Source organism: Genypterus blacodes, unplaced genomic scaffold (assembly GCF_046128005.1).
Source record: "Genypterus blacodes isolate CSIRO-AG114 ecotype Tasmania unplaced genomic scaffold, CSIRO-AGI_Gbla_v1 ptg000141l_1, whole genome shotgun sequence".
Lineage (NCBI taxonomy): Eukaryota > Metazoa > Chordata > Actinopteri > Ophidiiformes > Ophidiidae > Genypterus > Genypterus blacodes.
This window is the reverse complement of record NW_027466943.1, coordinates 1,968,905-2,040,993: the sequence shown is the minus strand read 5'-3', so window position 1 is coordinate 2,040,993 and position 72,089 is coordinate 1,968,905. Positions and strand designations below refer to the sequence as shown.

The 72,089-nt window shown below is 42.2% G+C and overlaps 3 protein-coding genes across 12 annotated transcripts in view; all 3 read right to left on the bottom strand.

Annotated features, from left to right (window-relative positions):
- Nucleotides 1-1,271, bottom strand: part of rufy3 (RUN and FYVE domain containing 3) — a 22,550-nt gene extending 21,279 nt beyond the window's left edge. For 2 of the 8 annotated variants that reach the window (XM_076165211.1, XM_076165214.1), the window contains exon 1: nt 842-1,271. In XM_076165211.1, the coding sequence (XP_076021326.1) occupies nt 842-1,067 (226 nt within the window). In that variant the 5' untranslated portion in view covers nt 1,068-1,271. The remainder of the gene's footprint in view (nt 1-841) is intronic. The other 6 variants (XM_076165210.1, XM_076165216.1, XM_076165213.1 and 3 more) reach the window with 4 other exon arrangements.
- A 17,736-nt stretch (nt 1,272-19,007) lies between these two features.
- On the bottom strand, nt 19,008-46,954 carry LOC143012136 (uncharacterized). Of its 3 annotated transcripts, none has more exons than XM_076165202.1 (11): nt 46,874-46,954; nt 33,353-33,489; nt 28,619-28,804; nt 27,912-28,083; nt 27,563-27,742; nt 27,343-27,465; nt 24,996-25,105; nt 24,867-24,897; nt 24,670-24,754; nt 23,791-23,887; nt 19,008-23,704 (listed from the first exon to the last, which is right to left on the bottom strand). In XM_076165202.1, exons 2-11 carry the CDS (start codon nt 33,485-33,487, stop codon nt 19,286-19,288), a joined length of 5,538 nt encoding a protein of 1,845 aa, XP_076021317.1. In that variant the 5' UTR covers nt 33,488-33,489; nt 46,874-46,954; the 3' UTR covers nt 19,008-19,285. The 3 variants fall into 3 exon arrangements, with proteins under 3 accessions (XP_076021317.1, XP_076021318.1, XP_076021319.1); XM_076165203.1 differs by having other exon boundaries at nt 24,996-25,102; XM_076165204.1 differs by lacking the exon at nt 33,353-33,489 and having other exon boundaries at nt 46,874-46,939.
- Nucleotides 46,955-62,471: 15,517 nt separating this feature from the next.
- Nucleotides 62,472-65,308, bottom strand: gcnt4a (glucosaminyl (N-acetyl) transferase 4a). The gene is made up of 3 exons (XM_076165174.1): nt 65,248-65,308; nt 64,776-64,846; nt 62,472-64,471 (listed from the first exon to the last, which is right to left on the bottom strand). Exon 3 carries the CDS (start codon nt 64,468-64,470, stop codon nt 63,181-63,183), a length of 1,290 nt encoding a protein of 429 aa, XP_076021289.1. The 5' UTR covers nt 64,471; nt 64,776-64,846; nt 65,248-65,308; the 3' UTR covers nt 62,472-63,180.
- Between the last annotated feature and the right edge of the window lie 6,781 nt (nt 65,309-72,089).

Sequence of the window (72,089 nt, the reverse complement as noted above, 5' to 3'; positions counted from 1 at the left end):
AACACCTGACTATAATTTAACATATTAATTACTGTGCTACATGTACACTCTCAGTACTTTTGGCAGATTGCTTTTCCAAAATCAAATATTGACGTTTTCCCCTTAATTAATCAACATGACAAACAATGTGTGCATTCTTTTTTTTTTCTTTTTACAGAATTACAAGAATTGTTTCATTCAGTATCTTGGTCCCTGCCTGTAGAGATAAATGCTAGCATCCAAAAGAGGACAGCATCTAGATTTGGTGCTTATTTAATAATAAATGATTACTGTGATGCCAAAAATTATAATTTTCCAGTAACACTAGTAATCACTCAGTCCTAATACAAAGACTAAAAAGACAAAAGGCAACGAGAAATATAATCAATTCTTAGGTCAATCGAGACTATTTGGTCTAACAGAATAAAACGGCCTTACTATTGATTTACAACAATCTACCAAAATTCTGCATTATGACAGTAAGGTTGTTAGCCACACATATTTATAATAGCTGGAGATTGCTAGCCTTTACTGCCTGACATGCCAAACGATGTTACAGATTAGTACTTCGGTCATACTTTTCGCCAATGTGCACGTTATCCTTCGGAATAACGTAAACGTACAGCCGGAAGTGCTGATGCTAAGGGTCGTGTTGCTATGAATAGCCAGTTACTGAATTCTTCAAGTCATGTAGGTGGAAGCAGTTTGTTATTGAAATGACATGGTAGTGTTAATATTGTTAACCTATCCGGGCGGGGCTCTCCAGTCAGGAAATACGGTCAACCAAAAGAGTTACAGAAGTAATGGTGGCTACACCATGCTAGCAGAATAGTGAGACAATATCAAACCAGTTGGAACTTACTTCTGCGTTTTGATTCGATAGTTTGAATGTGGAAGTCATGTTGTCGAAGCGGACTGGAAGGAATTAACTCAACCTGCCCAATACTTATGTTTGAAGAGTCCAAAGCTTCTTTAAAGTATATCACTGAAGTCGGAGAGAGAGTCTCATCCGGACTGTCAAAGAGTCCGTTTTCATCTGGTCGATTTGGTCTCCAAGAACTTTCTGGCGGTGTATTTCGCTCCGCCATCCTGGCTCCGGTTATACCCGCCTCATGTGATCAGTGGGTCTGTGTCAGCATTCGTGTCAGTATGCCAGCTATCGTACGTGTGGGGCTTGGCCTGATCATGTACAACCGAAGCTGTCTACTCAATTTGTACGTTTCAGTGCGAAGGCAGGAGGGAGGGTGTAGCGATACCTCGCACTAAAAACAAAAACACATGACAGCGTAAACCTTGTTTCATGACGTCACATGCCTAGCAGAGACGTCGAGAATAACCTTGAATTATGTTGGGTTTTTTTAAATGCACTTTTTGGTTTACATAACCTTCGTACAGATAACTCGTAACAGCTTTCAACTAGCTTTTGTTATATACATATTTGAAATAGAAACTCATATTAATCATATTGAATAATTTTCCCCTCAATAAATTGGTGAAATTCAATAAAGTTTTATGATTAAAAAAAAGATCGCCTGAAACATATTCAGTTCAATAACTCATATATAAATACTGTTCAAACCAACAAAGTCAAAGAAGTACATTTCTAAAATGTACACATAATTGTGCTCAATGTAGCTACTATGCTGCCATTCATTATGAAATATGAAAAATATATATTGTATATTCCAAATGAGTTACGTCATTTTGGAGAAACAAGTGCATTTGTTTTATTTTATTTTATGTAAAATGTAGACCATGGCTTCAGGTTGACCATTTGTTTGAACATTTATGAAGACGTTTTCTTATTTCATTTATTGAAAAGGAATATATTGACAATTTAATTAATCTTATTTGAAATAACACCCTATTAAGATAAGACAAGTTAAAAGGTTATTATCCTGAGGGAAATTCCTGTGCAACAGTTACAGTACAGTGGAGAATGAAACAAAGAATCACCTCTAGTGCAAAGAAAAGCGTGCAAGAATGCATGCAAGATAACAAAGTACACACAATAAGGGGTACAAAGTACATACAATAAGTGGTACAAAGTACATACAATAAGGGGTATAAAGTACATACAATAGAGGAATAAAGTACATAAGGAGGACAAAGGTTACAAAGTGCAGAATGTGCATCTGGCTGGGAAAGTAAGAGTATTTACAATATATACAACTTGTACAGCATACACGTGTGGTATATATGATATACAGCGACGTGTTGCGATATACTATAAGTGATAGTGAAACTGTGCGGTCACAGATGGGTCAAAGACGTCAGATCCCTATGTCCGCACTGTCCATCCCCCGACCCGAGGTAGATTTTCAGTGAGTAGTTTGTGTCTTTATCGTCACGTTTCTTATATGACACTGCTTTGGTTGCGACAATGCGCTGTTTAGTGAACAAACTTGCTAAAAATGGACACCACAGAAGGCCTAGGTGTGAAATGCACAGACCGCCACTGATCATATGTATAGTTAAAACAGGGTTCACAATACAAGGAAATGCTTATGATGAGGAGGGACCAGGTCAGCTCAGCAGTAGAAGTGCAAAAAACATTACAGTATGATAACAATAATACTAATAATAATAAGCACAAATAATTATATATTATCATTATGCTATTACAATGATAATTACTCTAACTTATTATTTAGAATAATAAATAAATAAATAAATAATAATAGTAATAATAATACTATAAGATAATGACACAGAATGAGTGGCAGTACGTTCTGTAAACATAAAGTAAGAACTATGTGAAGTGTAAACAAAATAACGTGCAGGATTTCTTCTGGCGTTCAGTAGTACACCTGGGAGGAAGGAGTCTGTTACTAAAGGTGCTTCTGTATGAGGCCAGCACCTGGTGGAGAGGGTGACAGACAGTGTTCATGATGCTACGTAGCTTGCACACTTGCTCTTCTCCGACACAAGCGCCAACAAATCCAGTTCAACCCCCAGGACGGAACCAGTCTTCCTGATGATCTTGTTGATCCTGTTGGCGTCCGCTGACCTCACCCTGCTGCCCCAGCACACAACAGCAAAGAGGATGGCACTGGCTACCACAGACTGGTAGAACATCCTCAGCATGGTGTTGCATACATTGAAGGACCGGCGCACCTCAGGTAGTAGAGTAGGCTCTGTCCCTTCTTGTACACTGCTTCAGCGTTCTTTGTCCAGTGTAGTTTGTTGTCCAAGTGAACCCCCAGGTATTTGAATACCTACACTGGGTCCACAGTCACCCCATTGATGGACACTGGTGTGGGGGGTGACTTCTTCCTGCGGAGGTCCACCACCAGCTTCTTCTTGTCAGTGTTGAGCTGCAGGTGATTCAACTCACACCACTCGACGAAGGAGTCCACGACGCCCCTGTACTCCTCATCTGAGAAGTTCTGCAGGTGGCAGGACTCCGTGCAGAATTGGAAGTTGGAGGTGTTTCAGTTTCAGTTTCAAGTTTATTTGTCATTTGCACAGAAAAAAACACAGGGTCATACTGAACATTGAAATTCTTTGTGACGTGACAACAACAGCAGCATATTGAAATTGAATTTTGTGCAATGTGTGCAAAGTACTAAGCATTAAGGAAAATGGAATAAAAGTGCAGATCAGACTAAATAACAACAGAATAATATATATATATATATACAGACAGTCAAAGGTAACAGAGTGTAAAGTCACTGGTTAAGGAGCCTGGTGACCTGGGGGAAGAAACTGTTTTTGAATCTGGTAGTCCGTGCCCAGATGCTCCAGTAACGTCAGATGGCAGAAGGGTAAACAGTCCATGTGATGGGTGGCTGTGCTCTTTGGTGATTTTCCGTGCTTCTCTAAGGCATCGTGTGTGATAGATGCGAGGTTGGAGCCAATGATGCGCTCCGCTGTCTTTACCACCCTGTGGAGGGCCTTGCGGCCCTCAGCAGGGCAGCTGCCATACCAAGCAGAAATGCAGCCGGAGAAGATGATGGTACACCTGTATAAATTGGTGAGAGTTTTAGTAGACATCCCAAACTTCTTGGGTCTCCTCAGGAAGTACTGGCGTTTCTGGACAGTTTTCACTGCCGTGACAGAATGTCTAGACCAGGTGAGATTATTGCTGATGTGTACACAGAGGAATTTAATTGTAAACTCTTTCCACCTCAGCCCCATTGATGTGAATGGGGGCGTACCCCTTCTGCCGTTTCCTGTAATCCACAATCATCTCCTTTGTCTTGCCAACGTTGAGAGAGAGGTTGTTTTCCTGGCACCAGGTTGCCAAGGCACTAACCTCCTCTCTGTAGGCGGTCTCATTGTTGTTGGAGATGAGATCCAGGATGGTGGTGTCATCAGCAAATTGTATGATGACATTGGAGCTTCTTGTGGCCACACAGTCATGTGTGAACAGGGCGGCGTATAGCAGGGGGGGTGAGTACGCAGCTTTGGGGGGCTCCAGTGCTCAGGGTCAGTTCAAAGGAGGTAAGGCTACCCATTCTCATCACTTGGGGCCTGCCCGTCAGGAAGTCCAGGATCCAGTTGCGAAGGGAGTTGTTGAGACCCAGGATCCTGAGCTTGGGGACTAGCTTGGCGATTGTGTTGAATGCTGAGCTGTAGTCTACAAACAGCATCCTCACGTATGTGTCCACCTTATACAGGTGGGAGGGGGCGGTGTGCACAGTCAGGGCGATGGCGTCGTCGGTGGATCTGTTTTGCCGGTGGGCGAGTTGAAGGGGGTCCAGGGTGTCAGGAAGGATCAGATGTGGAAGAGATGTGGGTTTTGACTAGCCGTTCGAAGCACTTCATGGTGGTGGATGTTTTAGGTATATTCAATTTATCAAATATTGCTATGAATATTAAATAAAATGAAAACAATAACTTTAATAAATCAAAGTCCCCGGGGAACCACCCCTTATTTAAAAAGGGGAACAAGATAGCAGATAATTGACCTAAGCCTCAAAGATTCACCATAAATCTTAATTATCAATTAAAATTATCCAATTTATTAATTGAATGGGAACAATTTCAGGATTAGTTTTGCGCTCGAAATCAATCTGGAAGGGTGAGACTTGCCGTGAGCAGAGGTTGAATCATACAAACATTCAGAGCAAACAAGATCAACACTTATTATATAATGTGAAAGGATTTATTAACTCACAATAATATATAAGAGTCAACACCGTAAATACAATAAACCAGAGAGACATAGAACAATAACAGGAACTCAAATAATAACGGATTCAATCACAAGAGAAGTAATGCTTGAGTGTGTGTGTGTGTGTGTGTGTGTGTTTGTGTGTGTGCGTGTGTGCGTGTGTGCATGACATGTACAGGAAGTGGCAAAGTTATAAACACACTACTCCCTCGTGATTGAATCCATTATAATTTGAACTTCCTGTTATTGTTTTATGTCTTTCTAGTTTGTTATATTATATATATACTATATTATTATATAGTTGTACTGCTGGAATAACCTGTTCTTCCTGTTTAAGGCGTTGTCTGTAAGTGGGGAGGAGGAGAATGGAGATATGGTTGGCTCCAGCAAAGGCAGAGTGGGGGAGGGGTTTGTAGCTGTCCCGCAATTGAGAGTAGCAATGGTCAAGAGTCTGATCACCACGGGTAGGAAAGTTGATGTGCTGGTAATATTTGGGCAAAACTTTCCTCATCATAGCTCTATTGTAGTCGCACAACAATAAAAGCTGCCTCAGGGTGAGCATTCTCTAGTCCAGTAATAAATCCTTTGGAGGTCTTCTAGCACGCAGGCTTTGTCTGCCTGGGGGGGTATGTAAACAGCTGGGTAAGGTGGAGTCGGGCACCGAAGGATCCAGCCAGGTCTCGGTGAACGCCAAAACACAGCAGCCAGCAATGTCATGCTGAAAGGCAATCCTCGCGTGTAGTTTGTCCATTTTATTGTCCAGCGATTGAACATAAGCCAGTAGAATGCTCGATAGTGGTGGGTTGTTAATGTGTGATCAGGATCTACAGAGGATACCGGCTCGTTTTCCTCTCTTCTTCCTCTTCCGCAGGCGTGTTGGTAGACACCATGGCTGTAGAACAAAGGGGTCCCAGCTCACACTCCGGAAAGTGTTAAAAAAGTCTGTATCCAGTAAAGATCGGATCGCCAAAAGTGCTTGTCGGTCATAATGGATGAGCGACAGTGCAGAATTTACGAAAGAGAAAACAATAATGATGAAAATAATCAAATATCTAAATGCTGTTTGTGGAACCATCGTCAGTGCAGCCTTGCTACGGCGCACCGGAAGTCACAATGGGAACAAGATGCATGGTTTGCAAGCGTCAGAAAATATAACCATGTATTTATTGAGGATGTAAAGCAATGGCGCTCTGAAAATGGACTGACAAACATATTAGTCTCAAAAAGGGACATGTAAGGAAGGGGAACTTGGAGGGACTACCTGACAATAAGGAACTTGAAGGTGCTCCAGGTCTGGAATGAATGAGCCATACTTTCATTGATGAAATTTGTTCACATCAGGACAGAGATGACTTACCTTGAATGGCACATGATGAAATTAAACTAGGTGACAGTGTCTCAAAAATTAGGAGCAGAAAGCATGGTTCGAAATTTAGGATTTTATGTACCTCTGCCTCTACTCGTGTGAAAGCAGAAACTGACACGTCTTCTCTTTTTGCTGGTGTTGTTGCTCGCACATTCTCAGCGCACAAGAAAATCTATGCAGCGCATTAAATAAAATTCAAGATAAACTGTAAATTAATTAGACCAATAACATTTTTTTCTGTACCATTTTGCAATGGAACTCAGTGAGTGACAGGTGTCCAGCCAATGATACGATACGGTTCACTTACGCTAGGCAGCCAATCATAGCATTGACAGTGCTTGTGTATCTGCCCTGCCCTGGAGTATGTGCAAACAGAAGAACAAGCGGTGAAACTGGGTGATTTTTTCAGCAAAGGCCTGAGTGCAGTCCTCACTCCACCGGAACGCCTGTCCCTTCTGAGTCAGCCGGTGTAGTGGGCTGGCAGTGGTGGCGAAGTCTTTGACAAACCGGCGGTAGTAGGAGGCCAGGCCCAGGAAGCTCCGCAGCTCTCCAATGCTGCGGGGGACAGGCCAGTCTTTTACTGCTGCTATTTCGCTGGATCTGTAGACACTCCTGCTGCACTGACAACATGGCCCAGGAAAGAGGTCTCTCGCCGGAACAGAGGACATTCCTTGGGGTGGAGGCGGAGACCTGCATGGCGGATGGCGTGAAGGAAGACTTCCTTCAAGTTGGCCAGCGCACTTCCGCACTCTGCAGCTGCGCAAGAAGGTCATCTAAGTAGACAACACAGCAACTCCGAGGAATTTCAGCCAAGACCCTCTCCATAAGGTGGCCGGGGCATTGCAAAGCCCAAAGGGCATCACCTTAAACTGCCACAGCCCTGCCAATGGAGAAAGCAGTCTTTGGGCGTGCTTCTGGTGCCAGTTCCACTTGCCAGTAGCCACTCCCGAGATCGAGGGAGCTGAACCAGCACGACCCGGAGATGTAGTCGAGGGCTTCGTCCACCCTGGGCAGCGGGTAAGAGTCTTTTCGTGTGACTTCGTTGAGGAGGCGGTAGTCAACGCAGAAACACCAGGCGCGGTCTTTTTTCTTGACCAACACCACTGGAGCTGCCCAAGGGCTAGTGGAAGGCTCAATGACACCCGCCTCCACCATCTCTATAATCTTTTGTTCTGCTCCAGCCCGCTTGGTGAGTGGAAGGCAGCGGGGCCGAAGGCGGATGGGATGTGATTTACCAGTGTCAATGTCATGCTGCACCAAACCGGTGTGTGATGCAGTCTTCATCCCTTGCCGCAAAGATGTCAGGAAACATGTCCAGTAGCTCTCGAAGTTGACGTCTCTGATCCACCTCCAGGCCCTCACAGCTTCTGCAGTACAGATCATCAATGTCTTCAGCCGTCGGGGACCTGACGGATGGCTCTCTGGCAGGCAACGATGCTGCTATGGTACCACTGGCTGTCGTAGTTGTAAAAGGGGTGGACGGCATTTGTTGTGGCAACGAGACGAGTCGCAGTCCTTCCTCTCCAGTGGTTTGGAGTGGTACAGTCTCAGAGCCCAGGTGAAGTGCCGCTCCGGTTACGTCCACCGCAGCCTTCCAGCAGGTCCAGCCCGATAATGCGATAGTGTGAGGCAGTAGTCGAGTGGGTAGAGCTTCCGCTTAAGAACCGGAGGGTTGCCGGTTCGAGTCCCTGCCGAGGTGCCCCTGAGCAAGGCACCGAACCCTCAATTGCTCCCCCCTCTGGGTGGTAATATAATGTAATGTAAGTCGCTTTGGATAAAAGCGTCTGCCAAATGATCGTAATGTAATGTAATGCAGGAATCTTTAATGTGGGCTAACCAGAACTGGTGGTCCGCCCTGCAGTTGGCAACAGTCACTTGGAGGGATCTCTTCCCTAACATTTTGGTGCGTTTGCCAGTGACAGTGGTGATACAGAGCTTGGTGGGCCTCCAACCCCGTGGATTCTGGCACTCTGTTCCCGGCAGAGTTCCGGGCCGGATGAGGGAGATTGTGGACCCAGTGTGCACCAGGGCTCTGCATTTGGTGCCATCGATGTTGCAGTCTACGTACAGTCCATGAGTCTGTCCCAGGCGGCCAAGTCAGAAATGTGACAGGGCGAGGGAGGAAGGGGTCGTTCTCCCAGTTCTCCCGTCGTACCACCCCATTCTAGTTTAACGACGGCTGAGGAGCTTGGCTTCTTGGGGCTGGTGCAGGGCAGTAGCGTGAAATGTGGCCTTGTTCTCCACATCGGTAGCAACCCTCCATAGGCCGCCGAGCACCCTGGTTCCTGGTTCCCCGTCGGGGTCATTGCGGGGGTGAGCTGGTGGCTTGGCAGATCATTTCTTCGCTGTCGCTGTCGTCGAAGTCTGCTTGACAAGCTATATGCCTAATGCTGGGTGGTTGCCGCTTTGTGCCCAGTATGTGTTCCACCCGTTCTGCTTCAGTCAGGGCCTCAGCCAAAGTCTTTGGTGCGCGCAGACGGACGTGCTCTTGGAGTCTTTCTGGTTGTAGACCCCGAACAAAGGCTTGGAGGGCTAGCTCTTCCTGTACAGCAGCATCGGAGGAGGGGTAGCCTTGCCGTGCGTGCAGGCGGAGATCTGCGGTGTAGGCGCCCAGACTTTCCCCGTCTTTCCTCTGGCGGTAGACTAGCTTGTCTCGGGCGTCATCAGCGTAGGTGTGGCGACCGAAACAATATTGTAGCCAGTTCAATCTCTCCTGTGGTTGCAGGTCGGTGATAATCTGCAGGGCTCTGCCTTCCAAGGCGAGGGCGAGTTGGACTGCTGTCTCTTCTGCTGACCAATCATTGAACTGAGCAGCCAACTGCACTTGGATGAGGTAGGTCTCCGGCGGTTCTTCCCCGTTATAACACGGTAGCTTCATTGCCGACGGCCGGTGGCTCCCCCGTGGTGCTCGTAGGTCAGGTCGGGGGCGCTATAGCTGCTCGTCAGCGAGGCTGTAGATGCTCTGCCTACTACCGACTGCTTCAGATTCGGCGGCATTCCTTATAAGTTTCTAAAGACCCATCTTAGCTCCGCTACATTGGCTTCCAGTATATTCCAGTATAAAATTAAAAAGAACATTAACAGAATAGAATTATAAATGCTCCTGCTCTCTTTCAAAGCCCTTAATGGTCAGAAACTCTCACATATACTATTGAAATGCTTTACTATACTACTGAAACACTTTTATTCACACTCTGTACTGAGAAGCTCTCACATACAATACTAGCAAAACGCTTATACATTTACTATTGAAGCACTCTTACATGTACCACTAAAACACTCTTATTGAAGTTTCCAGTGATCAATTCAAACTGAGGCAGAGCTGAGAGGCTTCTTCTTTAATTCAATCATACAGGAGTGTTAAAGAAGAAGAAACTTTATTGTATCAAATCACATGCAAACATGTCAATCTGAAATTTGTCTTGCGTATACATACAGACACACACACGCGCGCACATTAGAGAGGGGTCAACGCAGGGCAGCCATGATACCCTCCGGTTCCCAAGCTGAGTCCTTATGAACTGAGCTACTGCTGCCCCAGGCAGTTGCATCACAAGGTGAATACATGAACACACACTAAGACTTCTTGCGTGCTAAGGCCCATTTTGACATTTGTAGTAAGTGATGCGCTTCGACATTTCCCATTGGTGATAAGTGCAGGTCATTTATACAACTAAACATCGGACAAAAAGTTCGGAAATTTGTGTTTGATAGATTATTTCTCTGTTGTAACAATGCAATACATTTTATACCGTTAAAAATTTGCCAAATCTTCTCTGCCAATACCAAACAGCTTATTCTGCTGTTACTATTGACTCTCGCTTGGTGGTGTTTGGTGGATTGGATGAAGTCTATCAGTAACAAGGAAGAAACAAGACATATTGGCAATTTTACAATTTATTCATTCACCACCAACCTTAAAACCTGAACCCATGAACCTTACCTGGCGTCCAGCTGGTCTCTCTGAGAGCCTGGATAGAGGGAGGGTGGGTCATAGTATAGTATAATTCTATATATCAATTTGCGGTTGAGGCTGCGTATCTTCTTTAATCAATCACACATGAGAGCTATATCACACGTCATAGTGAGTATAAGCACTGGCTCTTCATAGAGCCAACGGCATTTTATATCAAAGAGTTACAGGGTGGGGGCCTTTCCATTGTTCTATTGTTAGCCCTGGCTACCTTAGTAACCATGTCACGGTGAACTGGCAAGACACAATGTTGCTTCCTCGCTGATGATGGATGAACGATTCTGGTAAAACACTCAAGGTTAAGAACAAATTGTGTACTTCATTTCTAATATTGAACAGTTACATAATATTAAATGATTGCCAAGAACACAAGGTTAACTTGCATACTATTGTCCTGAATATAGTACATTTTTCTTCCACAACAGTTCTGTGGGTCTTAAAACCTTCTAAACCTTAAAACCTTTTAAACCTTTTAAACTTTTAAAACCTTTTAAACTTTTAAAACCTGTTAAACCTTTTAAACCTTAAAACATTAAAACCTTTTAAAATCAAGACCAGGCTGGTGACCAGCATGAGGAGGAGGTGCCAGGCTGTTGTGGCTGTGTATGGTTCTTCCACACGCTACTGAGGCTCCTGACCATTTGTCAAATGAATAAATTGTAAAATTGCTAATATGTCTTGTTTCTTCCTTGTTACTGATAGACTTCAATCATCCAATCAACCAAACATCACCAAACAAGAGTCAATAGCAACAGCAGAATAAGCTGTTTGGTATTGGCAGAGAAGATTTGGCAAATTTTTCACGAGCGCAACCCACATACTCAGCTGTGCTGCTCATACCACAAATGCATGTTCCTTACAAATGAGGCACTATTTAAAAGGGAACTAAACAGGCCAAGGTATAAAATGTACAGGCAAGAAGCATTGTTACAAAAGAGAAATAATCTACCAAACACAAATTTCCCAACTTTTTGTTCGATGTTGATGTCTACAGTGGTCAGCTCCCTGAAACTCATTACTGCAAAAATGCTAAAAAAAAACTTTACACAATTTATATAATGTTATATAGGTTACAATTGTAATGTAAGCCTGGCAGATCATGTCAAGTCAGCATTTGCCTATGGTGTGTAGTTGTGTGTACTTCAAAAATATAAACCACATTATAAAACTGAAATATGAATTGCTTAACTGTAATTGCTGAGTAAATGAAAACAGTATGTAATATAAATGCTCTCCATTCTATGCATGGGAGCCCAAAATTATCTGCATATGAGATTAACATAACCTTCCAGAATCAAAAAACAAATCAAAACTTTAACCTATAAATTCATATAATGTGTCAACGTAAATATTGTGGCTCCTGCGTTTATCAATCCAGATACTAATACTACGAGTAACAAATTCATATTAATATGTTGATAAAGAGTATAACCCATTGATTGATGATATCAAACTAAATGCTGATACAGGAAGTGCAAAGTTCACATATAGTCTTATGGATGTCCTCATGTGTGGCAGTGTGTCTGCACATACAGAAAGACTTCAGCTCTATGTGCATTTTTACACATTTCCAGCCATCACCCCGGAGAGGTTACCCGCACTTTCCCAGGGGATATTGGTCAAACCACTTACTTCAGTGACCTCCAGAGTTCAGAGCTCACCACTGTCCATCAGTCTCCCTTGACACCGTTGAGTCAGCATCTGTGTCTTGCATGTAGTCTAGAATAGGGAACAAATCTGGTTGTCCAATTTCCGTCTGTGCCAGTTGAATCTCTGCCAACCCTGAAACTGTCATCAGGCTCATCTGGTAAACGAGAGTCCTTGTAAGAACACCAATCCCATGACGCTCCTTCCCTGCCAGCATCATTTTTTAATTTCTGTTTACCTGCTGAGTTTGGACATAGCTATGGAAAATGTTCCATCAGGGGGCAGTGTTATGTGGGATGTAAGTGCAACATAATTATCCAAACATTTGACATACCCCCCCTTCTCCAGCTAAGGCTGGATGCCTACTACTTCACGAGGATGATCTCGGCATCAATGTGACTCGTACATTCTCAGACCTCCTGCCCGCCAACTACGCCGCGCTCACTTACAACCCTGAAAACTGACTTTCTTAGATGGAACAGTTTACAACTCTCCTTAATTGGAAAAATAAACCTGATTTCTGACTTCTTTACCTGTTTCAATCTCTCCCTCTATTCCTACCAAAACATTTCTTTGACTCTTTAGACAAAATGATCAGCGCCTTCTATTGGTTGTGCGAAGCCCCCAAGGATCCGCAAACCATTACAAAGATGTAAGTTCAGTGGGGGTCTCACCCTACCATACCTCCAATCCTATTACTGGGCATTCCATATCGACAAACTATGCTATTGGGTGAATTCCCCCGAGCTACCCTAGTGCAAGCTGGAAGCCCAATTGTGCTCCTCCTCCACCACTGCCCTAATTTACTCCTCTCTCCCAACTAAGATCTCTCAGTTCACCAAAAACCCTGTTGTACTTAATACCTGTTGTTCCCCCCTCGTTCTTGGGCTCTTCCTTCTCAGCGTGGCACCACGGGGGCATACAATGTGTACTTGGCCTGTGCTCTGATGGCAGTTTTAGCTGCTTCTCCAATCTTTCAACTCAATATAGACTGCCTGCTAACCAATTATTTAAGTGCTTCCGGGTCGGACACTTTGCCTGAAGCGGTTTCCGGGACTTCCCTCCCCCTCAACTCATGTGGGGGGAACTGCTAGCATTCAGGGCACCACTGGGAGGGACCATCTCTGGGATCTATTGCCGCATTGTGGACCTCGGGGACCTATCTAATTCTAAAAGAGTGGCTGCCTGGGAGACTGAGCTTGAACTCCATCTAGACATAGACTGGTGTTACCAAGTCATACACAATATACATACCGTCTCGTCCTCTGCTCGTCTCGCTCTCATCCAGTTCAAGGTCGTACACAGGGTCAATTTTTCTAAACCTAGATTGGCCGAAATGTACACACATATTTTTTCTCTGCCCCAGGCTCCACAACTACTGGTCCGGTTACTTCAACACATTGTCCACCATATTAGGATTGCAGGTTCAACCCTCCCCTCATTTTGCCATTTTCGGCACCCTACCTGACTCACACCAATTGAACACCTCTCAAAAGGAAATGGTCATGTTCACCTCTCTGCTTGCTAGACGACGCCTGCTCCTGCTTTGAAAATCCCCTACCCCTCCCTCTATTTCTCAATGGCTGAAGGATACAATCTATTTTCTTAAACTCGAGAAAATCAAGTACACTATGAGGGGCCACACTGATAAGTTCTATCAGAGATGGCAACCACTTCTCTCTTACTTCACAGATCCTGCAATGCCAGACCAATGACTCAAAACCAGAACACCGAACAGTTCCTTTTTATTTTTTCATTTTATTTTACATCGCAGGCGGGCCAGGACGGGTATGTATGACTGCGGTGTTGGGTTGAGTCTCTGGGTGGGATGTCCTCTCTTGGTTTTTTTGTTTTGTTTGTTTCTCTCTTCTCTTCTTGTCTTTACCACAGCCTATGATGTGATTTGTACTAGCTTACATTGCTGTTTGACATCATCCTGTAAAAACTGTATTTACCCTAGGAGATCATCGCATCACATCACATCACTGATGCCATCCTGTACTTTGCACCCACACTACTGTGCCATGTTCTCACAACCTCCAGCGGCAGTGGCCTCCGGCTTTCTCAATTTCAATCTACTTGTATTTTACCTCAGGGTCTACGTATAAAGTTTATCAACAACAACAACAATAATAATAATAATAATAAGAAGAATAATACAACCTTCCTTCTTTCTCTCTTTCTCCTTTTCCTTTCCTGTATAGAAAATCATCTCCAAAATATCCTATAATTGTATGCGCATTGTCATGTAAAATGTTTGCTTCAAAAAAACAAATAGCAAAAAAATTACAGTCAGTGACTATTAGTGATGGGGTGTTGGAGGTTTCGATCCAATTGCTCGACACATGGGCCGAAGCTTCACGCTGCTTCATTTACTCTACTGTGCTATCAAGTGGACAATAAATGTAAAACAGGCAGTGATTATGGCTGAATCAGTCACGTGGTACGGCAGGTTCGCGAGGCTTCGAACGTCACCACATACGTCACCAACACACAACACAAGATAATGATGATAACCCACGGGTAAAGTGCTTAAAGATCAACTAATAAGAAATGTTCAAACTGTAAACGAGGAGACCGGCCCATCCCCTAATCAGACAGCCTCGGGAGACAGAGAGACAACAGCAGTGCAAAACCTCCAGTGTTCATCTTCATATTTTAGTTTAGTTTTACACTTTCCTGCATCCATGGTGCTTCTGTCAGTAGCACTCTTAAGACTGCGCGCGCACATTAGAATGTTTCATGTTTGGAACATTAACGTTACTTAGAGACATCCGTCAAGATCCCATGATGACAAATAATATGTGAAGAAATATTACATTACAATATGAAAATCTTGTACACCAAGAGAAAAATCAGTGAGCCCCACGTCAGCCATGGGATCGATTGGGTTTCGTTGCCCCTTATATTTCCAATCGCGTGCCAAACCGGTGGAACAGCTCCTGAATCAGTCACGTGGTACGGCAGGTTCACGAGGCTTCGAACGCCGCCAGATACGTCACCAAAACACGCCTCGATACGTGCTTTGCAAAAATCTTCCTGGATTACTCAACACACGCTTCAAAGCCTTACACGAAAGGACACATCACTAGTGACTAAACTGTAAACTGAAACTCTGCCCCTGGCCGAACGACAGAAACCAATGTTGCAGCGAAGATGGGCAGATCCCACTCCAGCTTCCAAGAGAAATTTTTATCATTCACAGTTCAACATCCTTGCTAATCTGACTCCATAAACATATTAACAAATTAATTTAATGATAATGTAGATTCCACGTGGTTGATCCTGATTTAGATAAAACATCAATTTTATGTTTAGAATAAGAATTTGAAGTTTTGATTATTTATAGAAAGAACTATCTTCCATAGTTTTAGTACGGGAACCCAGCTTTAATTGATCATTAGTTTGGCATTGAAGACCCGCTCTTATTTTAAATTAAGGCTAGATTATCCGTTCAGACAGGGTGTACCTGATATCACTTCTGGAGCTAGTAGTGGACCGGACTGTATACTGTATATCTACAGCTACGGACATGTCCTAGAGCGGTTTGAGTTCAGTTTGACGGAGTGGCGAACATGTCCTGTTAGCTCAGACGCTGGTCTGGTACGCTTTAAGCTCTACCGTCCATTGTGTGTCTGAGAGGCCAGATGCGGAAACATTCTATTACGCTTAATTCTTTCCCCCCATGTTTGCCCCACTCAGACTGACTATCCCAATGATAAGGTTTAATTCAGGTCAGATATTGTCGTGTGCCTGGCTCCGTACAATTCAAACTGGACAATGAACTTATCCCTTCACAGTTAACGCGGAAACAACAAGTCCTGAGAAACTACTAGTATAATTGCACAAAGGATGATCAGAGATCCTATGCTATCCAATCACTCAATTTATTTATTTATTTTGCTCGGCGGGTGTGAACTACACACCCGCCGAGCAAAATACTTTCACTAGATGTCTGTCTGATAGTGCTATAGCCAAATTTAAGGAAGCAATTCCATCAGCGCTGAACTCAATTTAATATATTAACCTTCTACCTATTCTGATTTACAGCAGTACAGTTCAGCAGGGTCACTGCAAATTCCTCTTGACCCCAATGCATCTTTAAAAAAAGAAGATAATCAAACAAAAGAGATCAGCCCTATAGTACAACCCTCAAACCTGCGAATTAAAACAAATATCACGGAAACTAGAGAGAATATGGCAATTCACAAGAGAGGAAGTTTTGCGCTCAATTTGGCAGACAGCCTCAACGTATATAGGCAGGCCCTCTGTACAGCCAGAGCTGCCTATTACTCATCACTAATTGAAGAGAACAAGAACAGCCCACTGTTTCTTTTCAGCACTTGAGCCAGGCCGACTAAGAGCTTAGGAACAGCTGTAAAAGCTGTGTATATTTTGTTAGTTTCTCTCTAATTGACCTAACTCAATTATCTTCAATGATTTTCTCATCTAAATCATCAACCTGTCTCCTTGACCAAATTCCAACAAGGCTGCTGCAGAAAGTTTTTCCTTCAATTAGCACTTTTCTACTAAATATAATCAATATTTCTTTAGTAACAGGCTATGTACCACAGTCCTTTGAGGTAGCTGTAATTAAACCGCTTATTAAAAAACCTACTCTTGACCGGGGCGAACTGACCAACTACAGGCCTTTATCTGATCTTGCCTTTCTTTCCAAGATCCTCGAAAAAGTAGTCGCCAACCATGGGAATATCTACTTGACAGTAGTTTATTTAGTTTTTCAGTGCGGATTTAGAGCCGACCAAAGCACAGAGACAGCACTTGTGAAAGTCTCAAATGACCTTCTAATTGCGTCACATAAAGGACTTCTCTCTGTTCTTGTTCTATTCAATCTTAGTGCTGCATTTGACACCATTGATCACCTAATTGTACTACAGCAGTTGTGGGTGCGCGGGACAAGAGAGAAAATTTGTTAAAAGCAGAAATGCTGTTACACAGTAAAAGTAACACAGTATTACACCGTTAGACTTTTAATAATTCACCTGTAGAGGTGATTTATCATTTTATTATATTTTGCTTTGTTAAATAATAAGTTGCAGTTTCATGAATTGCAATGTTTCAAATAAATTCCAGGGGAGTTTGGAAGCTAAAGGTGTGTGTGTGTGTGCGCGGGTGCGCGCGCTTTGGGGGGGGGCGCACCCTCAGTATCCATGATTTTGACCCACGCTCGGGTGGTCAACTCATTGTTGTTGTTGTGTTGTGCTCGTTGGTGTTGTATGGTGGTATATACTACATTGATGATGGGAGGCGGTTGGACAGGAGGAGGAGCAGAGGGTTAAATGACAGGTGTCTCTCCACCTGACTGATTGTTCAGAACTGAGGCTTCATCCTTTTTCTTATTTTTGTTGGTCAGTTCACAGAGTGTCCGATGTCTTTCTTCTGCTCCCCCATTTTCTCCTCGTCCTTTCTGTATTTCTCTATAGCAATTATCACATGGTCACAAAACTCTGTGGCCTTGACGGTCCCACAACATACCTCCAATCTGCTTTTTACTGGACTTGGCATGGCCCCCGATCACTGATGTTCTGCACTGTGTGGTTAGTAGAGGACTTCTTTCTCCTCAGTTTCCTGCTTCCAGCTTATCAGATGACTGATGTCGGCTGCTGGATTCTCTGTATCTTGTATCACCTTTAGTGCTTTGGGGTCAATTTTGACAGGATATTCTTTCCTCAGGGCGCTGAGCCTTGCGATATACAAGCGCAGCCAATTTGGTCATCTTAGTTTAGTATTGATTTTGGAAGTGCTTTAATACAGCACATTTATAATAGTGTCTCTATAACTTGAATACATAGCCTATTGCATAATGAATCATACATTATATATATTATTCCCTGTCTCTCTCTTCCCCTTCTCTGTCTTGCATGTTATTTCCTAATGCATGTGTTTACTGTTTTCATGCCTTTTCTGTACCTCAGTATAATCCCACTGTAACACCCAGCCATTCATCGAGAGAATCTCTCTTGGAATTGCCTCTACCGAGGTTGCTTCCTTTTTTCCTTATACTTTAAGGTTTTCTCTTGAGTTTTTCCATTGTCTTTCTAGAGAGCTATGGGCGGGGTTGGGAATTTTCTGATGTTGTGGGCTTGTAAAGCCCTTTGAAACATTTTATGTGATATTGGGCTATACAAATAAAATTAACTTGACTTGACTTCTGTTGACACACACCTCTGATGTGCAATTCTGAGAGAGCGTAAAAACTTTTTTCTAGAGAGAATTCATCCTGTTAATTCATTGAAATTACGAGCAATTAAGAATGATGTGAGTCACTATCTGCAGAATTTTTATTTTAATAAGAAGATAACTTGACATAGAAAGGTTTTTTTTTACATAAAACAATTAATGGAGAAATAAATGTTGATAATCACATTTTGCTAAAGACAGCAAAGCTTTTCCTAAATCTTTCTTTTTGTCATAGCAGGTTCATGTTACTTTTCAAATACCAAATGACTCAAGCAAGAACTACTTATCAACTAAACGTGTAGACACAAATTACAAAAAAATGCTAGCTAAGTTTGATTACATGACTACAAAGAGGAGAAAGAAGAATAGGTTTATGTCTGATTAAATGCTTTGTGATGACACACACAAAAACATCTGTATACATCATATATAGGTTTTGCCTCGAAAAGCTCAAGTTTAAGTCCTGAGTTGTGGGGAAAAATGTTCACATTTCTATCTGATTAGCTAAAAATGTATACAAAAACTGTTGGCTTCCTTTGCAGAATCAATATCAATTTCAGGATAAAACATTTAAAATAAAAAGTAATATAGCATTGCATAATTCATGAAGTGTTCTAACTTGTATCTTCAGACTAAGAAAATCCCAGAGAAAAACTGATTAATCAACTTGATTGACAAAAGGGTTTAAAACTTTCATCATTGACATCTGAAAATGCAAACTCGGCATTGACTTGATTATTCATACAAAACATATATACAATATAAAAATCTCAATTTGCCACTAATCCAAATTCAGCATATACAAAAATCCAAATGACTATCATAGTGAAAAATAGTCAATGTGTTTTAATTAGAAATCATCCAACGTATTCTCATTGATTGGGTGCTGCTTGCTGGTGGGTAGTTGCACTATTTTAGTCCATCCATTCTTTCTTCGTGTCGTGACTGCAAATAGCTAAATGTATTTAGGTGCAAATTCTATTTAAAGTACTTGCAGCCCTTATTTTCTGATGTGATGCTTGGCTTTACAAACTGGAGTTAGCTCTGTGCTTTTCCGCTTTCGCAGATCCCTCTTCTGCACTGAATCCGGGCTCTTTTCAGAATTTAGAGACCAAGTTTCTAACACTTCCTCTCCTTTTTTCCTTTGGGTACTGCTTCGGGGTGTGATTATTACTGAAGGAATTGAGCGGCCTCTTAAAACTCTCTCTGTAATCACAACGGGCATCTCCTCTTCCTTCGACATAGTCTGATCCTCTTCCTGGGCGTCTTGAGTTATAATCATTAACTCTGCCTCCCCTCCTGTACCTAATCCTAAACTCTGGACGCCCTCCTCTTCACCAGTAGTTTCAATAGCTTCCTCAGTATCCTCTGCCTTTTCTTCTATGCCCTTTTCATTCTGCCCTGGAATCTCTTTTTGTACATCGTCAGAGGATTCATTTTTCTTGTCTTCAGCCTCCTCTAATTCCACCATATTCTCTCCCTCCTTGTCATTAATACCTGGTTCCATCTCATCTGCCACCTCTTGATAATTGTCACTGTAATTAACCACTGGCTTTATCCGTTGGGATCTGCGAGTAAGACATAGTCTTTCTTCTTCTTTGTCTTTGGACTTTGTACAAGCCGTGTCTGAAACACCTCTTGTCCTGCCCCTGAGGGTTCTGCCGTCAATTAATGGGGGTTCCACACTTTGCCCTTCTTTGGTCTCTGAAATACATTTGTTAGGTGAATCCATCATGGTTTCTTCTCTTTCTGGCTCACTGATAGTCGACTCTACAACATTGTCATCTATCAGATCAGCGGTTTGCTTTACCGAGTTCTCCACAGCATCTGCAGCTGGAGACCCTGCCTCGTTTTTACCAGATGTGTCCATGGATTTGGTTTGTTCTGTATTCAAAGGATTGATATCACTCTGTTCACCTGAATCATCATTCAGATGAATTAAATATGCTTGCGTTTCCTCAGCCTCAGCACGTTCTTCTTCCTGCTGTTGCATTTCTGTGGTTAGAAAGGGAACTTCTTTCTGTTTAACCACGCAGGTATCATTAACTACTCCTTCAGAAACCACAGTGGCAGGTCCAACTTCTGTAGTGGTGATGGTGGTAGATGTTTCTATGACGACAGTTTCCTCTTCTGTGTCACTTGCCTCATCTTCAGCTGATGAGAGTTTTTCCACAACTCGCTCCTTAATCTCTGATCCAACCTCCTTCACAACTTCCTCCCATTCCTGTACTGTCATAACTGCTTTCTCCATTGTAAATGCATCTTCCATCTTGTCTGCTTCGTCTTCAGCTGAATCTGGACATGCCTCTTGGTTTCCCGTTTTCTCTTCAGGCAATCCCAGTCCGTCCTCTACCTCGGTCCCTTCAGCTAATGTAGAGTCTTCTTTTTCCAATGCATTAAGCTGTTTGCGCACTCTTTTCGATCTCTGTCTTGCTGAAGCAGGAGCAGACCTTCTTTCTTTCCTCATAACCCTTGTTTCCACAGCATGTTCAAATTCAGTGTTTTTCTCCACACATTCCAGGTCTGCTTCTTCATCCATTTCATTTTGCTGTTGGTTTCTTTTGGATTTACGTCTTGGTGTAGTTGTAGCTGCCTTACCACCATGTTTCAGAGTTCTTGTTTGAATAACTTGGGCTTTAGCCTCCTCAATGTCGTTTGCCTCTTCTGTGTAAGCAGTCAAGAGGTGCTCTGATGAACTTTCTGCAACTGGAGCCTCTAACTGCTCAGTTATAAGTGTCTCCAGCACAGACTGCTTCTCCACTACCATTTCCTCTTCTTCTGAAACAGCTGAGTCAGATTCCACTTCCGTCATGTTTATGGTGGTAGATCTTTCTATGATGAGGGTTTCCTCTTCCTTTGCTGTGTCATTTTTCTCCTGTACCTCAGCTGGTGAGGTTTCTTCCAAGACTGGCTCCTCAATGTCTTTCACAACTCCCATACGGTCTTCCTCCTCCTCGTTTACTGTCCCAGCTGTGTCCACCTTTGTCAAGGTGTCCTCTATCTTCTCTTCCTCAGCTACAAAAGCAGATTTTTCCTCCGTGTTTTCCTGTGTAACTGTTGCCTCTTCCTCTTCATCTACACCTTTTGCCTCGTCTGACTTGGCTGTCAAGAGTGTCTGATTACTATTTTCTACAGCTAGGGGCTCTACTTCTGCCAATGTCACTAAAATGGCACACTGTTCTCCTACTTTCTCTTGTACATCGACGCTTCCCACTTCTTCAGGAGCAGCATTGACTTCAGTAATCTGTTGTATTCCTTCTCCCTCTTCTAATGCCAGCCCCGTTACCTCTTTCTCTGCCTCCACTACCCCATGTGATAAATGTTTCACTTCTTGCCTTGGCTGCACTTCTTCATATTTTGGTGCAACAGGTCCAGAATTCCTTCTCTTTCTGGAAACGTTTGTTTGTACTGAGGGTTCACTGACATCTGTAATCGATACCTCTTCTTCTACATCTTCCTCCTCCTGCCGTTTAACAGTTGTAGATTTGCAAGCTGGTATTGCTTTGACTGCTTTTCTTCCAGTTCTCAGAGTTCTGTGTTCAGTGACAGGTTCTTCTTTATATTTTGAATGATCTTCTTCATCTAACTTGGTTGTCGGTTCTTCTTGATCTTCCCGGAGTTGTTTGCCTGATCGTGCCAATTTACGCTTTTGTATGACAGTCACAGACTTCCTGCCCCTCCTCAGAACTCGTGTGTTCATTTCTGCTTCATCTTCATCACCATTACCTGCAGGTTCCTCCTCCTCTTCATCATTTTGTTTGCTTCTTTTGAATCGGCATCTTGGTGTAGCTGTGACTGTCCGTTTTCCTCTTCTTGAGTATCTCCTTTCAGTAATTGTTGTTTCTTTCTCTTTATCAACAGATTTTCCTTCATCATCTTCGGTTGTCATGCATGTTTCTATAGCATTCTTTTCACCTTGGGCTTCCATCTCCTTATTTTCACATGTGTCTGAATTGGTGGACTGTTTTCCCTCTGCTGCATTGTGTAATGTGCCTGCCTTTACCAACACCATCACTTCCTCATCCAGCTTTCCAACAGGGAAACTAGGAGCGTTCTCCTTGACCATCATCTCATCTTCCATCAGCTCCTTCTGCTGGTCTTCTGTCTCAGTAGGAATCTCTTCTATAAGAACACCCATGTCAACCGTTGTTGTTTCTTCTTGGATTTTCTGGACGTTTTTCCTCATGTCCACTAAAACTACAGTCACTCTTTGGAGGTCAGAAATCTGAGGTGCCCGTTGCACTCGCTGTGGCTCCTCAGAGTTAGTTTCCTCAAGGATCATCTCATCGGCAGCAGTCTCGGTGTCTTCCTCCTGTTCGGTAATTGTCCCATATACTCCTCCTTCTTGTGTTGTTCTTGTTTCAGCAACTGTCGTTGTACTTGTACTTTTTACCTCATCCTCAATGGCCTTCTCTGAATATACAGTAAATAATTTCCCTTTAATATTTTCCCCTTCCGATCTTTCTTCCTCCTTGAGCATTTCAGACTCTGCATTGTGCTGCTCCACAACAAAATGAGACGTTTCCTTTTCAACATTTCCTACTGTTTGTTCTGTTTCTTTTACCTGGACAGGATGGCAGGTTGATTTCAGGTCCACTAAAACCACAGTAGCCTTATGGAGCATAGAAGAAAAATCATGAACCTCTTCTACATCTGCTAGTACAGTGCTGGACTCAGTCACCTCTTGAACGTCTTTGTGTGTCACTGTTACTGAGGCTGCAGTAACTAACACCGAGTCATTTTCTTGTATCATGTTGTATTCCACACTGGTGACATTGGCTGCCCCAACATCTGTCCCCAACTCTGGTGCTGCACCTTCATTTTGTTCCTTTTCCTGAACTTCATGATTCTCCACTTCCATCTCAGTTGAAAGTTGAACTTCCTTTGCAGCTTCCTCTGCCTGGGTTCTAACTCCTTCCTTCAGCCCTATCAAATCCTCCACAGGTGCTTGTTCTTCTGTCTTTTCAGTAACCTCCCCCTCTCCCATCTGGCCATGTTCCAGCATCCCTTGATATTCTGATAGATGGCTTGACTCATGCTGTGCAGCTGTTTCCTCTGATATATCATCTTTGGTTTCCTCTTCCATGTTATCCAGGACACCTGCTCCCTTACATACCTCTACTATTTTTTCTGAGACTATCAATACTACAGTTCTTTCATTTTCAGACTGTTCTTCCTCAGTTTCTGATGCCACATTCTCAATTGATATCTTTGTGCCACAAGAATTTATTGCATTCAGATCCTGAGCGCTAGCATCCTCTACTTGTGTGCTGGTGGAATGAGCTGCTTCGTCTATGTTGTGTTGGGATGTAAGTGAAACCAGGATGGTGGATAGGTTTTCCGCCGCTGTAGCTGCCACTTCAGGAGCATTATCAATTTCATCCACTGCTTTTGCCTCAGTAGTCACACTGACCACAGCCTAAAAAGTAAGAAAACAATAAACAATAAAAATAAACATGCACTGATGAATCCTCAACATCCAAAAAAGATTGTAAGGATGCAAACCTCAGCCTGCATGTCCTTGGCTATTTCAGCAGAATCTTGTGTCACTTGCTCCTCAACTTGCACCTCTTTGGGGGTTTCTGCTTCAATATCCTCGATTCTAAAACATTTTAGAGCATTAGTTGTTTATGTCTGCCATTAAACAATATAAATGCGATGAAACAAAAATAAAGCAGATTATTTCTGAGAAGGTTTCTGGTAGAAAACATTGGGAGAAAAAACAGTTGTTCCAATTGGATTATGACACAATTCCTTCCCTTCAAAACTGTAATGCAGAAAAATTTTGATTGATTTTGATGATTTTAAAATGGCTCAAACAAGGAGAAACAGCTTATCATTCAAATAGTGTGTGCACTATTTTGCACAGAAAAATTAGTGAAAAGACGTTAAAAGCATGAAACCCTTGTTTTTGTTGCTTCTGCCTACTCTCTCTGCTATTCTAGGGACAAGAACAGCATTGCATTTTTTGAGTCAATAACACCAAATATACTTGTAAATGTCGAGATGTCTGTGAAGCTTCAAAACTGGGTCAGGACAAAACAGCTTTAATTGGCATTAATGACAAAAAACAACAATTTGTCTTTGATCCAAGGTTTTTGTCCCAGATCATGATAGTTTGTCTGATATTGTAAAAACAGAGCAACAAGCATGTACTATGAGCTTGGCATTACAGATGTCAAAGCAGATGGTAATAGCTTACATGTGGTGCTTCTGCATTGGTTTTGGAATTTCAGTCTTCAGATGTTTCTCAAAGAATTACACAGTAATAAACCATGGGTTCATTCATAAAATGTTGCACCTACTAGGCATTGCTACACTAAATATGTTGATAATTGAGTTTTGGGGGTAGTGTGTCTTGGTTTAATTCATATAATGTCATACCTGATCACTTTTTCAGATTTGCTGTCCTCTGTGTGTTTTGAGCCACATCTCCTATTCTGGGTTGCAACAAGTACTTCCTCACTCGCTGAAACATCAAAGGAGTTACATTCTACTTTGCATTATCATAATACACGTCTATTAAACAATCAAATAGAGAAAATGTGTGTAATGAAGATCTAAAATGAGGAAATGCTGACCTTTTGTAGCTTTCAGTACTGTTACTTCCTCCTGAAAATCAAAATTGGGATTATTGTTACAATTCATATTGGGATGATGATGGATTAAAAATTGCATCATTTGCAGGGGTAGAAAAATGTAAAGTTTACCACAATTTCGACTGTATTTTCCATTGATTGTTGTTCTTGTGTTTGTGCCCCCATTTCCTTTTCAGTAATCATGAGTGAGTCCTCTGTGAAGGAGAGATTCTTGGACACTGCTGAGAAAGAAATTTAAAATTAATTAGTAGAGGGCAAATACAAATCTGTGTTGAGACTAAATTAGCAACCAATTCTAAACCATTTACTGCTATTTCCATTTCCTCATTTAAATTAGTTGAATCGTTATAATATTTGAAATTACAGGAACTAATGCATTGACTAACAAATACTTTATACTGGGCTTAATTTCCTAAGAATTTGTGAAAGTTCATTAGGTGCAAATAAGTCCACAAGCTTTTTGCCTGCAGAATGACAGAAAGTTACTTAAAATGTCATGTTTAATGTTCAAGTTTAGGGTTAAGGCATTATGTTTATTATTTCCTATGAAGGACCAATAAAAATATGAGGAGGAAATGAAGATTCACTCAAATGAACTGAAGAATTACCACTGCTGTTTGACAGCTGAGGGAGTCAGTTTTTTTGTTAGTTTTTTACAGTTTCTAAAAAAATGATAAGGTAATGTGCCACTGTGTTCAAGTAAACAAATTTATTTTTATTGACAATGATTTCTAAACTGTGCAGTGAATTCTTGGTAATAATGTTCACAGGGAACAGATGTGGCCCGGCTGATTGAGTGAAGAGAAATATATAAATGGGGTAAATTGTAGTATACATTATTAAATGTAATCTACTATATTAAACGTCAACTATTAGCTGACTACTACAGGCTAAACTTTACTTTGGTGGCAAGGTGGTAAGCGGAGATAGGGGAAAAAAAGTCATTCAAATTCACTTAAGTCGTGGCTCTAGAGGGGAACTAAAATGACGAAGTCTGCGGATCAGTAGGAGGATATTTTAAACAGCCTGAACGACGGTGAACGGAGTGCGAATGTTAGCAGCAACATAAGTAGTGTGAAGTGTCCACAGCACCGGTAGCCGGCTGCAAAAAGCGAAAAACAAACGGAACACACGGAAAAATGACCCGAGTTACATCAACCTGGGATTCAGCTGGAGCGGGACGGAGGACAAGCCAAAGCCACAGTGTGTGTGTGTATGTGGTGATTATCTCAGCAATGAGTCCATGAAACCATCGCATCTCAAACGGCATCTTACAACAAAACACACAATGCTGAAAGACAAACCAGTGGAGTTTTTTGTACGCAAACGTGATGAACTGAGGCAGTCCTAATGCGCAATTCAGTTCCGTGGTGCACCTGTGGTTAAAGAACAGGAGGCTTCTTATCGTGCCCAGCCTCTGCATAGCGAAAGCAGGTAAGCCGCACACAATTGGTGAACAGCTGTGTTTACCATTAGCAAAAGAGATTGTACACATTATGTGTGGCGAGAAGATCGCCAAACAGTTAAATTTGGTGCCACTTTGAAATGACACAGTGTCACGGAGAATAGGAGCCATGGCAGATGACATGAGGAAGACACTGATTGAATTAAAAATAGTCGCTATTATCCATCGAACTGGAAGAGACTACTGATGATGCAGGTTTGGCCAATTGACTTGTTTCTGTCAGATATGAGCACGATGGTGCAGCTAAGGAGGACTTTCTGTGTTTGAAGTACAGTTGGTTGTGTTTTTGATTTATGTTCTCACATGCTGTGTGTGTGTGTGTGTGTGTGTGTGTGTGTGTGTGTGTGTGTGTGTGTGTGTGTGTGTGTGTGTGTTTGTATGTATGCGTGTTTGTGAATGAAATGCAGTTGTTATTAATGTTCTCACATGCTGTGTGTGTGTGTATGTGTTTGTGTGTGTGTGTGTGTGTGTGTGTGTGTGTGTGTGAACATGCTGTGGGTGTAAGAGGGACTGCCCCCTGCCCCATATGGGAGAGTTGTTCCTATGAGAGAGTTCTAGTACCAATTTGTACAAGGTGGCTGTGACTGACAAATGTCAAATTAAATAATTTCTTATGAGGAATAAATTTGCTTCCCATGTGTATTTTGCATAGCAGCTGAATAGGGTCGGCCTACGCTACTGTATTTTAACATCGGCCATAGTGGTGGTACTTGGAGAACCAAATTTTTTCTGAGGTGGTACCCGATGTAAAAAGTTTGAGAATCACTGATTTAGAGCCAACAGCTCACAATATAACCATACTTGGAAAAACAAACCCATCCCAAGTCAGCACTGTTGCGAGGATACATTCCTGGTACATTCCTCATTACAAATCATGCCTAAACAGAGATGAGTGTGTGCCGTCCAGTTTGCAGTGTTCACCAGTAACCTAAATAATCATTCCATCAATCAATTTTTCAACAAGGTTCAACATTCTGTGCCATTTGTTCTTACCACTCAGGTCCATGGCCTGGATCTTGCTGGCAATATTGGTCCTCTTGTTGGGTCTACCTATGTTTTCAACCTCCCACAACAGAACTGTGTCTCCTGGATACTGCCACAGGTACTTCTGACAAACTAAAGACAATGAGGAGCACATGGAACAACCACTCAAGCATCCAGTATAACCACTGCTAGCTACCTGTGTCAAAGTGCATTGACAATTTAGTCATACGTTTGAACATGGATTTTGGAAGTGGGTATCTTAACCCCAAGCAGTCCTCTTTGTAACTGAGCACAAAGTCCTCTAGCATCTGGAGGCCATATCCTTTGCCACGGTGAAGTTTCCTGACAAATATCGAGTCCATCACAGGAAGCTGATAACTTCTGGTTAAGAAGGAACCAAATAAGCTACCTAAAGGGGAACCAGGGGGAACATACAGTTGAACATGTTGTTAGAAAAGTATGTACACACATTTTTGTTATTCTTCAAAGATATCTACCAGCGCAAACTACACATCTGAGAACATACTGTGTACAGTATTAAAAGATGTATGTACTATGTACTACACATCATAAATTACCTGTAGGCTTGACTGAGTAGAAACCAACAGCCTCTCCATTTTTCCAGAAAAGTTTTGCAAAATCATTTTCCCCATGGCAGAGGAAGGGAAGCTCCACAGTGCTCATCTCTTTGGCTCTGTAGATAACACGATTGAGGAGGTACAAAACTATTCTTTCACCAACTGTCTGCACCTGAAAGACACAAAACATGTTAACAAACAAGTTAGATTTGTGTGTTAACACAAAAGTGACATGGAATTCTGTTTAGATTGTGATGCATTAAGAAATGTGTTTTCAATGTGAGGTCAAGGGTCATACATTGCAAGGCTAGCACTTGCTTAGCTAGTTGTAGCTGTGTTAATAACTTACGTGCATATTAAATAAAATGACTGCAAGTCACACAGGGGCCGTTTAATTTTATATTCAGATCACAGGTTGCCCTTGATTGAGGAAATAGCTATTCTAAAACATTTAACTCAGTTTAGGGAAAGATCACAGGTGTATATAGATTAAAATTTAATCATGTAATAAATAAATTACTGGCTGCTTTCAAGTCATACAAGATTGTGGTTAGTGTTACATGGAAACTAATTAACGAGTGAGCAAGGGGGTGTTAACTGAAGAAGTTCTGTGAAAAGTGTGTTTCAAAAAGTTTTTTTAATTTAATACAATATTTCTGCTGTGGTGTCTTCACCGTCATTATCAGCTGGTAGACATCTCCTCATACCTCCACAGCTCCAGCTCGAGAGCTGTCCGCTGTCCTGAGAATGTCCTCCACTGTCCACCACTGGCCAAGCAGGTACAGGCCGACAGCTGTGAAGGAGTCATTGGGTGCAAACAGGGCCAGGATCTTGTGCTTCTCACTGGTACCATACAGAGGGACAAAGCCCACACTGGAAATACTGATAGAGACCTGCAGTAGACAGACAGAGAAATCTGTGCATAAGGACCCACAGTTCAATCAAATATTATCTCACACTATTAAGGTAATTCATTAATTTCTATTACTTAGTCTGACTGTAAATTTCAGGTATTAAATCTGTGTGAAATTGCCACCCATTGCAATGTTGTGGAATAAACCCTTCTTGGTGTGCCGATAACACATTACAGAGTGGTATGTAATGATATATGTAGTGTGCACTATGCAAAAATATCTCCATTTGTCTGTCTATGCACGTGTAATCTGATCTACATTATATTCAGTCTTATCAGTAATGATGAGGAAATGTCAACACAATCACATTTTCTATGCTCCATCTTGACCTGTGAGGAAAAAAATTACAAGCCTTATCAAAGTCAGAAATAAGCATATCAGAGGTAATGATTTACATATCTGAGGATGTGTAAATGGTGTCTCTGATTGTAACGAGTTTCGCCCAGGTGACCCTTAAGTACCCCGTTAAATCTGTGGGAGGGGCCCTGCACAACTCAAGGTATATATTCTGCTCAGGAAGAATCTTACTCCAGTGTGTGTTTAACTTTTGTGGGTGTCTGAACTACTGGGTTCATCTTGATTTGGCTGAGTACATCTACTTGCTTACCAGGTTGCTTTTTGCTGTACTTTGATTGCTTAGCAGTAGTGCTTTAATCGTTAGGCTATTGTTGGTGTCGTTGATACTGTCTCTGATTGTAACGAGTTTCGCCCAGGTGACCCTTAAGTACCCCGTTAAATCTGTGGGAGGGGCCTGCACTCCTAGCACACAATTTGCAATTAGCGAAGCAGTCTTTATTAAACTTTTATTCTGAAAGCGCCAGGCAAGGCAAACGAAGGCTAGGCGATCAAAGGCAACAGGCGACTTTTTCAAGTGCGACTTCTTCCAAGGGCCGCCTTCTTCTCTAAGGCCCCTAGTAATGTACTGTACTGTATATCTTCTACTAACCATGTGCTTTATTCCCACTCTCTCCTCTAGGCGGCCACACAGACACTGGGTCAGACCCAGATGTCGTGACCCCACCAATCTTATCTATCCTTCTCTCTCCACTCATGTTGAGCAGGTGGTGGCAGGGGGGCTGTGGAACTGCCAATCTGCTGTACAGAAGGCTGAGTTCATCTCAGGCTATGCATCTGTGCACTTTCTTGCTCTAACAGAGACTTGGATCACCCCAGGAAACACTGCCACGCCCGCAGCTCTGTCTGATGCGTACTCTTTCTCTCACACTCCCAGAGCTGCGAGGCGGGGCGGTGGTACTGGCCAGCTAATTTCCAAAGACTGGACATATTCTCTTTGTTCCCTGTCACAATTCTCTCCCTCCTCCTTTGAATTTCATGCTGTCACTGTCTCTCATCCGGTCAAGCTCACCATTGCTGTTGTTTATCGCCCACCAGGCCCTTCCGGGGACTTGCTAGAGGAGCTCGACACTCTTGTCTCTCACTTCCCTGACGACGGCTCCGGCCTCATCCTTCTTGGCGACTTCAACATCCAGACAGAGAAACTTCACCCTCTTGTTTCTCTTCTTGTCTCCTTCGACTTAGCTCTCTCCCCATCTCCTCCTACCCACAAGGCTGGCAACCAACTGGACCTCATCTTCACCAGGCACTGTTCTAGCGCTGACCTCTCTGTCACTCCTCTACATCTCTCTGACCACTACTTCATGTCCTACACTCTCTCCCTCTCCTCCCCTCCCACCCAATCTCCCCCCACCCGCATGAGTTCTTCTCGTCCCAATCTACGCTCTCTCGTCCCCACTGATCTCTCCTCTTCTGTTCTCTCTGCTCTCCCTGCCCCTGAATCTTTTTCTCTTCTATCCCCTGACACTGCCACTGATCTTTTTCTCTCTACCTTGTCCTCCTCTCTGGACAATCTCTGCCCCCTTATCTCCAGGCCTGCACACCCAACTCCACCGGCCCCTTGGTTGTCGGACTCGGTGCGTACTCAGAGACGGAGCTTGAGAGCGACTGAGCGCAAATGGAGGAATGGCATACTCCTGGAGGACCTTCATGCCTTCCAATCACTACTTTCCTCTTTCTCCTCCTCTCTCTCCGCTGCTAAAGCTGCCTTCTTCTGCACGAAAATTCAAACCTCTGCTTCCAACCCCCATCCCCTCCTCCCTCCTCCTCTCTCCTCCCAGACGATTTCGCCAACTTCTTCGACAAGAAGGTCAACCACATCCGATCTTCCTTCCATCACCCCCCAGCAGTCCTGTCTCTACCACCCTCTCCATCTTCTCCCTCCCCACCTCCCTCTTTGTCCCAATTTCCTCCCTCTCTGCCAAGGAGGTCCTTCAGCTCATCACATCTAGCCGCCCCACCACCTGCTCTCTTGACCCTGTCCCCTCATCTCTCCTTCAGTCTGCTGCACCGGATCTTCTTCCCTACCTGACCCACCTCATCAACACGTCTCTGGCTTCTGGCTCTTTCCCCTCTGCTTTCAAGACTGCTAGAGTCACTCCGCTTCTAAAGAAACCAACTCTTGACCCTTCAGACATCAAGAACTACAGACCGGTATCCCTTCTACCCTTTCTATCTAAAACTCTTGAACGTGCTGTCTTCAATCAACTGTCCCTGTACCTCGACCAGAACAACCTTTTGGACCCCCACCAGTCCGGCTTCAAGTTGGGCCACTCGACCGAGACGGCCCTCCTGGCAGTGACCGAGTCACTCCAAACTGCAAGAGCGAACTCTCTCTCCTCTGTCCTGATTCTCCTGGACCTGTCTGCAGCATTCGACACAGTGAACCACCAGATCCCTCTCTCTAACTTGGAGGGAATGGGTGTCTCTGGCTCTGCGCTCTCCATGTCAGCGTCCTACCTGACAGGTCACTCCTACCAGGTAACACTGAGAGGTTCTGTTTCGAAGCCACGTAGGCTCACCACTAGGGTTCGGTCTTGGGCCCTCTTCTTTTCTCCCTCAATACAACATCTCTTGGTTCTGTTATCCACTCCCATAACTTCTCCTACCACTGCTATGCTGATGACACCCAGCTGTTTCTGTCATTTCCTCCTTCTGACACCCAAGTGGAGACGCGCATCGCTGCTTGCCTGGCAGACATCTCGGGGTGGATGTCAAGGCACCACCTGAAGCTCAACCTGGACAACACTGAGATGGTGTTTCTCCCGGGGAAGGGCTGCCCGCACCGAGACCTGGCCATCACCATAGATGACTCCGTGGTGACGTCTACTCGGACTGCGAGGAATCTGGGTGTGACCCTGGACGACCAACTGCCGTTCTCGGCAAACATCGCTTCGGTGACGCGTTCCTGCATATTTCCTCCTCTACAACATCCGGAGGATTCGTCCCTTCCTCCCCGACAAGGCAGCGCAGGTGCTGATCCAGTCTGAAAACCCATCTCTTCAGGAAACACTACCCAGATCATCCCTCTTAGGACATCACCTATTCTGTCCTAGCTCTTCTGATGCTCTTGTTTTCTAATCTGTCATTTCTAATTTGTCCTTTTTCTCTCATTCATCATAGTACCTAACTTTTGCACTTCTACTCTAGCTCTAGTTATGCTCTTAGCTGTTGGTTTTGGAAGGAAATGCGCTTACGATTTCTTGTGACCTGAAGTTCTTTTATCTACCTTTTGTTGAACGCACTTATTGTAAGTCGCTTTGGATAAAAGTGTCTGCTAAATGACCGTAATGTAATGTAATGATTCTTCTATGGAGCTGGATGGTACTAAGGTCAGATGAGCTTGACCCTGTTCATTGCACTACATTGCGGCAATAGCCTAAGCTCTTGCTAGACACTTTTCCCTCATACCCATGGCATTTTTTTGTTTCTGTGAAACAGTTAATCTCAATAAAATGTTCACAGCTCTTCAGACCTCCTGTCAAAATATGGTGTTCAAAAAGCAAGTATTTAGAGGAAACAGTGCTGTTAACAACCGGGGACACATCTTAAAACTGCATGTTGGTAAAGAGTGACAACACTAGCTGCTAGAGTGTGATCATCTTTGGCATCACTGTTGCACGGCAGGACAACTATCCTCAGACATATTTTTGATGTAGAAACAAAACCAAAAACTTGCAGAGGGCAGCTACGGGCTGAGTAGAACACGCTTTCTTCAAGTGTAGCCACACAGATGTCGTGTTTGCTTCCAGTCATAAATGGTTGTTTGTGTTATTCTATAAGTATAGTTATATTTTAAATTGTGGACAAACATCTTACACATGAGATCTGAGTTTGCCACACACACACTTCAAACAAAAATGAAGTCACAGAAGGTTAAATGCTTACGCACAAATGCACCATGTTGCTGTCAATGTTGGTATTTTATCATATATTTTTGAGTTCCACCTTACATAGATGTACATCATCATTGTATGCAAATATTTAATTTCAAAATGAAAATTTAAATGGTTGTGGTATGGATTACAGATTATGTATGGTAGCCTTCTAAAAAACATAATGGATGAATATACGATTGTACACTTAAGACAGCTAACAATGTGTGTCAGTATGAAATATTTTGTCCTCAGAGCTGTGGCTAGTATCACAACAGAGGTCCAGACTGTGCTGTACCTGGATTGAGTTGGCGATGGTGAGGCACTCAGGATAGTCAGGGTTACTGTAGAGGAGGTTGGTCATGTAGTTCTGTGCTGAACGCTCCAGCTCTCCCTGGCTGGCAGTAGCCAGGATATCCACAGGGAACTTCATCTCTTCAGACACAAGGAGAGGAGAGATTAGTACGCGAGAAACAGATACAGACTAGTTTTTGTTTTGGCCCCCAACACGGCTGTCTTTGGGTGTTATGGTAGTATTGTTTGGATTGATGAGCTGCTACACATGGTGAATGAGTGAATGTGCAGGGTTTGAGGTTTGAAGAAGAGGTGCCGGGCTAAATGTAAATTAGTTGAGAAAACAAACAACCCACAACCTTTGAAGGGAGAAATAGGGAGAAGACATGGGGAGATGCTAATGAGTTGTTACCTTATAAGATATCTTTATTTCAGAGTGAAAAAAGTCTTTTTAAAATTACTTTAATAAGGCCTTCAATTTACAGACAATAATAATGACTCTGGTCTTTATTTGTTGGACTGCCACATAAAAAGTCAGTGATAGTGAAGTACTAGGGAAAATATAACCAGGGGTGAAAGTAGAGGCCGGTAACATCAGGTACTCCTTGCCATTAGAAGACGCAGTGCCATTATGAACTACCAGGAAGAGGGGACAGAAAAATGAATAGAGGGCTCCACGCTGACCATTCAGCTAAATGCCTCAGCTCCACCAAGGTGAACCTGCAGCTCCATCACACAGAGACAGACAGCAGATGATGTAGCTTTGAGTAGTGGAGGGCTGGGATATCGTCCCAATGACCTAAGATGGTTGCACCAGGGTAAAAACAACAACTGGAGAAATACCAAGCTCTGCCAAATAGAAATGTCTCATCACGGCAGTACAACTGCTATGCACAAACACCTAAAGCGAAAGCATCTTGGAGTGCTTTTTCAAGACGGAAGCAAGACAGCACCGCAAGTCCTGTTTACTTTGTGTTCTCGCTCACCAAGCATAATATATTAAGATTATCAAACCGAGGAACGTGTTTCTGTTTGTAGTCACTTGAAAGTTAATTGGTAACTGTCCATCTTTTAAGTAATTTCTTTAGGAGATTTCCATTGTAGGAGTGAACAAAGTCTGGCTGAGGATGAGAAAGTGTTAAAATACTTGAGTCAACTGGAATCCCATGGATAGCAGTAAATATGCAGTGTTGTGTATGTAAATGTATTCTTAGCATGGTAGACATTACATAAAAGTAACCAGAACAATAATTGTCACCTTTTGCAGAAGAAAAACAGGTGGTTCAGATGACAGTGTGGGTTCAAACATCTACCACATTTATCCTGTACCTCAGAGTACATTCCAGACAGTCTGAATTTAGAGAAATGCATCCTGTGTATAACCTTAAACTGAATGAGTGCGAGACGAGCACAAGATGAGACACTACAGGTGCAGCTCAATAAATTAGAATATTGTGGATAGGTTAATTTATTTCAGGAATACAATTTAAATAGTGAAACTTATATTATAGATTCATTACAGTGTGTAAATAAGTGAAATATTTCGAGCATGTTATAATTTTGATAAGAATGGCTTTCAGCTAATGAAAACCCCAAATTCAGTATCTCAGGAAATTAGAATATTACATAAGACCAATAAAGATAAATGATTTTTTAATACAGAAATGTCAGCCATCTGAAAAGTATGCTCATGTACATGCACTCAATACTTGCTTTGGGGCCCCTTTTGCACAAATTACTGCATCAATGTGGCATGGCATGGAGGCGATCAGCCTGTGGCACTGCTGGGGTGTTATGGAAGCCCAGGTTGCTTTGGTAGTGGCCTTCAGCTCGTCTGCATTGTTGGTTCTGGTGTCTCATCGTCCTCTTGATGGGTTTCAGGTCAGGGGAGTTTGCTGGCTAATCGAGCATAGTAAAACCATGGTCGTTTAACCACTTATTGGTACTTTTGGCAGTGTGGGCAGGTGCCAAGATTAGAGTGTGACACTGTGATCATCGGTATCAAACTTTTTTAACAATATTTTTATTTTCTCGGATACTGAATTTTTGGTTTTCATGAGCTCAAAGCGATAATCAAACTATTGAAATATGTCACTTTGTATGTAATGAATCTATAATATGACAATTTCACTTTGTTGTGCACACATGGCGCCGTAGGTAACATTGGAACATACAGAGTTGAACCCAAACTCCACCACATGATAAGATAAGAAAAAAGTTTATTATCCCAAGGGAAATTACTATGCAACAATGACAGTACAGTGGAGAATGAAATGAAGAATTGTGCAAAAAAATGTGCAAGAATGCATGCAAGAAAACAAAGTTCACAATAAGGGGTACAAGTTCATACAATAGGGGAATAAAGTACATAAGGAATACAAAAGGTACAAAGTACAGAACGTGCATCTGGCTGGGAAGTATAAATATTCACAACTTGTACAGCATACAAGCCGTCTCGCGGGATCATCAACTTATCCTGGTGAGACAGTTTGTGTGTCCCAATAACCTCTAGAGCTATGTCCGCTTGAGTTTTGAGCTCCTGGTAGGGTCACCTATGCCGAACAGGTCGAACGATAAAGGCCAGACGAGGAGTGATCCCCCTGGTCCTCCAGGTTAGGGGTTGGGCTGAGGGTGGGCTAGAGATTTTATGAAGCATGGGAGCCAAAGCCATCCGGATGCCCCCAGGCTGATGAGGCCATTGGTCCACCCAAAACATGCTATGAGAATTGGCAATTGGAATGTACGAACGCTGTACAGCACTGGCAATATTGCAAGGACAGGTCAGGGAAGATGCAGCTGGGAGATGGCGAGACCATGGTTTATTCTGGAAGGGATGACAACATTCATAGAGGGTGCCATGTATTGTGCTGTATTCATCAGAGATGCCAAAAGAGACTAAAGGGACAAGCTGGAGTCTGTTTACCACAGCCCTGACCCCAGATGCATGTGGAGTGGACTACGTTCCATCACAGGCTACAAGGGAAGGATTAGCAGTGATGCCCCACCCGCCGCCTCTCTCCAGATAACCTCAACACCTTCTACACACGGTATGAGGCGAGCAACAACACCCCTGCAGTGAGGCTAGCTGAGGACCAGGACGACTGCACTGAAACAGATCCACCGACGATGCCATTGCCCTGACTGTGCACACCGCCCTCTACTACAGCTCAGCATTCAACACTTTTGTGCCCACCAAGCTAGTCCCCAAGCTCAGGATCCTGGGCCTCAACAACTCCCTTTGTAAATGGATCCTGGACTTCCTGACGGACAGGCCCCAAGTGGTGAGAATGAGTAACATCACCTCCTCCGAACTGACCCTGAGCACTGGAGCCCCACAAGGCTGCGTACTCAGCCCCCTGCTATACGCCCTGTTCACACATGACTGTGTGGCCACAAGAAGCTCCAATGTCATCATTAAATTTGCTGATGACACCACCGTCCTGGGTCTCATCTCCAACAACGATGAGACCGCCTACAGAGAGGAGGTCAGTGCCTTGGCAACCTGGTGGCAGGAAAACAACCTCTCTCTCTCTCAACGTCGGCAAGACGAAGGAGATGATTGTGGACTACAAGAAACAACAGGAGGGGCACGCCCTATTCACATCAATGGGGCTGAGGTGAAGAGAGTTTCCCCATTTTAAATTCCTCGGTGTGCACATCAGCAACAATCTCACCTGGAGTAGACATTCTGACTCGGCAGTGAAAACTGCCCAGAGGCGCCTGTACTTCCTGAGGAGACTCAAGAAGTTCAGCATGTCTACAAAAACTCTCACTAATTTCTCCAGCTGCCTTACTGCTTGGTATGGCAGCTGCTCTGCCGAGGACCGCGAGGCCCTCCAGAGGGTGGTCAAGACAGCGGAGCGCATCATTGGCTCCATCATTGGGAGGCAGTGGCTCAGTGGGTAGTGCTTCCGCTTGGGAGCTGGAGGGTTGCCGGTTCGAGCCCCTGTCGAGGTGCCCCTGAGCAAGGCACCGAACCATCAATTGCTCCCCCCTCTGTGGTAATGTAATGTAAGTCGCTTTGGATAAAAGCGTCTGCCAAATGATCGTAATGTAATGTAATGTAACCTCCCCCCGTGCAAGGCATCTTTCACACAAGATGCCTTAGAAAAGCACGGAAAATCATAAAGGACTCCAGCCACCCCTCACATGGACTCTTTTCCCTCCTTCCATCTAGTAGACGCTACCGGAGAATCCGGGCTCAGACTACCAGACTCAAAAAGAGTTTCTTCACCCAGGCCATCAGGCTTCTCAACCAGTGACTTTGCACTCCACTATCATTGGCACTCATGCCACCTTAGATTTATTTATAGGCAATAGTCTGTACACTGTAAATTTTTAAGACTGTTTAACATATATTTTTAGTCTGTATACATATATATATTTTATTCTGCTGCTATTCAGTCTGTTCTGCTTCCTGCAGTGCTACATCTTACTTTTTGCACTAAATTCAATTCTGTTTTTGCACTAAACTCAATTCTGCACTAAATTCAAATTTTTGCACATTCTCTATATGCTGCTGCTGACGTCTCGTCACAAAGAATTTCAATGTAGAGTATCAACCTGTGTTTTTCTGTGCAAATAACAATAAACACTTGAACTCGAACTGTAGGGATACTTATTTGGAAAGATGCAGCGGCGGCTCTTATGGAATGGACTCCAGTTAGTGAGATTCTACTCCAGGCACATAAAATTGACCGTCATACACATTTATGCAACCGCAGAAGAAGCAGACGAGCAGGTGAAGGATGAGTTCTACACAAGACTGCAGGAGGTAGTGGATAATAGTAATCAGAATGATATGTTAATCGTCACTGGAGACAAGAATGCAAATGTTGGATATTAAAACTGGGACTTTGAAAGAGTTATGGGCAAGCATGGACTGGGAGTGCGGAACGATAATGGAGAACGATTATGTGAGATGTGTGACAACAAACTGGTGATAACAGGAACATTGTTCCCACACAAGACCATCCACAAAGCAACATGGATTTCACCAGATGGCAGGACGAGGAACCAAATAGACCATGTTTTGGTTAGCAAGCGGTTTAGAAATTCGGTGGAAGACACAAGGGTCTACAGGTCAGCAGAGGACCGAAGGACGAAGATGTGAGGAATGCATTTAAGATCACTTTGAGAAATAGGTACCAGGTACTCGAAGAAGAACCACCGTACGAGGAGAATGAAGTGGAGCAAGATTTTCGTGTTGTGAAGGAGGCGTACATAGAGGTTGTGGAAGCAGTCTTGGGTAAACCCCGGAACAAGAAGAAGCCATGGATCAGTGGAGAATCATGGAGGTTGATGGACCAGAGACATCAGATAAATGAGAAGATCCTAAGTACACGGTCAGAGAGGGTAAAGGGGCAGCTGAGAACAAAATACAGAGAGGAAGACAGGGAGGTGAAATGAAGCTTAAAATCAGACAAGAAGAAATGGTTGGCGAACATCGCAAGTGTTAACAAAGATGAGGCAAAGTGTTGCGGTGCTGGATAAGGATGGGAACCTTCTCAGTAAAAGAGAGGAAGTGCAGAAGCGATGGACAGAACACTTTAAATAAGTGTTGCATAGGGAACAACCACCTAACCCGATCGTAAGAGAGGAGGAAGCAGGATTTGAGAATTGATAGAGGAAATAGCAGTCAGTGACCCAACTCTTGGAGAAGTAAAGGACGCAGTCGCGAAACTAAAGAACGGGAAGGTGCCAGGAATCGATAACATTATGGCTGAGTTACTTAAGACTGACGTTGAGTTTTCAGCCAAGAGGATACATGAACTGCTGGGAAAAGTGTTGAGAGATTGGAAACCATCCCAGAGGATTGGAAGAGAGGAGTGATCATAAAACTACCAAAGAAGGGAAACCTGAAAGAGTGCAAGAACTCAAGGGATAACATTGCTGTCTATTGTAGGAAAGATACTAGGAAGGATTGTGATCGACAGGATACGGAACAGAATTGACAAGTGATTGACGAAAGAACAGGCAGGCTACAGGAGAGGAAGGGGAACAACAGAGCAAGTCTTTATACTGAGGAATATCATTGAACAGGTTAATGAATGGCAAGCAATGTTCTGCCTAGATTCCTTTACCTGTTTCAATCTCTCCCTCTATTCCTTCCAAATTATCCTTGACTCATTAGACAAAATGATCAGCGCCTTCATTTGTGGTGCGAAGCCCCCAAGGATCCGCAAACCACTATTACAAAGATGTAAGGTCAGTGGGGGTCTCGCCCTACCAAACTTCCAATCCTATTACTGGGCATTCCACATAGACAAACTTCGCTACTGGGTGAATTCCCCTGAGCTACCCTGGGTGCAGGGTTGAAGCTCAATCATGCTCTTTCCCTTCTTGTGCCACTGCCCTGATCTACTCGTCTCTTCCAACCAAGATCTTTCAGTTCACCAAGACCCTGTTGTTCTTAATACTCTAATGATTTGGTATCAATTCAGGAAACACTTTAAATTTCGTAAACGCCTCCGCCCTGGGTCCAGTACGCAACAACCACCTGTTCCCACCGTCATTCTTGGACTCTTCCTTCTCAGCATGGCACCACAAAGGCATTCAGTGTTCCCTTGACCTGTACCCCGATGGCAGTTTTAACAGATTTTCCAATCTGTCAACTCAACATAGACTACCTGCTAACCAATTATTTAAGTACTTCCAAATCAGACAATTTGTCTACAGCAATTTCCAAAACTTCCCTTCCCCTCAACTCATGTGGGAAGACCTGCTAACGTTCAAGACTCCGTCAAGTGTGACCATCTCTGAGATTTACAGCCGTATTCTGGACCTTAGGGTTCATATCTAATTCAAAAACACAGGCTACCTGGGAGACTGAGCTTGAACTCCATCTAGACATAGACTGGTGGGACGAAGTCATACGCAATCTACATACTGCCTCATCCTGTGCTCTTCTCGCTCTCATCCAGTTCAAGGTTGTACACAGGGTCCATTTCTCTATATCCAGATTGGCCGAAATGTACACGGGCATAGATGACAAATGTAATAGATGTTCGATGCCTCACTGTAACCTAAGCCACATGTTTTTTCTCTGCCCCAGGCTCCTCAACTACTGGGCGGGTTACTTCAACACATTGTCCACCATATTGGGAATGCAAGTTCAACCCTTCCCTCATATTGCCATCTTCGGCACTCCATATGACCTACGCCAAACACCCCACAAAAGGAAATGATCATGTTCACCTCTTTGCTTGCTAGACGACGCCTGCTCCTGCATTGGAAATCCCTCACCCCTCCCTCTATTTCGCAACAGCTGAAGGATACAATGTATTTTCTCAAACTCGAGAAAATCAAGTACACTTTGACTTTGAGGGGCCACACTGATAAATTCTATCAGAGATGACAACCGTTTCTCTCTTATTTCACAGATTTACAGGCTATGCCAGACCAGTGACTGATTACCAGAACACCGAACAGTTCCTTTTTATTTATTTATTTTAGATCCCAGGTGGGCCAGGAAGGGGTTGGGTGACTGCAGGGTTGTGTGACTGTGGGGTTGGGTGGGGTTTCTGGGTGGGATGTCCTCTCTTTGTTTGTTTTTTTGCTTCTCTCTATCACAACCTATGATGTGATTTGTACTAGCCTACATTGCTGTTTGCTCCTGTAAAAACTGTATTTACCCTATGAGACCATTGCAATTTCAATCTACTTGTATTCTACCTCAGGGTCTACGTATAAAGTCTAACAACAGTAGTATTAATAATACAACCTTCCTTCTTTCACTATCTCCCTCTCGCTCCTCTTCCCCCTCTTTCTGTATAAAAAATTATCGGCAAAATATCCCACAATTGTATGCGCAATGTCATGTACAATGTTTGCTTCAATAAAAAAATTTGCAAAGAAAAAAAAAGAAGAAAAAAAAGACATCTCAAAGGATTAGGCTATATAAGACGGTAGTGTTACCGCTTTTGTTATACGGATGCAAGACTTGGAAAATGAATAAAGGAGATGATAGGGCAATTCATGTATTCCAGCGTAAATGTTTGAAAATAATCCTTAAAATTAGCTGGCAAGATGATATCAGCAACAAGGAGATACGTGGTAGAGCAGGCATGGAGCCATTGAGCAGAGAGATAAAAAGACGGAGATGGAAAATTATTGGGCACCTGTTGAGGAAAGATCGAGAGTGATTGTAACATAGTGATGACCTGGGCACCAGAAGGAAGGAGGAAATGAGGAAGGCCAAAAACAACATGGAAGAGGACGGTGGAGAAAGAGAGAGGCAAGGCGGGGTAGAGGACAAGGGAAGAGGTGCGGGTGAAGGCAGCTGACCAGAGAAAGTGGAAGAACTCTGTGGAGGTCCTATGCGCTACTAGGCACGAAGAGGATAGATGACAGCAAGACCTCAGATCCCTATGTCCATTTCCCGACCCGAGATGACTCCCAGGTATTTGAATACCTGCACAGTCTAGTGTCACCCCATTGATAGACACAGGTGTGGAGGGTGACGTCTTCCTGCAGAGGTCCACCACCAGCTCCTTCGTCTTGTCCTTGTTGAGCTGCACGTTATTAAACACACACCACTCGGCGAAGGAGTCCATGATGCCCCCTGAACTCCTCATTTTCCGCTCGGAAAGATTTGGGGTAATTGTTGAGCACTGCACACACTTGAAAAGGTTTGGTTTTGGTAGGTAATCACCCTGTGATGTGCTGTGATATGTTGAACAGCTTGGTTGTCTATGTTTGACACTTCTGCTTGCAAAACAGGAGACAGTAAAAATAAATAAATGCAGTTAGATTTGAGCCAGCCAATCAGATTGAGCTTGTCACGGGTGATGGATAGTGGCTGATTGGACAGCTCAAAGATTCAGTTCCACAAAAAATACAAATACAAAAGTGTGAGCCAACCTGTACATGATAGTGATCGTTCAAGTGCTCAACTGAAGAGTTATAAGCAGCCCTGCCAATACGATTACACACTTGGTATTATGCAATGTCTAAAACACAAACTGCCTGACAAATGGACAGTAAACCCGCTTGACCAACTTCACAACCCCCACACACAAATTCACTGCCTCTCGCAGGATGTGTTTGCAAGCCAACAGGGTTGACTGATACAAGACTGACCTTTAGCCTCAGGGGGCAGAGGGTGGGGGAAGGACCCTTGTCCCACACAAGGTGCTGGGATTTCCTTTCCTAACATACACACTGCTACAAACAAAAAGGAAAAAAATCTGCAGTTTGTCTGTGGCGTGAGCATGATCAGAACTTGTTCTAAACCAACTACACACAATCTAGCTATTAAAATACAGTATTCAATGGAAGTATGTCTACTCCAAGTAAAGATCCTTGACTTGCTTTTGTAAGCAACATCTTATGGGCTTTTCCCTGGGTCACTCAAGCAAACAACCAACTGAAAAATGCATAAAATATCCTCATTGGCAGAGGTAAAAATGGAACACACAGGTGTTAATATTTTTCTGACCAATTACACCTTTCAGGTAAAAGTTGTGGAATGATCCATGATATAAATGGTCTCCCAACCATAAAAACAGGAGAGCCAAGAAGCTGGCAAGTAAGCAGTCTGAACAAGCCTGTGCATTTCCTCAATGGGGTGAACTGCCTCACACCAACATTGGCAGCATGGTTCAGGAAGGTAATATAGCGGTATTGAAGGGACTAGAAGGTTCTGCACACATGAGGTCAATGAAAAAGGCTAAAAGTACAATCCATCATGATTGGGCAACATGCCTTGTATACTTGGCAAACAACTACTTAGTTTGTGCATGTGTACGGCTTTGTTACATTCCTGCCGCACACCAACCAGGAAGAGTTTGAATGAGCTAAAATAAGTGAACATATGTGTGTGGGGCTCCTTGGATATGCTGGAAAGCCAACAACTTTGTTTAAAAGTCATTACATTTTTACAGTCCCTCCTATGTGTACGAGTGGGAATTAGAGCTTGAGATCCAGTCTTTGTGAGGGGGGATGAGCAGGAATGTCAGCAGACAGGAGTTATTTCCTGAGCATGTGACTTCATCATCCTACAGGCATATCCACATTCAACATGGCATTTGAAGGATCACCATCACTCTATTAAATCTCTGACTGTTTATTCAGATTGAAAAACCACTTAGATTATAGTTGATTGATGGTATGCATCCACAGTACGTATTTTTTTTACCTTGATTGCAGTACAGATTTTCTCTAAGTATACTTACGGTGGTTAAACTGGAAGCAGTGTCCAGCCCAAATCACACACACACACACACACACACACACACACACACACACACACACACACACACACACACACACACACACACACACACACACACACACACACACACACACACACACACACACACACACACACACACACACACACACACACACACACACACACACGTGTGCAAAGTTCAATAATTGAGTATGGCCCCTCAGGGCTGATGGCAACATCAAAATGGCCTGCGATAGGACAAAGGTATGTATGCTGCCTCTTTTTTAGGCCAGGAGTTCTTCTTTTGAGTTCTCTCTTCTGATGCTTGGCCAGCTTGGCTATCAGGCAGATCATTGGGTTTTTTCTCTTCAAAAAACATTTAGAGCTTGGAGAAGTTACATACGCGGGCTAATGAGTTACGTGTGGGACGTGTTTGAAGCCAGCCTTTTCAGAAAGAGATCATGGATGATAATTTCTGATTTGCAATAAGTGATTAAAATGCTATTTTTTAACAATACCCATGATAACTGGATTATTTAGATGTATTTTTTTGTTTTGTTTTTATTTTTTCCTCCAACCCACAGGTGTCAAACTCAAGGCCCGTGGGCCAAATCCGGCCTGCCACGTCATTTTATGTGGCCCGAAAGAGCAAAATAAACGCCTATGCTGCTTATAAGCATACATTGTCCATAAACTACATTTCCCACAATGCATGTTGATTTTGTGTCCCGCTTAGAGACGGCATCCCGTCACTAAAATGCAGCGTTTACATTAATGTCAGATCAGCGTTTAACAAAGGTGATTTTCCGAGGATAGATTCTCTGATATTTTAGTGAATGATTCCTTCATGTAATTTAGGTCTGTGAATGGCTTTCCGTGCCTTCCGATCTTCTCACACCGATCTTGCTCTCCCCAGCTTTCCATAGCGGTATCCAAATAGCTATTTTACGTTCATTTCCAGCTTGTTATTTTTCAGTAAATGCTGCGTGTTTTTTCTGGAAATGTCTTTGAACATTTTCCCGTTTTCTTCTCTCATTTATTATAATTCGTCTTTAATTTCTCTCTGTATAGGAAGCACATTATTATTAATTATTATTATTTCTCTCCTGTATTGTCGTCAGTGAAAGCAAATTGTAACTGTCCAGGCAGAATTCAACTCTTTGTTCTTCCAAAACTTTTTTTGGGGATTAATCCCCAAAAATTAATTAATTAATTAGTGAGTCAGTTCAGTTCACATTTCTACACAGATGAGGAAATGTTTGTACATTTAAAATCATTTCTAGATCTTGAAAAGTTGTTTTATATATACTGTACTGTTATTATTGTTTATTGTTGAAATTGGACTTTTTTTACTTAAGAAATTGAAATACTTAAGAAAAACATCTGCAATATGAACTTGTACTTCTTTGCATTAAAACGAAGGGAAAATTTGGAGTTGTCCATTTATAGGTTATTATGCCATGATTTTGCTAATCCGGCCCACTTGAGTTTAAATTGGGCTGAATGTGGCATCGCACTAAAATTGAACACCCCTGCTCCAACCTGCTGCGGCCCCCACTTTGAAAACCTGTGCATTGGGGCATTTTAACATCAGTATGTACAGAACTCTGGTGTCCGCCTCCTTACCAGTACCCGCAAGTCCGCCATTGACACTGATTAAGCATCAAGATTCTACTCACCACCTATAAGGCCCTCAAAAAAATCCTTACTTATCCTTCTTTTGCCTATATTTTATATTCTAAAGTTCTATCCTACACTTTGTAAAGCACCTTTGAGAATTTTGAAAAGCCCTAAGCAAGTCCAAAGTATTATTATTAATTTGTTGGAGCCCACCACCTTTGCAGGACAAAGAAAGAGGCTCTAGTATGCGGAGAAGGTCAGTGTGGGGGAGGGGAGGGGGCAGTGGCTGCAAGAGTAGAAGGAGGTTGGGAGCTGATGGCTGGGGCAGTCAGGGAAGGGGTCAATATAGAGCATGAAGTCACAAGAACATTGAGGAGAGGAGGGGCCGTGACTGGAGGTGTGGGGTCAACTGTTTGGGTGCCATGAGAACAGTACAACAACAACAACACAAGCCCACTATATTCAAAATAAAGCAATACAAGAATAAAAAACATTAAACCTAAGATAAGAATGACATCTCTTTTCAGATCTCCAAGATTATGTTGAGTGGAGTAACATTTGGACAATCATTGGACAGCGAAACTCACCAAAGATAAAGGAATTTGAATTATTTTGAGCTCATTAAAGCAACTCACCCATGTATTTCCTGGTAACAGAATTTGATGGAAAAAATGTAAACGAAAAAATTCTCAGACATGTGGAAACTCATATCAACGTCAAAAGTCTGAAAATGGATTTTAATTTTGGTATCACTTGTAATATCTTTAACTGTGGTTATGGCCCTTCAAGAACAAATAAAACCACTTAACTGTTTTATCAGAGGCGGTTAACACATTTATGTCTTGAGACCACAAAAAGAAACATATTCACCTCATGATAATCATTCAACTTTTAGATTAGATTTATTGTCATTGTACCCCCTAACCCTAACCCAAACAAAGACACAAAGAGGCGGTGAGTTTATTGTTTGGTCACGCACAGCCTCACTTGGTACATGATGTTCCAATAAGCCCTCGTCTCAAACCCTGGAGGACTCCAAGGAGTTTCTTATCCCTCCACTCACAGCGACACTGGGTCTCCCAAATGCAAATCCCGATTAAGGCGAGTCAACACTGAGCCATAAACTGAGCCAATGTATACACAATTGATACTGGCCCCCAATTCTTATTCTTATCGAAAAGTGTAGCGCCCGGGTGGGCGTGTGCTCTCTCGAACACTGAGGCTCCAGACAGCAACAATAACTTTATAACTTTGTATGACGACTCTACCACTACCACAAATTGAAACATGCTGCGCACTACATAATTATGAGGGGGAAATAAACAATTTGGCGTGCCTTCTGTGAGATAAACATACACACAATTAGAAGATAAACATTCACAGATTACTCCACAAAAGTTAGTCAAGGCGGCGAAGTGTTAGATAGTAAGTGATGGACTTGTAAAAGAACTGAGCGGAGCGTTAAAGAGGGAGAATGACGAGGAGCAGTTTGGTCTGGTTGAACATTTTGTTCCCGGTACGCACGCGCTGCTTCCCCGTGGCCGTACGACAGCGGGTCTGCGGTGGTATGAACCGCGTGGACTGACGCGCAGAGAGCCGGGAGCGTGGATCAGGGCACATTTCATGCTTTATGCCTCTTAATGGCAAGGAAAGTAAGCTCGCGCACACACGCTCTCTCACACACCCGCAATACATACAACAACACTTGTGTAACACCAGACAAACACTCACCTGCACTCTCCACACGAACCTCGTTCTTCGAGGGTAAAAATACATTCACTCATCACTTTCCATTCCGTGACCAAGTATACTCCTTTTATCTTGGTAGATACTGCATAAAGCGCATGCGCGGGATTGGTCGGCCGCCACCAATCCCGCACAGGGGAGAATCCACTGCTGTTTACAAAACAAAAGTAACAACCAATCAGACCCTCCAACCAAACAATACATCACAAAACCCTTAGTCCTGCTAAATTAGTTCTCTTTCTTTCTTTCTTTCTTTCTTTCTTTCTTTCTTTCTTTCTTTCTTTTTTCTTTCTTTCTTTCTTTCTTTCTTTCTACTTTGTAACTATAACTACAGAAACACCTGCACCATTGTTGCTATATCACTTTGTTTTGATGCCCATGCTATTAAAGATAAGAATGTATTTATAGGATATAGGGTATTGATTATATTCAGCGGTTGTATAAGTACACAGAGCCCTTTCTTAAGTAACAGTAAAAATACCCACACAAAAAGATAATCAGGTAAAAGTAAAATTTCCACGTATATAAACACGCTCCAAAATATACTTGTGTATCAAAAGTAAACATAGTAGTACAAATATTTTTTTCTGAGTGTAACACATTAATTTATTTGAAAGCAACACAGGTGGTGTTAGTTCCCAAAAGTATCATCTTGTCTTACCTTATCTTCTAGCTGGGATCAGCTCCAGCGACCCCGCGATCCACTAGTGAATAAGCGGTGATAGATGATGGATAGCTATATATACTGTAAATATATATATATGTGTCTGTGTGCTTGACTCACAATTTATATACTGCTGGAAATGACATGAGAAACCATTTTAAAAATTGATATTGCTTTGGAGTATATGGAACATAAAAACAAGACTGAATATGCTCATGTAGGCGCATTTAGGGAGAGGACGCAGTATCAGTATCACTATCACTATAGGTAGCAGTTTCATCACAGGGCACAAATGCATGATGTACGTATTTCATGAACATGTTAGTCTTTTTAGATAAGAAAAACTAAGATGAAACAGTATTTTTGTTCATTGATAACATGCAATGCTTTTAGGGGACCAGAGCAACGCTTACTAAGTATAGAGTGTATGCTCTCATCATTTGTCCAGCATGTCCAGCTTCTTCGGTAGCAGGATTGATGAGGCGATCAGCTCTGGGTCACCAAAGATCTGACCAAATTGTTGCTGTATTCCTTCTTGACGTGTGTGTGTCCACCAATGGCAAAACTTCTTGGACAGGCGGATTTAGCTAGCTTTGGAGGAGGGAAATTTACCACAAGAGTTTTCATTTGACAACTTTCTGGACCATCTTTTTCCTACCCCATACTTCTATATAATTGTAATCAGGGAAATAATGCCCCCTTAAGTATTCACCCCACATTTTTGGCATTTTTCAACCCTACCTGAGAAGGGTCACCGTGGGCACCAGCCATGCCATCTGGGCATTCGTCTTTGCTTGCATTATATCTATGGCAGTGTACAGAATGTGTGGTATGTTTGGTATTTAAGGCTTTGTCAAAAAGACACTTTAAAGAAATCAAGCCATAAACCCATGTGGTAGTGGCGAGCTCCAGAGTGCACTGTACCTTTTTGTAAAATAAAGCTTGGACTGATAGAAATACCCTCAGATCTGATGTCACTGTGTGAGGCAGCTGAGAGAAAAACATTGAAGCAGTGATATTCCAAAAGGGTCAGAACACTGCTTCAGTAAGGAGAACTACAGCAACATTGATGAGTGGTAGTTACATAAGAACAGGAATGCAGGATCCACAAAGCTCACCCTCTCTCCCTGAAGGGTTGCATGATTGCATGATTTGCACGTAGTAGGTAAAAGTTTTAAATTTATACCACTAGGGGGCGGTGGAGCATTTGCTGCTGATCTGCCTATGTCAAACTGCTGTGGGGTAAAAGACAAAATCGCAGAAGTAATGAATGTAATGAGGAGACAAAGACTGAGCACATTTCATGTACCACATCTGATCTTACAAGCAGTAGACACTGAACATGAACACAGTTGATGCCACCACCCTAACCTGTACACAAAAGTCAAAAATAAAAAAATACACTTTTTTATGTGTCAATAATATACCAAAGATATACTGAGAGGCTCTATGAACACACAGTGATGATAACACATTTGCAATGATTCCAATATTGTGCCACCAATGAACCAAAACTGAGAATTCCAGGTTAGGCTGCCAATTCTTTAAAAAGATGTTGTGCCTAATTGCGACTATATGATTGTGTCTGTTTTTATATATTTATAAATTGCTGACTATCTAAATCCAGGTAAAATGTTATATATACAAAATATATATATTTATATATATGTTCAGTCAAAATTGGTTCAGTTAAAATTGGTTTAGTCATTCTGCAAACAAAGAAACAATTGATAGGGTCATCACAGAGCCTCTTTCATGGAGGTAATAGGCAGGGCTGCGCATAAGCAGTATGTAGGTTCATGCACCCTAAAATAAAATAAGTGTCTAGTCACTCATGAAAGAGATAAACAGAGTGTATTTAACTTTCTCTGTCTCTCCGTCTTTTATCAGTTCTCTGCTGATGTCAATCTTTGGAATGAATTTAATTCACAGTGAGTTTTCACTCTTGTTTTTGTGGCCGTGTTCACCCATCCAGAGTACATTAGTATTGGTTGGGAGGAGAGACACCTGTTGCAAGCACTGTATGCCTCTTCTACCCACAGCCAGCGCTGCAAGTTTTAAATGGAACAGTTTTTTTTATGACTATTTGTTTTTATTGAAGCAAACATTTTACATGACATTGCACATACAATTATGGGATATTTTGGAGATCTTTTTTTTATACAGAAAGAGGGGGAAAAAGAGAGAGAAAAAAAGGAAGGTTGTATTATTAGATTAGAATAGATTAGATTAGATTAGATTAGATTAGATTAGATTAGATTAGATTAGATTAGATTAGATTAGATTCAACTTTATTGTCAATGAGCAAGTACAGGTACAAGCCAATGAAATGCAGTTAGCATCCAACCAGAAGTGCAAAAGTGTACTGTTATATATACAGAATAAAGAATACAGAATATATACAGAATAAACTATATACACTATATATACTATGTAAACTATATAAACTAACTATAATTATAAATAAATAAATAAATAAGTAAATAGTGCAACGAGTCAAAACCGAAGTGAAATGGAAATGATCAGTGCAAAACAGAAGTTGTGCAAATGGCAGTGGAGTGCAAGATGATGCTGGTGGGGGGATGGAGTAGAGTTCAACAGGGTCACCGCCTCGTGGAAAAAACTCTTCCTGAGCCTGCTGGTGCGAGAGCCGAGGCTTCTGTAACGCCTGCCGGATGGGAGGAGGGTGAAAAGTTTATTATTGGGGTGGGATGAGTCTTTTATAATGTTCCTGGTTTTGCCCAGACAGCGACGACAGTAGATCTCTCCGATGCTGTCCAGCTGTGTAGCGGTGATCTTTTGGGAAGTTTTCACCACCCGCTGGAGTGCTTTCCAGTCTGATGCGGAGCAGCTGCCATACCATACTGTGATACAGTTTGTGAGAATGCTCTAAATGGTACAGCGGTAGAAGTTCACCAGGATCCTGGGACAAAGGTGAGCTTTCTTAAGGCTCCAAAGAAAGTAGAGGCGCTGTTGCGCCTTTTTAACCAGGGGGGAGGAGTTTATGGACCAGGTGAAATCATCGGAGATGTGGATGCCAAGGAACTTGAAGCTGGACACACGCTCCACTGCAGCTCCGTTGATGGAGATGGGGGTGTGTGCCTGGCTCCCAGCCCGCTTGAAGTCCACGATGATCTCCTTGGTTTTCTTGGTGTTGAGTGCTAGGTTGTTGTCAGCACACCACGTGGTCAGGTGCCGTACTTCCTCCCTGTAGGCTGTCTCATCGACGCCTCTGATCAGGCCTATCACCGCGGTGTCGTCTGCGAACTTAATAATGGAATTGGAACCATAGATCGGAGCGCAGTCATGGGTGAATAGGGAGTAAAGGAGAGGGCTCAGCACGCAGCCTTGTGGCATGCCAGTGTTCAGGGTGATGGTGGAGGAGGAGAGGTTGCCTATCTTAACAGACTGATAGTCTGTTAGATAGAAAGTCCAGAGTCCAATTGCAGAGGCATGAGTTGATACCAAGCTGGCTGAGCTTGGAGATCAACTTGGAGGGGATCACAGTGTTGAATGCTGACCTGAAGTCAATGAACAGCATTCTGGCGTAACAGTTTGGGGTGTCCAGGTGTGTCAGTGTGGAGTGAAGTGCGTCTGAGGTGGAGAGTGTGAGAGGCCGATCGTTGAGAGGTAGAGCTGCCTTGGACATCACTTCCCTTTCGGGACAGCGTCGCTAAGCCATGTTTCTGTAAAGAACATGAGACTGCAGTCCATTATCATTACTATTGTTGTTGTCAAACTTTATACGTAGACCCTGACATAGGCAATATGAGGTACAAGTAGATTGAAATTGAAGCAGCCGGAAGCCACAGCCGCTGGGGGTTGTGAGAACATGGCACAGTAGTGTGGGCGCAGATTCCAGGATGGCATCAGTGATGTTGATGCGATGATCTCATAGGGTAAATACAGCTTTTACAGGATGGTGTCAAACAGCAATGTAGGCTACTACAAATCACATCATAGGCTGTGGTAAAGAGAAGGAGAGAAGAGAGAAACTAAAAAAACAAAAAAACAAAACAAAGAGAGGACATCCCACCCAGAGACCCAACCCAACCCCGCAGTCACACAACCTGGCATCCATAAAACCTCGTCCTGGCCTGCCTGGGATGTAAAATAAAATGAAAAAATAAAAAGGAACTGATTGGTGTTCAGGTTTTCAGTCACTGGTCTGGCATAGCCTGTAGATCTGTGAAGTAAGAGAGAAATGGTTGTCATCTCTGATAGAACTTATCATTGTGGCCCATCATAGTGTACTTGATTTTCTTGAGTTTAAGAAAATACATCGTAGAAAAGCACGGGACGGGTGAAAATTATGGGTAAAATTTTGTCTAACAAGTGTACAGTTTGCAGTAATGGTTATGTAGCATGTAGCTTGCAATGCAACACGGTTGTCAAAGGTAGTTATGTTATTATGCTCTTAATCATTCCACCAGATGAAACACTATAAAATCACTTGCGACTATAATGGTATGGTTCCATTTCCCATTAGCATGAATGCTGGGACACAGCTGTGTTTTTCTGTACATGCTTTCTAAATGTTGTTTATTCATTATATGCAAAACCAAACAAACTACAATTCATACATGTAATAATAATAATAAGTCTCCTCGTCTAGCTGATCAACCAAGTATCTTCCTAGCCGTCTCCATCTCCACTTCTGCAGTAGCTGCCCAGTCATCTGCTAACTCCTCTCTACCACTCAGCACCTGTCTGAACTACTCCCTTAGCTCCAGACAACAGCCTTTCTTTTTTAACTTCCGCCATCTGATCCTTGGCTCTGCCGATGGGGAAATCATGCCACCCCAACACAGAAGATTCTACTAGTTATGCCACAAATACTTCAAAAAGTTCTCACAAATACATATGGATTTCACGAAAACAATTAAAGACACACAAATGGAAATAACCCTGTGAGAAAATACAAAAAGCAGCTTTCTTGCAAGACACCAGGTCTGACACTGACTGATAAAACACACACAGACAACCTGCATACAATTTAAATTGAAAAGAGAGTGAAGAGAGGGTGACATTCATATATAACACACTGTGTCATAGTTCCCTTGTTTTTAAACCTGTTTTAATTTTGCTGTACTGTAGCACTTTGAGATTGTTTTTAACTATGAAAAGTGCTCTACAAATAAAATGTATTATTATTATATACAAAAGTAAAGAATAAAATGGAGATTGAGAGAGAAAGATAGACAGAAAGAGGAAAAAGGCAGTCTTAAAGAGAGATACACAGAGAGTAAGGCAGAGAGAGAGAGAGCGAGGCAGTGGCCTCTGCTAAGCTCCATTCTGTTTTACACGTCTAATTTCAAGGTGATGATAAAAAAGGACTGGCTGACTGACTGAGTCAAACCTCAGAGCTGTTGGCAGGTTGTTTGATAGGTTGCCAATAGTTTCTTCATTATATAGTGGTGCTTTGTTGGCTTTATTTAGTGGAGATGCTGGCTGTTGTTGCTGGCTCGGTGTTGCTGCAGATGGAAGCGTCTTTATCAGTAGAAATCTCTCCAGCATTCTGTGGTACAGCCCTCAAGAAACTTGCAATCAGCTGCAGTTTGGTGCTGCATGGAAACAACAGATCTGATGGATCTCAGTGGTCAGAACACGTCTTGCCATGAAGCATTAACACTATGGAGCATTGTTGGTGACACAAAGAGAGCACTTGGTTTGTCTCATATATTCTGTCCAGTAAGTCTCTAAATGCCCAGCAGTTGTGGTAGAAGAGTGATCATGAACAGAACTCAGTGTTATTCCAGGCTCTTACCTCATGTAGTGAGGTGTTGGTTGGAACCAGTTGGTCTGCACACACAAGGCCTCTATTATGCTTAGAGGGCTGTGCTACACGGCTGCTTTTTTCAGTAGTCATCGGTTATAAAGCTGGCTTTTCATGCTAATAAAAACACTAGGTCCATATTAGTTTGGACGATTAAGAAAGAAGTGGCTGCAATAGGTGAAAGCCAAATGTGTTAAATGGATGATTTAGACACATAGTTTCCCGCCACATCTTTTTCATATTTTACATGCGCAAAAGCCAAGCTCTTTGTTTATTCAAGATGTGTGCTAAGCAGGTATTTGCGTTGAGGTTAGAGAAGTATGGCAAGGCAGCACTGAGTTGAGATGCAATCACTGGTATGAAGGAAGGTAAAATACAGAGAATGTTGGAATATATTCCTGTAGAGTGCCGTGAAAGGGCAGATGATGTGAGCAGATTCTGTCTTACGTAAGGTTCCACAACAAAACCATCTTCTTCCTGTCATAAACTAAACATAGCAAGCCTTTGACTGCTCTCTTTTGGGTACAGGGGACAGACCACCTTCTCTTCCTCCACCTATCCCAGGTTTCATAATCCTGCATCGAGGCCATGGTTTATTCCAGGGAACAAAGACAAGTCTGTTCATCCGGACAAGCTCCAGGTCCATCAAGGTACAGACTGATTTGTAGGGGAACAGGGCACGATTGATGACAGCTACAGCCTATGTACAATTTCTTGCTGGGAGGCACTGCAGAAGGAAAAGTCTACAGATCAATCCAATGATTACACATTTTCATTCATTTAAATCTGAGACCATGTAGATTGAAGTAGAGAGTGAGAGAGTGAGAGAGCGAGAGAGCGAGAGAGCGAGAGAGCGAGAGAGCGAGAGCCAGATCTGTGTACCTTCTGCAGGATCTTAGCTTGGCCCGAAGATGAATCAGCAAAATCAGCTGAGCTATGCACTGTACCTATGGCCATGTGCTCTGGGTAATGACTGAATGAATCAGATCCCAAATGAAATAGTCCAAAATGAGTTTCCTTCACAGGGTGTCATCTTTAACTTCTTCCCACAGACTCCCTGCTGTCATCCATTTTCTGTATCCACTTATCCTGTTCAGGGACAAAGGAACTGGAGCCTACCCCAGGTGTCATTTGGTCAGAGGCAGGGTTCATGATGTAATGAGATAGGGGGAAGTATACACATCTGAAAGAACTTCATGAACTAAAAGCAAACAAGACAATGAACGCCTGCTACTCATAAACCATCAACCGTCATCAAAAAAAGAGGTTAAGTACAAAAAGGCAGTCCACAACTAATCCACTCTTCTCTTTTTTGTGTGGAGTTGTGGTTTTGTGCTGAAGACAATTGAATGAACTTTAAAGCTGATTGTTTGGATATGATCATGTGATTCAGGTTCGCTGAATGTGATGTTTGTAGCGTATAGGTAAAAAAGGGGAGTGGAAAATGTAAGCTGAACACGAACCTGTTTGGTCTACTGTATATTTTTTTAATTTTTAGGCCTAATCTTCCCCTGTTATCATTTTACTGTAAATACTGTATATCTTTATTGAAGCAAGCATTTAGGACATTTTGGAGATAGTTTTTTATACAGAAAGAGGGGGAAAAGGAAAGAGATAGAGAAAAGGAAGGAAGGTTGTATAATTATTATTATTGTTGTTTAACTTTTAACAAAGTTCTGAAAGTCCTGAACTGCTGTATAAAAAACAAAGCTGTTCCAAGAGACTACATGCAGGGGGCGGGTATGGTTGATTTTATAATTGCCATCTAACTCGTGAAACCCAATAAGCTGCCTATATCTAGGCAGCTCACTAGGTACTGAGATATGGCCAGAGCCTTGCATAGAAAGAGAATTAGTTGTTGGGGATGATCCGTCACTATAGAGGTTTCTGTCATGTGAATGTGATGTTTGACATGTAAAAAATGATGGCTGGAAACTTTAGTCAGAGTTAGTTGACTTTGGACTTTTTTTTCTTCTCTTTTCTTCACCACAGCCTATGATGCAATCTGTAGTTGCCTACACTGCTGTTTGACATCATCCTGTAAAAACTGTACCTATGAGATCATTGCATCAACATCATTGATGCCATGCTGGACTCTGCGTCCACACTACTGTGCCATGTTCTGGCACGCGGCGCCGCGGCGTCCTGCTGTTTCTGTTTCAATTTACTGGTACTTCATATTGCCTATTTTACCTCGGGGCCTTCTCCTTTCTCTCTCGCCCTCTGGCTCTCTGCCTCTCCATGAAAAAAGTTAAACAACAACAATAATAATTATACAACCTTCTTTCCTTTTCTCTATCTCTATGTCTCTCTCCCTTTCCCCCTCTTTCTGTGAAAGAAATGATTTCCAAACTGTCCCATAACTGTATGCGCACTGTCAGGTGAAATGCTTGCTTCAATAAAAATATTTTACTGCTATGCTGAGCTGTGTGTTTGGTCAGGGGACTGAGTGAAAATTTAGCAAGAATGAACTCTGAGAAGTAAGAAATTGTAAAAACTGCACATCGACATGCTGTTGAGATTTGTTTTTCTCTCTTTCCTATCTTCCAGCTTTAACAGAGAGAGAGATTTCAGATACTTTATTTGTCAATTTGTTCTTGCACCCCCTCTTACATATCACACACACACACACAAACACATGCATTACAGAGGGGGTGCAGGGCAGCCATTTTTCGGCGCCCATGGAGCAGTGGGGGGTTCGGTGCCTTGCTCATGTGCACTTTGGCAGTGCTCTGGAGGCAAACTGGCAACTCACCAACTATCCAGCCTGCTTACTTGGTCCACACGGGGGACTCGAACCAGCGACCCTCCAGTTCCCCGCTGTCTGGTGAGAGAGAGAGAGAGAGAGAGAGAGAGAGAGAGAGAGAGAGAGAGAGAGAGAGAGAGAGAGACAGAGAGAGAGAGAGAGAGAGAGAGAGAGAGAGAGAGAGAGAGAATGAAAATTACATTAAGCAACATGTTTAATAGGTATGGATTCCTCAGGCATGCCTGAGCCTTTGTGTGACTCTGTTAAGCAGTGTTTGCATTAATATCTCAGTAAGTCTCAGGATTTATAGTGCAGGAATGTGAGAGAACAGATTATTTCCTGTTGATATATCCATGCTGTTACTGTCCAACGTAAACAAAAAAAGTGGCCCAGGGAGGTCCACTTGGAGCTCATCCAATGTTTTCATCTTTGTATAACAAACAGTTTTGCGAACAGTGAACCATAATGTAATTGCCTCAAGTGGGGGAAGGTCCATCTGAATGTCTTCCAGTCTACAAATAAGAAATTAAATCCGCAATGCACACAGGGTTAAGGAGTGAGCCAGGCAAAATGCTGAAAATTCACAGACTCAGAATATGACACAGCATCTCTTTGAGTAGTGGCTTGGAGCCTGACCAACATACCAGACCCCAGTGAAAGAATGATGCTTATTGTTCATTGTATACCTGCAGACACACACACACAGAAGGGTGCAGAGGTTCTGTGTTTAAATTTCACCTGTCCCCTGCAACCCCTGTGCACCATAGAACACTGATGAACTGATATTATTGTCAGGACAAAAGTCATAAAGGAAAAGAAGACTGACAGCAGCCATTGGTAACTAACCGCTTCCCTTCCACCTGGAAGCCTAGTAATGTTCATCATATCTCAGAAATGCAAGATCTATAAAGCTTCATCAGAGCTGTGCAATTTTGTGAACACATCACACAACGATTATTCTGGAAAAGCAATTTCAATGTGAAAAAGCAATCACACCTTGTGTTATTTTGGCATTTTACACATATACTCGAATTTGCTGCATTTTATTACTGTAATCTATCCACAAAAATTTACCTATTAACTCCTCCCATGTCGTGAGAATGGTCACTACCTCGAGTTTGCTGCTCCAGAATAAAGGCAAGTGGATACAGTTTGAAAGGTGACCCAAAATGAAAACAAAATTTGTAGGATGCACAACAACATATTTGTTAGGGAATGTTTGCCATATTAATTTGCCTTCAGTGAAATGAGCCACTTGCTTACTTTATACGCGAGGCAGGCAAGTGAAGTACATTTCATTTGTATAGCTCAATAGCACATACAATGTCTCAAAGGGCTTTACAGGCCCTCAACATCAGGAATATTCATGGCCAAAGCTCTCTAAGAAGTCGAGGAAAAACTCCTGAGAAAACCTTAAAGTATAACAAAAAAGGAAGAAACCTCAGGGGAGGCCATTCCAAGAGAGATTTCCTCTCCACGAATGGCTGGGTGTGCAATAGGAACTTCCAGTGGGATTATACAAAAAAGGCGTGCAAAGCATTAAAACTAAGGAGCTGGTGGTGGACCTCCGCAAGAAGATGTCACACCGAAGTCACAGTTTACAAGAAGGGACAGAGTCGACTCTACTTCCTGAGGTCCTCTGGTCCTTTAATGTATGCAACACCATGCTGAGGATGTTCTACCAGTCTGTGGTAGCCAGTGCCGTCTTCTTTGCGGTGGTGTGCTGGGGCAGTAGGCCGGGGTCAGCAGACGCCAACAGTCTCAATAAGATCGTCAGGAAGGCTGGCTCCGTCCTGGGGGTTGAACTTAATTTGTTGGATCTGGTGTCGGAGAGGAGGATGCTGCACAATTTATGTAGCATCATGAACAATGACTCTCACCCTCTCCACCAGGCACTGGCCTCATACAAAAGCACCTTTAGAAACAGAATCATTCCTCCCAGGTGTACCACTGAATGCCAGAGGAAATCCTTCCTTCCTGTGGCCATCAGACTTTATAATAAATCTACCTCTCAAACTGTTTCACTGTCACTTTATAGTATATCGCTGTATATCATATATACACACATGTATGCTGTAGTTGTATAAATTGCAATTACTCTTACCTCCCAGCCAGATGCACATTTTGCACTTTGTACCCTTGTACTCCTTATGCACTTGCACTTGCACTTGCACTACTGTTGTACTTTGTTCCTCTATTGTTTGTACTTCGTACCCCTTATTGTGTGTACTTTATTATCTGCATGGATTCTTGCACGTTTTTTATTGCACTAGTATAGGTGATTTCTCGTTCTCGTTTCATTCTGCACTGTACTGCAACGGTTGCACAGTAATTTCCCTCGGGATAACAAACTTTTATCTTATACTATCTTATCTTATCTTATCTTACACACAAACAGTCATAGGCAAATGTAAACGATTATGGTACCAGAGCCAAGTTAAGTTCAGTTTAGAAAAGCCATGCAGGTACCCAAAAGGCTGTATAGGTTGTGGTTAAACATTCTCTAACAAACCTGTGTGTCCCTCAAAACATTTTTGATTGTTTGGGGCAATGTGTTCACATTACTTTTGGTGCATCACACTGCTTTGAGAGTGCACAAATTTGTGATATTGCTCATACTTTAAAGTAACTTCAATGTAGTTAATGTAGCTCTCAGGTAAATAAATCTCAATTCAGGCATGTGTAGCCTATGACGCGAGATCTACAGGTAATTTAAGTGCCCACATGTTACAACGACATTCATCCGAGGCAGGGGTGGGCAAACGTTTGGCTCAAGGGCCACAATGATTTTCAAATTTGAAAGACGGGCCGGACCAGTTTCAAATTACAACATAAATTACCTGTGAAAGCTATTGTATACATTCCCCAAATGCTCACTGAATGCACTTTTTGCCCTTTATTTTATTTTTATATAATTTCTGTATTGCCAACAAGCAAACGTGTTCAACATGCTGTGATTATAAGGGTAGAATACAGAGACATTGTTAATACCAACAGAATGTCAAGTTTATTCCCTATTTATACACCTAAGCCCGGGTTGAGAGCACACCCACAACAACAAGAGACTAACTGAATTTCCCTCTCACAACTGAACCCCTCCCTGTCTCTCCCTGGCCAACAATTAGGGGTGCTACCTCCCACCATGCGTGCGTGTGTACGTGTGCGTCTGGGAGGCTACAGTACAGTTTGTATGATTGATACAAATTAATCAATACAAATTGTACAATACAAGAAGGTTCTCATATTGTTGTACATTTCGTGCACAAATTGATCTTTCCCTTGTAGCTTCACGTTCAGCATATTCGTGTGTGTCAATATGTCCACGGCAAAAGCAAAATCACAAAGCCAGTCTTTGTTGCTCAGCTCAGGAAAATCATCAGCTTTCCCAATTGACTCCAAAAATGAGCTAATCTCCCCTTTGCGCTCCCACTTTCATAGACTTAACTTAACCAGCGGATATTTGAGTGGTAAAAGCAGGTCCTGGTGATCAGCATCAGTTTCCTCAAGGAGCTTAATAAACTGACAATGCTGAAATCCCCTTGCTTGTATGCAGTTGACAAGCTTTACGACATGATCAAGCTGCAACACCGACTTCCACAGGACCCTCATGGATTATGCAATGTAGGAAAATTACATCCAGCTCATAGTTTTCCTCTTTTCACCTAATCCTGGATCACTTTAAGCAGGCTGGTATTTTTTCCTGTTAAATTCGGCGATCTGTCCATATTTGTACCAGTATTCGACGGGCTGCATTAAAAAGCGCAACGGGCCACATGTGGCCTGTGGGCCGTAGTTTGCCCATCAATAATCGAAGGGGTTGGCCTTTGACATATTCAACATCATAGTCTGAAAGACAAGACCAGATTACGTTAACGATGTCTTGTGTTTAACAGTCAACAGAGAAACCTGAAACATGAACTGCTGCTATTCAACCACCACCTGCTGCTGCTATATCACTCAAGTACGTTTTCTGTTACATGTGTATAAACACCAACATGATCAGATTCCAGCCTCTGAACAAACACTCGCTGGTCCTTGCCATAGGAGGCAGTTGATTGTCTTTGAGTGTGAAAACAGCTGTGAGTAAGTAAAAAACAGGCAGTACAAGCAGATTCTCCATCAGTAAATTCTTCCCCAGAGTGTATTTTTTTTGCAATTGCATCCAACACAGTAATCTTATTAATAAAATTTGTTGTTTGTTGATTAAACATGAGTTGCTTCATTGGAGCATGAAGAAAGTTCACCTGGTGAGGAGATGCATGTGTTATGATAAGCAGGCGTTCAAGATATTTTAATGTAGGACCCAGTTATGCAGAACATAGACACCAGAACATGGAATCAGGTAGCAAACAGAATTTAATGAACAAGACACAAACCAGGCTGTAGACACTGAACATGGAACGTTTAAGAGTGAGTGAATCCCAAGAACAGAATCCCGGAGTACAGGAAAAACAAAAGGTCCACTCACTTAACCAAAAAAATACCTAAAAGTGAATAAAACAGATTACTAACTATGCTAAAGCGGAACTGAATAGTATCGAGTAGTAAGTAGTAGTGAGTAAGTACTCTCCTGCAAGGGTGATCAGCTGTGTGGAATCAGATGGCGGGAACAGGGATCAGGTAGCCACGCCCAGTCAGGAACAAACACACAAGCATGAAAACAACCAATACAAAAACAGAGCGCGATCACGCGCAGATGCTAACAGCATGTGGTGGTGGCTTCAGGGTTTCTACATTTATTAGCCAAATGTAAGATCAACATAAAACCAGCACGTCCTGTATTTCCAGCCATTATTTTGTCATTATTACTTCAAGCGTTACTAAAACTACATTAGCCTGCCACTGTGATGATGACATGAGCAAGTCTCAGGCCAAACAAGCATTAGCATTGTCATTGTGCAAGAACAGGAAATTACGTCTCCAAAAACTACATCTCATAGCAACCATCACTGACTGGTTTCCTATGATGATATGAGAGTGGATGTCCAGAAAATAAACATTTCATCATTGTTTTTCATTTTGGTTGTAGCTTGACTTGGCAAGATCCTAATTTCCTGAATCCAGCTAAGGAAAAACCTCTTGGGGTATCATCATTTTCTAAAACATGTCCAGGCCTGTGCACATTTTCAAAACACAAGCCTTTTCTCAGATTCTCAAGATCATTGAAAACCTTGGGTCCTACTCTCTTATTATAAGTAGCTTAACAAATTTCATTAGTCAGACATCATAGTTTTGGCCCATTACTGAGAGTAGGTTTACGTTGACGTATGCTAATTTCTTAAGGCAGATTTTTTTTAAACTGCAAATTTAGGTTGAGACAAATTCTGGAAAAAGATCCCTCTGTTCTCCATTATCTCCGTACCTCGAGCTTAGAAATATGGAGGTCTGTCTACTGAATTTGGTGAAATTTAGGACCTTTGAAAGTCAGCACAGGCAGCCTAAGTAATGATAGCTTCCCAAGCTCCCACCTCATCACTTTCATTAGATATACTCTATCAGTCATGCCAAGTCAAGTATTTGGAGCCAGGTCAGGAGTTGGCCACAGAGAGGAATAAAACATCACTCTACACAAGTACAAGTACACACACAAGTACAATCGGATGCAGTTAGGATCATTGATCCAAAAAACATTGTGGCCTGCTTCTGCATCACCTTATTATCTATATCATTTCTACTCTGAAGAAGCATCAAAAAACCTCTGTGCTTGCTAGACGCACGCCTCTGCATTGGAAATCCTTCACTCCTCCCGCTATTTCAAAATGGCTAATGGACAAGATAAAATCGAGAAAATCAAGTACACTATGAGGGGACGCACTGAAAAGTTCTACCAGAAATGGCAACCCCTCGTACCTGCTTCACAGATCTACAGGCTATGCCAGCCCATTGACTGAACGCCAAACACCAAACAGTTTCTTTAACGCAGGTGGGCCAGGACAGGGTTGTGTGAATGTGGGGTTGTGTGATTGTTGGGGTGGGTCAGGTCCTAGGGTGTGATATCATCTCTTTTTGATTTTCTCCCCTCTCTTTTTTTATTCTATCTTTCTTTTCTCCACCACAGCCCATGATGACAGCCAATGCCCTTGGCTTTCTGCTGTTGCCCTGTCTGTCACCCTATTGTTTCAATTTACTTGAACACTACATTGCCTATTTTGCTTCAGGGTCTCAGTTCTCCTTTCTCTCTTTCTCTCTCTCTCGCTGACTCTCTGCCTCGCTTTGAAAAAAGGAAAACAATAAAAATAATAAATACACAACCTTCTTTTTTTTTTCTCTGTCTCTCCCCCCCACCCCTTCTTTCTGTATTAAAAACATCTCCAAAATGTCATTTAACTGTATGCGCACTGTCATGTCAAATGCTTTATTCAATAAAAATATACATTACAGAAATGCCATCCTTTATTCATAAATAAGTCAATCATCACGCATTACAATCTTTCATCGAGGCTCCTTCATAATAATTGGTATCTTCAAAACAAAAAGGAACACATTAGAATAACATACATTGAAAAGCTATGACACAATACAAGAATTAGACTAACATGTAGGGCGTGTGTGGCACTTTCTGAAAGTACTTTTTACAAAATGGCTTCTTGTTGCCCCAAATGCTGTGTGGACACGTAGAAAACGTAAAGAAAAAATACTTCATTAGCAATACAAATTCTTCGTATTTTTCGAAAGTGTTAGTATTTAAGTGTACTAAAATATATAAAGTAAAATAATTCTGACAAATGGCCCATTTGGTAGTTTAAACTGTGTGTCATGTTTAACAAAATCTTTCTGTGTTTCTAAAATTGTAGCTGGCAACAAAGTAATTATTCACAATAATAAATGCAAATGTCAAAAGTATTTTTCCCTATGAAAGTGGAAAAACTTTCTCACGAAATGTTAATACTCAAGTAAAGTGCCTGTATCTAAATATAGTTCAGTACAGAAAGTGAGAAACTATTCTCATTTTCTTCTAAACTCAGTCTTCTTCTTTCTTCTCTTTTTCCTAAAAATTAGTTTTTATTGTTAGAATTATGTTATAACCTTGTGAATTTGTCCAATAACAAACTGAACAATGACACTACAATCTTCCTCCTTCTAGTCACATTCCCTCTCCTTCAGTATCATGTCTGTGTGAAATGATATTTCTCTCTCAACTTCTCCTCCAAACACTTAATAAGGACAGGGTCCACTTTAGGGTCAAATTTATTAGCAAACCAGTGGCCATAGTTGAGGAGCCAACGTAGCTCAGCTGCTCCATAGATACAAACACTACGCATGTGTATGCCAGTGCAGGGAGGATACAGGGATCCTTCTAGATAGTTCCATTTAACCAGTCGTGTCTTACTCTTTAGATCTGTAACATCCGGGTCTGACCTGGGAATATGACCTGGCACTCCAGGAACCCTGACCAGGGTGGCCCAGAAATGTTCGTCTGGTGAGTATGTGTCAGCGGACCATATCAGAAAGTCTGTAGCCACGTGGCTGCTGATAATGTAATTCACAAAGTCCTGTGACAAGACAAAATATGCACTCCCAATGAACATCTCAATGCCATGAGGGGCCACATCTTTAGCCCGTGTGGTTTTGACAGGTATCTTGTGGTACTCATAAGGCACATTTTTCAGCTCATGCTGGAAGCTGAAGCGCTGTTTCTTAAGTTCACTGGGCCGGCTGGTTTCCAGCATGTTACTGCCATTCAGCTGCTTAAACTCCATCACCAGTTCATAGTTTGATTTGAGGGGAAAATCCTGGCCGCACAGATTAATGACATATTTCCACTTAATGTCCGATCTTAACAAGTCAGAGATGCAGTTGAGGTCAGCGTTAAGTCTGGAAATGTGGGCATATTCCACAGATTCCAATTTTGAGGCAATGAATACGTTTGGAATACACTGAGCAAGGTTCTTCATGGCCATTATGAAAGCTGGAGAAGACTTCTGGTCATAGTGTATGCAGTAGATGTTGTGAGGTGTGTAGATGGCGCGAAGAATCCTCTCCACCATGGGTGCATTCTTGTGCACCACCAGAGCGTAAGCCAGTGGGAATTTGCACTCCTCCTCCGACACAGGAATATTATGGTATCCCCTTGTTTTAATAAATGTTTGACAATATGAGGTCAAAGTCATAACGCTATAATCGTCCACGTCAACAATGACTTTCCGTCTTATCTCAAGGGCCTTCCCTATCTCCACAGGGTCCAGCTGGTAGATGGCTGTGCAGTTGACGTCATACCTGTGGTTGTGGATTCTTGATAAGCTGGAACTGATTCCATAGGGCTCAATGTAGAAGCTGTTACTAACCATCACTTTGACGAAGACCATTTTGAGCAGACACACCACCAGCAAAGACAGAGGAAACAGGAAGCACCTGTGTCTCAACCTATGTATGTAGTGGGCACATCTTATTTTCATTCTGGGGAAAACGTGAAAAGATATGACAATAACGCTGCATTCTGGATATTTTAGCAACATTTTGTGAACTCTGTCACAGAATAGCTATTTGTAATGCTCACTTACACAAATAACAGCTCGTGAGCACTAATGAGATGACAAAGCAAATAAGTTGGTCATGACAGAAATGCTTTATGGGTGGTCTTGGAGGCTGGGTAAATTAAATTTGTTAAATCTACCTGGAACAATCAAACTACTTCATATTAAGTATGTTCTGTAGCCTACATCGTGTTTTACAGTCGTGAGAGCTTAAGTTAATGACTTACCTTGCTCTCTAAAGGAGTCTGATCGTCTCTCATGTACCATGCAAACTCCTGCCAACATTCCACGAAGGAGCCTTAATTATGAGAAATATGTAATAAGGTTAGAAAACAAACATTAACATAGTGATATAAAAATGTCTGGGGCAGTGTATAAGTACAGCAGTAGTGAATTGGAGTTTTAGTTGAGCTAGCCCTCTAACAGGGTTTCTCAACCTTTTTTACATGCAAAAAAAATCCTGAGGCACACCACGCAAACTTTTCTTGGGGTGGCGCTGCGATTGAACACAACCGCGGCACACCGGTTGAAAAAACACTGCTCTAACAATCCCACTTTGGCGTCTCTGAGATCTTTGCTTAGTTCTTATAGCTGATATAGCATTACGACTCAATAAACCTCCATCAACAAAGAACGTGGTGTTATTTTCACAGCCGTCTGATAATGTTATATTGGGCAGCAAATGACTTGAAAACTTACCGCATGCGTGTAAAAAAGTCCGAGGAGCGCTCAGGAGGTCCCTGTGCTGAACCCTGCAGCGAATACAACAAGAGGCGGCCGAGAGAGGAGAGCAGGGCGGGGAGTGCGAGCAACAATCCGCCCACTGACACAAACACAACCCGTTCACTCACCACCCGCACACACGCCGATCTTAACCCGGGTCCAAGTCCAACAGACCCAAACACACTCATCCATATATCTAACTTGTCTAAATGGCCAGAAATAACATTCTGCTGGGAAGCCTACATTGCTGTTTGACACCATCCTGTAAGAACTGTATGTACCCTATGACATTATTGCAACTCCAATCTACTTGTACTCTACCTCAGGGTCCATGTATAAAGTTCAACAACAATAGTAGTGATATACAACCCTCCTTCCTTCTCTCTCTCTCTCTCTCTCTCCTCTTTCCCCTCTTTCTATATAACAAATGATCTCCACAATATCCTACAACTGTATGCACAATGTCATGTTCAATGTTTGCTTCAATAAAAACTAATTGCAAAAAAACAAAAATCATTCTGCTGGGAAAAGGTAATCCTATCCGTCTCGTTCTTAGCCTAAACCTAAACAACTCAGCTTTAACTCGGTTTTGTTTGGGGATTTTCTTTTTGCATTCCAGGTAATATCGAACTGATCTTGGGCTAAACAAAAAACAAGTAAATGAATAGTATTGATTTATTTTCATTGGTCTTTGTGAATGGATAATTTTAATTAATTTTAAGATAAGAAAATGTATTTCCTTTCTCTAATTTGTTGCTTTTATTCAATATAATAACTAAATGTATACACACCGATGTTGCTGATAAAAGTGGTGTGATCGGTATGGTTGTGGGCTTTTTGGTGGGGCTTCCTCCCTTTTTTTCTTCGCTTTTCATCCTCCCTCTCTTGTCTTGCCGTTGCCTACATCTTATCATGTCCATGATGCAGGACGCTAGATTGAAGTCATTCTGGAAAAACCTATATTACAGTATCATCGTACTAACAGCACTGATGCCAAATGAAACTCCATGGGTTTACAATGATATGTCATCATAACTGCTGTGATTAGTCACCGTTGCTGTTGTCCTTTTTCACATGTATCACATATCCTTGTTTGCATTGTTTTTCTTTTCTTCCCCTCTGTGAATAAAATCTCCAAAATGATTCATAAATATATGCTCATTTTCATGTTGAATGCTTTTTTCAATATAACAATAGCTTAAATAAAGTATAACAAAAAAATAGATATACAGGTTTTATACTGGCATTCAATGAAGGAAGTAATTTAAAACAAGACAGATAAACTTGCCGTTTATTTACTGTAACAATGAATAATTTCAAGACCCAAGCAAACATGAACATACATCATGTACAGTGAAGCTCACCAAGTAATATTACGAAAAACCACTAATTCAAACCCCAATCTTCTGACTCGCCATCCACACTCTGCAAGAGCTTCTCCCAGTAGCCGTCCACAATAATGTTGGGCAAGAACTGTTCATCACGCACCAGGTGGATTGTTTTGATCTTCATTAGGGTCAGACCAGGTGAAACTAGAAAAACAAAACAGCAGACATTTAAAACTGATGTACAAATGAGTTACCGTGAGTTTCCCTTCGTTCTTTGTTTCTAACTGATAAAAATGAAGCTTGAGTGAGCTTGAGTGCCGGGACAGAGATCCAACCTCCACGGTTCCCTTGAGTGCAGCAACGTTTTTTCATAGCAAGTACCACAGCTCTGATCTGGGCCACACAGCCTCTACAGCTGCATGAACGATCTCCAGCAGGATTGGCTAGAATTAAACAATTCATTGCCTAACTATCCCCTAGGAGTCTCAAGTCATTCTTTCCATTATATTTTTTCACTGAATTTAAACTTGAGTACTTAAAGCGACAACACATTTTGGCTTGTTCTTCACAATTCTACTCAGTCTACAATTTTGTTGCTTATTCCTGCAAACTTCTTGATTACACAAAAAACATTTGTGAAAATCTTTCGCAGTTGTTTGTCATGTGAACCAGTTTTGATTGAATCCTGTACATTTCAGGTCATTTTTTGTGTGACAGATGAGACTGGTACAATTGCCAAAATGAATTTTGATTCAAGAGGGTTGAGTCGTCAGTCGATTTTTTAAGACAGGTAAAATGTTTTTAATGAGACTGTTTGTATAGTGTTTAGAGAAACTGCAGGAGGTAGACGAAGGCAGGTGATTAATTATTGACAGGGGGAAAGCTATGCTTCAGTGGCTGCACTCTTTATCTGTTTGAATTGCTCAGTAGAAGATGACAAAGGCAGGATGTATGTGGGCTGTGGCTAGGGTTCCATCTGTTCAGCGTGTCCGCTGAAGAGAACAAACCTTTGGTCAGGCCCCCGTGAGCAGAGCTGCAGTGTAGAACATCCTCCTCAGGATCATTATGTGGTGTGTTTCCTTCAGCATCCATGTACAAGTAATCAGACAAAGGTTTTTCTCTTAACATCACCTGTGCCAACAGAAAGAATCCCTCAGAATACATGACCAACACACACAAAAAAACGAGTAGGCTATGTGAAACCAGAAGGCTCAACTGAGAGTTTCCTTTGTATGACTTTACCCCTGTTTTAAATGAGATGGGAGAGGCAGAGGATTCACACTGTGCTGGTGTTCATCGCTACAGTGCACGCTCAATAATTTATAGGCCAGCGCTGTGTACTTGCCCTGCCTCCACAGACTCCCAGCTTTAGGCAAGAAACAACAGATATCTCTTTAGCATTGCTCCAGATCAACACATGGCCTCTGTTTAGGGAAGAAATCAATTTGTGGGACCAACAAATGAAAAGAAATTACAAATCTAAATTTGGACAGTATAGCATTATAACAGCTTGTTGCTCTTTTGTACAGTACAGTTTGTTTTAGGATACAGTCCCAATAGCAATAGCTTGAAATTAAGAAATTGAATTGGATCACTTGTGCACTGCTGGAAGACTATGGTGGAGTGGTAATCTAGGAATCAGAGGATTCTTGGTTTGATCCAGGCTCCTCCTATCGACCTCTGGCAATATGCCCCTGCCATCAGTGTGTGAATGTGAGTACATTTACCATTTACAGCTATATTTAGCTGAAGAGCGCTTCGGAGGAGCTAGTCACTACAGGATATAACTGAGACAATCTGTCAGTTATCAATAAATAAATAAAATATATTATATATCAGCATAACTTATCAGTGTACGTATATCTAATTACCACCGTAATTGAATCGTAATTATTTTGGCAACAGGAATTTCATATTTTAACCATACGCAGATCGACTATGGTGGAGGAGTTGTTTAAGTGTTGTTTAAGCTTCAGACATTCTGGGATAAACACACATATTGTATTGTATAAAGAATGTCAGTGTGGATGTTTATTCTGTCAAAGTGACTCTCTGTTAGAACTGATTGGATGCAGTAGAATGAGAATAAGAAGAATCATTTTGACTCCAGATCATTCTGTCTCAAAAGTTTTGCACAGATGGGTGAGTGTTTTTGTTCCAGTAAGCACATTCTCAAGTGAAGTTATTTTTTGTAAGGAAAATGGAAAGTGTAAAGTGTACGCAATTTTCAAGTTGGTTAGAAATGAGGCCTTTGGTAATAATGCAAATTATCTTAAAATCATGAACATTTGGAAAATCGCTGTAATATTACTTCAAGGGAAATATGAGGAAGGATGTCACCCAGGTAAGGGAATTGATACGAAGAGGCTTATAGTAATGACAATCTTGACATTGGGAAACACATTATCTAGGCCAGTGTTTTTCAACCTTTTTTGAGCCAAGTCACATTGTTTACATAAAAAATCCTGAGTCACACCTCCAACCAAAAGTGTCACAAAATGACACATTAACAATGACAATTAGTCAATAGTCTCTCAATGTTTTCATACTCAGTCAGTTGCAATGGCTTTGCAGGCAGGCAGTATTAATGTCTCTGCCACAGTGTGTGGCTTTTTGCATTTGGCTTTGAGAGCTATCGCAGATACCGTTGTAGTTTTTCTCATAAAAGTTGCCTGTTCCTCTGTGTTTTTTCGCAGACAAACAAACAAAAACAGTTGAAAATCACTGATCTAGGTTACTCTGAGTAAATTTCAATTCATTTATGCAAATTCAATTCTTAATGCAGTAACTACACGTGTTAAAATTGATTAAGTGCATTTGGCAAAGCGCAACTGAAGTGACAGTGCTGAGTGTTTGTTTTGTAGTGATTTAATTAGTGTGCCCCTTGACACTGGATTATCATTGAGAGTGCACTGTTTATCTATCACTGTTGTAATATTCTTGGCTTTTATAAGGAGATGAACAGAGTCCATGAATAGCTGCAAAGTCACATGGTCAATTATGTCATGTGCGTTACTGCACAGGTAGGCTGGGTTAAATTTTGCAGATTACAATGACGCTCGGTCTACTACCTGCTCTCTTCAACCAGACATGTTGCCATTCCTTATTCTTTCCTTTGTCTCTTTCAACAGTTTCAACAGCAATAAGACTTTAAGTTAATAAGTGTGTTAAGTGACAGTTCACATTAAATTGGTATTAGTGACTCACCTTCCACAGCATGTGTATAACACTTCGAGGTGGCACGACTCCCATCTGTATGAGCTTGCAGAGATCTCTGCTGATGTCCTGAGTTATTGTTTGTATCAGTGCTTTATTTCCTTCGATCTGTATGTCTTTCAAGATTTCGACTTGCTGTGGTGTGCTGCTCTGACAAATAGTGATTTTCTTATTCAACACATCAGTTTGTGTTGGACAATATTTCAGCTGATTTGGTCTTGCAACAAGAGGTTGATGCACTATTCGATCCTTGTTCTTGGTCTGAGGTTTTGATTTCAGCAGGCTGACCTGAATAAGTGTCTTTTGGCTTTTCTTCATTTCATTAGCTTGATTACTGCTCTCTGGAAAAAACATTTGCTGTTTACCTTTAGAGAGAGCAGGAGAGAAGGCTGCAGTGGAAGATGGGCTAGCTGCAAGTTGGCCCCCTGCTGGGCTGACTTGACTGTTGCAAGGCTTGGTGGCTATATTGGCCTTTGCAGTATGATATACTCTTTCCAAATCCATTTGCTTCATGAGTGTGTGAACTAACATCAGCTGGCGTGAAGCAAGAAGGATGAGTTCAGTTCTCAACAAACCCTGCTGATGGATGTCTGCTGCAATCCAATCTCTGGAATCAACAACATTGTTGTTATTTAGATATATCATATATTGGAAAAATAGCAAACTTTAGTAGGATAGCAGTCTCAAAAAATAGTTACATCGCAACAGTGTTGTTGAGAAGGTGTTGCAATAATAGAAGGCAACCACAGCCTCGCTGAAATCAATTACTAAATAAACTAAAATAACAGCAAAATTGTCCCACAACAATGTCCAGCATTATCTGAATTTGATGTTTGGAAAATGGAAAATGGAAGAATGGTGCTGATGTTGAGCACATGCTAACATTCAACATGGCTGTATTGAATACAGACTCACTGCAGGTTGGTTATTGTTATTACTTGTCGTAATATGCTTTTACAGTTTTAGTAATTAAGTTTGGTTTAGTACTTTTTGTTATTCATAAATTTATTTAAAAATGTTTTTTAAATACCTTTTACACCTGTAATTATGTGTTCAAAACGAAAATGGTGTGCAATATAACGCCTTTGGCTGCTGACCCACAAAGCATTTACTTAAAAATGAATGAAACAGATTCTGCACTGACCGGTATTTATGGGTAAGACTATTCTTCTCCCAATGCTGTTTGGCAAGCACATTACTCAGCACACTCTGGATTTGTGTTAGGGATGCATGAAATGTACCTGAGAAATAACAACCATAGTCTCCTGTTATGAAACAAAGTTGACTGTGTTGTGCATTTAATTTCATTTGCATTAGTATACTGATGAGACTGCTCATGTACTACAGCTTACCTTTAGGCTGCATCATATTGACATAGTATAATTGTATCAAATTTACCATTCCCTCCCGAAGTGAAGCAGCTACCCTATACCTGTATTCTCCGGTTCTGTCAGTGGCCATGTTGACATTTCTGCTTGCTTCTTCTCAACATCTTGTAAAACAGTGCTGAGCTCTGAAGCACTGAGCTAAAAAGGAAAAACAACCAAAAAAAACTAGTTCAATTACACCAGTACCAAATCAGTTAAGTGTTCAATGAAGTGATACTGCAAGAGTCCTCAAGAGATGGACATCATGTGCTGATCAGACCAAATCAGTAAGAAAGTCTTTCTTGTGTTAGGGTACATTAAATCCCAGAAGACACATTAGATTACATTACATTACGGTCATTTAGCAGACGCTTTTATCCAAAGCGACTTCCAATAAGTACGTTCAACATAGGTAGGCACTAATGCAAGCTTGAGCCTGGAGGTATTCTAAAGACTTAAGACCTCTCACATTATCAGTGGTGGTGTCTTTCAGTGCCACCTGAATGTCACTGGTCTTTTTCAATTGTAGTTCTAAACTAGTTAAATCTAGTTTTGCAGTTCTTTCGGGCCGGCAGTAGCTCAGTCCATAGGGATTCAGCTTGGGAACCAGAGGGTCGCCGGTTCGAGTCCCGTATGGACCAAGTAAGTGGACTGGTAGCTGGTGAGTTGCCAGTGAGTTGCCAGTTTGCCTGAGCAAGGCAACGAACCCCCAACTGCTTCATGGGCTCCGTATAATGGCTTAAATCTTTCATCTTAGTAAAGAATAATTCATTCAATTAAGTTTAAGTTTGCTGTTCAAAGTTTTGTTTTATGTACTGTCTATATTTTTTACTTTATAAACTTTACTAAGCATTATGCGAACAACACAATGCAATGACAAAAGCTTTTCTCTGGATCCTCCATTACA

What these genes read in the sequence shown, in the direction of transcription:
- LOC143012136 (XM_076165202.1), bottom strand. Translation starts at nt 33,487, where the DNA reads ATGAAGTTCCCTGTGGATATCCTGGCTACTGCCAGCCAGGGAGAGCTG. An exon ending in CTACTCAGTCAAGCCTACAG is followed by an intron (nt 27,743 to 27,911) that starts GTAATTTATGAT and finishes GTTCCCCTTTAG; the next exon opens with GTAGCTTATTTGGTTCCTTC. An exon ending in CCAGGCCATGGACCTGAGTG is followed by an intron (nt 25,106 to 27,342) that starts GTAAGAACAAAT and finishes TTTCTTTCTCAG; the next exon opens with CAGTGTCCAAGAATCTCTCC.
- gcnt4a (XM_076165174.1), bottom strand. Translation starts at nt 64,470, where the DNA reads ATGAAAATAAGATGTGCCCACTACATACATAGGTTGAGACACAGGTGC.